Below are 72,089 nucleotides of genomic sequence, written 5' to 3'. Positions count from 1 at the left end.
CTAACACATGTCATGGGCATTCTTAGCGTTATGTTACACCACAAAACACATGCTGCTACTCCTCCTGATTATAGGGATACCACACATGTGAGACTTTTTTTTTTTTTTTTGCTGCTCGCTGTATAAAGAGTTCCAAAATCTAAGGAGCACCTTCAAGCTTTCAAGGAGCATAAATTAGGCATCTCATCTGACTATTATTATTATTATAATTATTATTTTATTATTAATACATGATTGGGGGTGACAAAACAGTGGAAACATCTACAAAATGACCACATTTTGGAAAGCAGACACCCGACAAGGTATTTTTTAAAAGGCATAGCAAGTCTTTTGAAGATTTTATTTTTTTCCCGCAAGCATTTGAAAATGTTTAAAGAATATACATTTTTTTTTTTTTTTACAAAAGTTTTATATTAATATTTTTAACATTCATCATGGCCATACTTAGGATTGCACCCTAAGGCTAGTACACATGGGCCGGATATTGACTGGTATCAACAGGTTCAAAAGAAACTTAGCCACATAGAAGGGCCCAAAATCAAAAAGCATCTTAAGGCTTGCAAAGGGCATACATTATGCATCTACAAACCCAATTCCAAAAAAGTTGGGACACTGTACAAATTGTGAGTAAAAAAGGAATGGACAAATTTATAAATCTCATAAACTTATATTTTATTCACAATATAATATAGATAACATATCAAATGTTGAAAGTGAGAGATTTTGAAATGTCATGCCAAATATTGGCTCATTTTGGATTTCATGAGAGCTACACATTCCAAAAAAGTTGGGAGAGGTAGCAATAAGAGGCCAGAAAAGTTAAATGTACATATAAGAAACAGCTAGAGGACCAATTTGAAACTTATTAGGTCAATTGGCAACATGATTGGGTATAAAAAGAGCCTCTCAGAGTTGCAGTGTCTCTCAGAAGTCAAGATGGGCAGATGATCACCAATTCCCCCAATGCTGCGGCGAAAAATAGTGGAGCAATATCAGAAAGGAGTTTCTCAGAGAAAAATTGCAAAGAGTTTGAAGTTATCATCATGTACAGTGCATAATATCATCCAAAGATTCAGAAAATCTGGAGCAATCTCTGTGCGTAAGGGTCAAGGCCGGAAAACCATACTGGAAGCCCGTGATCTTCGGGCCCTTAGACGGTGCTGCATCACATAAAAGAATGCTACTGTAATGGAAATCACAACATGGGCTCAGGAATACTTCCAGAAAACATTGTCGGTGAACACAATCCACCGTGCCATTCGCCATTGCCAACTAAAACTCTATAGGCCAAAAAATAAGCCATATCTAAATATGATCCAGAAGCGCAGGTGTTTTTCGCTGGGCCAAGGCTCATTTTAAATGGACTGTGGCAAAGTGGGAAAGTGTTCTGTGGTCAGACTAATCAAAATTTGAAGTTCTTTTTGCAAAACTGGGATGCCATGTCATCCGGACTAAAGAGGACAAGGACAACCCAAGTTGTTATCAGCGCTCAGTTCAGAAGCCTGCATCTCTGATGGTATGGGGTTCCATGAGTGCCTGTGGCATGGGCAGCTTACACATCTGGAAAGGCACCATCAATGCTGAAAGGTATATCCAAGTTCTAGAACAATACATGCTCCCATCCAGACGTCGTCTCTTTCAGGGAAGACCTTGCATTTTCACACATTACATTGCCAGACCACATACTGCATCAATTACAACATCATGGCTGCGTAGAAGAAGGATCCGGGTACTGAAATGGCCAGCCTGCAGTCCAGATCTTTCACCCATAGAAAACATTTGGCACATCATAAACAGGAAGATGCAACAAAGAAGACCTAAGACAGCAACTAGAAGCCTGCATTAGACAAGAATGGGACAACATTCCTATTCCTAAACTTGAGCAACTTGTCTCCTCAGTCCCCAGACATTTGCAGACTGTTATAAAAAGAAGAGAGGATGCCATACAGTGGCCATACAGTGGTAAACATGGCCTTGTCCCAACTTTTTTGAGATGTGTTAAAATCAACTTATTGATGTTACATTTTCTCAGTTTAAACATTTGATATGTCATCTATGTTATATTCTGAATAAAATATTCTGAATAAAATATTGCAATTTGAAAGTTCCACATCATTGCATTCTGTTTTCATTCACAATTTGTACAGTGTCCCAACTTTTTTGGATTTGGTTTTGTAATTTTCTGACTACTTATCACCTTCTGGAGGCCCTGTAGTGTCAGGATAGTAGAAATACGCACAAATTTACCACATTTGTAAACACCCAAAAGTATTTTTAAGAAGCATAGTAAGGTTTGTTTCTTTTATAATTTATATTTATTTATTTTTTCTTTATCTTCATTACTTGATTTATTTTTCTCCACCTTTTTTATTTTGCATTGTCTTGCACTATACACAATTACTGCCTAAAATCAATTTTTCATTTTTTAACTCATTGTCATATTTTAATATACGGATTTTTAAGGATAGAATATCGTTATAGTCTCAACACACACATTGCTCCTTTAATGGTTGAAAACGGCAAGCAGTTTAATCAGTATTGCTAATTTGACACACAGCGGGAACAGCAACCTCATTTCAGATGAAGGGAAGTTGTTTATTTTCTTTCACTGGGGCTCCTATGCAGGGTGTGTCACTTCCTGTTCTTCCTCAATAAATTGTTAGTGATAGACATCGCTCGCTAGCCTTTATCTCAGTCAATGCCTTCTGAGAGGAAACGCGTTGGATTAAAGCTGGAAAAGTGACGTCAACAAACTGCAGGAAGCCATGCAAGATTTTATCCCATATTGCTCTAATTTATTGTCCTTGATGTAAGTGCAATTTTTATTTAATAAACCAGCTTTATATGCATGAATGCACTATGAGTGTCTTCCATTATCTTTTATAATCACATGATGTGATTAACGAGATTAGGGAGCACTAAAAGTCTGGATACATTCCCTGGAACTGGCTGACCACTTGTCTTCAGAGACGCTTCCACTCACACGCATATGATCACTTGGTGGGATCATTTGATTCGGTAAGCGGACAATTTTCACACATAGAACACATCGGTGACACATTTTCCATTGTGGATTATTTCAGCTGCACTACAAACAGTTTGTTGTTTTTGCATGTGGGAAAGTTGGAGCATCATCTCTTCAATAAACACATTGAATTGTGGAGCACTGGACTATTTATGAACTTTTTGCACCATTTATTATTTGTCATTTTTGTGAACAGATTGTGGCTACTTATTCACAAATCACTTCAATTCTAGGCAACAAGAAATTCACTTTTCTAATGACACTTTGCCATTTGACCATTCGCTTTTGTTTAATTTTGCTTATTGCACATTGTTTATTGCATCTGCTACCTAATGATTTTTAGGATAATATCTCAGTCAAAAACAGCGCATCTTATTTATTTTAAAACATTTTTTTTTTCCTCACTATTAAAGGAGTGTTTGATTGCAGCAGTTTTTTGATTTCACATATTTGCAGCTGAGTGCATCTTTTTGTATTGTTTAATAGTATGTTTTTTGACTATTAAATTTCTTAACACAATTGTTTTTGAAAATGAAAAAAACTGCCGTCAGGAGCATGTACCAGTGCAAAATCTATATATATATATATATTTTTAAGCACTGACATTTAGAAAGGAAAAAAGTTTTAAAATTGTTGCAAATTACTTTGATAGCTACCATTGCCAATCTTCTTTGTTAAAAAAAAAAACATAGTTCCACCCTTAAGAGTCTTCTTTGTATTTTGGGGGAGCAATTTAAGTGCTATTTTTGTAAACAAAAAGAAGAAGTCTGCAATTAATGTAATTTACCATTTTCTGTTTAGATGTAATTTTTGCTATAGCATATGCTACAGCAAAAATTAAAGAAATTTGCATAGAGACAATATTTTGGAAATAAACAGGGACCCTTCTAGAAGGCAGACAGTGACAACAATCTGTTTCTATATAACAGCTTTACTGTTTTCATCCTGATGCTAGCAACAAACCCACAAAATGATCACATTTTGCAAAGTAGACCCTCCAATTTACTTTATTTATTTAGAAGCCTTTTGAAGATTTCATTTTTTAAAAAACTAAGAAAATTTTTTTATTTTTTTTTAAACACATAGGTCTATCAAAAAGATATTTCACACATACAACATGGGCATAATTACTAATTAATTACATCCTAAAACACTCTTTGCTATTCCTCCCGAGTATGGGGATATCATATATGTGAGAAACACTTTGAAAACCTTACATCCCGGTATTTTTTATAAGGCATGGTGAGTCTTTTTAAGATTTCATTTTTCTTCCACAATTTTTTGGAAAATACGGAAAGAAAATGAAAAAATATCTGTTACACATATTTGTAAATTATTAAGATATTTCCAACACACTTCATGGGCATACTTAGAATTGTACCCCAAGACACATTCTACTGCTGCTCCCTAGTATAGGGATACCACACATGTGAAACCTAGCTCACGACAGTGTTGACTACCTAACATTTATAAAAATGAAAGAGGCATGGATCTCGGAGGAATTCAGCACATGTGACCACTGACCAGTAGACCAGGTTTCATTCAAATTCCTCATGACAGCCCACAAATATCCGCCACCACCCATAACAATTCATGGTCCCTGTCTTAGGTAAATACAGCGGCATGAAAGGCCTTTTGTCCGTTGAATGCCTAATTTTTGAGGCCTGTAATGGCCGACACTTATTTATCCTGTGAATGTCTAATGTACCTCCAGCCACCGAATACCAAGTTCTTTGCTGTCAGGTGAACGCCTCTTGGCTAATTTTTGGGGCCTGTACTGGCCGACACTTACTTCTGTATCCTGTGAATGCCTAATGTACCTCCAGCCACAGAAAACCAAGTTCTTTGCTGTCAGGTGAATGCCTGTGGGCTAATTTTAGGGGCCTGTATGGGCCGAAATTTACTTCTGTATCCTGTAAATGCCTAATGTACCTCCAGACACAGAATAACAAGTTCTTTGCTGTCAGTTGAATGCCTGTGGGCTAATTTTTGGGGCCTGTACTGGCCGACACTTACTTCTGTATCCTGTGTATGCCTAATGTACCTCCAGCCACAGAATACCAAGTTCTTTGCTGTCAGGTGAACGCCTGTGGGCTAATTTTTGGGGCCTGTACTGAGCGACACTTACTTCTGTATCCTGTAAATGCCTAATGTATCTCCAGACATAGAATACCAAGTTCTTTGCTGTCAGGTGAATGCCTGTGGGCTACTTTTTGGGGCCTGTACTGGCCGAAACATACTTCTGTATCCTGTAAATGCCTAATGTACCTCCAGGCACAGAATACCAAGTTCTTTGCTGTCAGGTTAATGCCTGTGGGCTAATTATTTGGGCCTGTACTGGCCGACACTTACTTCTGTATCCTGTAAATGCTTAATGTACCTCCAGACACAGAATACCAAGTTCTTTGCTGTCAGGTGAACACCTGTTGGCTAATTATTGGGGCCTTTACTGGCCGACACTTACTTCTGTATCCTGTAAATGCCTAATGTTCCTCCAGCCACAGAATACAAAGTTCTTTGCTGTCAGGTGAATGCCTGTTGGCTAATTTTTGGTGCCTGTACTGGCCGACACTTCTTTATCCTGTGAATGCCTAATTTGTTTAGACTGGAATTGAAAAGCAATGGGTCTGTAAATTTCCGCTAAATTGTGGAACGGATGCGGACCCATTTTTCAGATGTGTGAATGGACCCTATATGTATTTGACATGTATTTACCGGCAGTTCTGGCTGATTTAGAAAAAAAAATAATACTTTTTTGGCTAGAAAAAAAAAAAATAATTTATGACAACTTTTCCAATAGCAATACTTCTGGTATGTCAGTGTCCATGTTGTGGGACTATTTGTGCACAGCTAGTAAGTATTTTGTGGCTGCAAATATGACCTGGAGGTTTTTAATGTTCAACTGCCATTAAAGTGAATGGGGTCCGCCACAAACTTGCGGTTCACGAACATTTGAGAAAGTTCACGGATGGCGTTCGTCCATCGCTATTTATGATCTCTTTTATCTTTGCCAATACTTCTCTGCAGTATTTCTTTATTTTATAACATTCCCATATGTGGGACATGTTTCCTGTTGTTTCACATCCTCTCCAACAATTTTTAGATTTACCTATGTAAAATTCATGTACTGTATTTGGTGTATATGTACCATCTAGTGAGGAATTTGTAGTTAATTTCTATAGTGTTTATATCCACCAATGAACTATGTACCATTTATGAAATCTTCTTGATCATCCACCCATGTGCCCAATTCCTTCTCCCATTTCTCGATGTATGGCGGTGTCCCCGACCCTTCCAGTGTGGTCAAGATCTTAAAGATCCGGGAGATGCTGTGTCTAGTATTTACAGAGCTACACATCTGTTCTAAGGTAAGAGATTCTCTTCTGATCTTATCGGCTGCAGTAGCTTTATGACAAAATGCCTCAACTGGAGATACAGCCATCAATCAACATTTATTTATTTTTTTTCTCTAGTGTTACCCAACTTTTTTCACTTTTTTCTTTTGTCCACTCAATTACTTGTGAAAGTAAAATTCTCTTGTAGTAATTCTTAACACCTGGTACCGCTAGGCACCCTTGCGTTTTATTTTTACATAGTACTGAAAACTATATTCTTTGTTTTTTATTGTTTCAAATACATTTTGATATAATTGTTTTTAAGGTCTTGAAATATTCTTGGGGCAGGGGAATAGGTAACATTTGGAATCTTACTATATAAAGTACAAGTGTCTCTGCATCCTGTCCCTGTGTCCGTTGGATTGCGCTACTGCGCATGTGCCCCACGGACAGCCGTTGGGACTTGGAGCACAGAGACTTCAGGCGGCCGGGCGAAAATGTTACACCCCCTCCCCCCATACTCTGGGCCCCTCTTCCTGTCTGCCCTTTTTGGTGCTCCCATGCAAGAAAGCACACTGTGAGAGCTCCAGGTGCTGTCATACCCTGCTGCCCGGTGTCCCTCCCTCCTCCTCCTTCTCTGCCGGCGCCATGGCTGTCACTCCCGAATCCACAGATCGGTGATCCCGGCCACCTGACCCAGGCTGAGAACTTAGCACCGAGAGATCGATTGACAGCTCTGGGGAAAGAGACGGAGAAGGGGGAGTAGCCTACGAGCAAGATAGCAGCCGCTGGAAGAATGCAAGAGGAAGAGTAGGGCGGGAACAGAGGAGGAAAGGGGCAGGGATGGAGGATGAGTGGAACAAGGAGATATTATTAGAGAGGAGGGGCGGAGGAGGAAATGGGCGTTGCTGTAGGTTTCTGAAGAACTGGATTACAGGATAACAAACAACATCATACCCCATATAAATCATATCTTACTATATAAAGTACAAGTGTCTCTGCGTCCAGTCCCTGTGTCCGTGGGATTGCGCTACTGCACATGTGCCCCATGGACAGCCATTGGGACTTGGAACGCAGAGACTTCGGGTGGCCGGGCAAAAATGTTGAAGCGGCGGGTGTGCGCGGGCACGCGGCGGGTGCGCGCTCGCACGCGAGAGCCGCTCGGTCAGCTCTGCGTGTGTCCCCGATGTTGCTAGGGCAACAGGGATGCTATGCGCAGAGCTGGCTACGTCATGCGGCTCTCGCGTTGTTAGAAAAAAAAAGAGATAAGCGAGAGCTGCTCAGTCAGCTCTGCGGATAATGTTTGACGTCATATGTTCTAGCGCCCGTTAATTTAACGGGCTTAATGTCTAGTTTATATAATATTTTAGGTAAAAAAAAAACATTTTTACCATATTCACCCGCCCTATGAATGAGAGGTTATTCTTCTTTGTATTTCCTTTTTTATTTTGTTGAGGAATGGAAAGTAATTTACTTTATATAATTTCCCTAACTGTGATGTCAGTTTTATTTATTTTAATTCTGACGTCCTACATATAAATGGGAAATCCCGTTTTAATTTTTGTTCGTCTTGTTTGCTTATATTAATATTTAATAGCTCAGATTTTGCCAAATTAATTTTAAAATTTGATAATTCTCCATATTCTTTCAACACTTTCATTAAATTTGGCAGGGCTATCCTTGGATTGGATATATAGAATAGGACATCATCCACATAGCTGCAATCTTATGTTTCTCCTCACCAATCCTAATGCCTTTTACATCAAAGTAGTTTCAAATTCTTGTTAACAGTGGCTCCAGGGTCAGAACGAATAAAAGGGGCCAAAGGGGACATCCCTGTCTAGTTCCATTATGCATTTTGAAAGGTGCAGATGAAGCTCCATTTATCTTTACTGTCGCCGTTGAGTGGTTATACAGGGTTTGAATCCACTTGGTCATCCTGGGACAAATACCTTGTTAAATGCTTTTTCAGCATCTATAGACAGGATTAGCATTTGGGGTCCATTTGTGCTGTTCTTATTTAGTAGAAGCAGGGTTCTTACTCCATTATTCCTCTCTTTTTATTATCATTTTTTATTATCACCCTTTTTTTTTAATTTTGGCGTGGAGTTCCCCTGAAAATCTATACCAGACCCAAAGAGCCTGGTATAGATTTTGTGGGGACCCCACGCTGTTTTTTTTTTTTAATTCTGTCATAGGGTTCCCCTTAACCACTTAAATACAGGGCACTTTCACACCCTTCCTGCCTAGACCAATTTTCAGCTTTCAGTGCTCATTGGCATCTATGGGAAATATTTATCAGCTTGAAATGGCACTGCTTACTATCTTTAACATTGGCGCCTATGGAGACATTTGGAAATATTACCAAGCGGCACAAATAGCTCAGTTTTCTCTACTCTAAGGGAGACAAGCCAGACTGGTTCCACATGGAGCATCAGGCCACCCCCCTCCACACTATTGATTACCTAGACCGGCAACCCTCCAACTTCGGCCCTCCAATTTTAGCCCCTTCCCGTTCTCACTCCTTCACTCTCTGTGACTCCGTTCATAAAACTCATAAAATTACCTTGCCTTGGTCTCCTCTCACGCATATCTTTATTAATCATGACTTTCCTCCTGGAGAGGATATTAAAGTCTTCAAGGTTGAACAGACAATGGCCTACAGAATAGGCCATTTTTTTGATTTAGAAGGTCCCCTAACATACTCTCATTGTTTGAATAAGCTGAAGATGCCACCTGCAGAGAGATTTTGCTTATTCCAAATCTCACACTTCCTCAGATCCTTAAGGATGGGGTCCCCGGAACAATTACGTTACCCCCTATGAAAAATGGTGCACAAAACGATATGACATCAAGGGGGGATCTCCCTCATTTACTCCGCCCTGACAGATTTGCGGGATAAAACTACCTATATGTTAAAATGGGAGCAGGACCTGAATGTAGATTGGGACCTCTCTACCTGGCACAAATGTGCTGAGCGATCCTTCCGAGGGATCCACAATATCGGGCTCATGGAAGCCAATGTTAAAGTCTTAATGAGATGGTACATGATACCCACCTGCCTAGCTGCAATTTTTCCCAACACCTCCCAGGTCTGCTTCAGGGGCTGTAACCTGATTGGCACTCTCCTACATTCTTTCTGGGAGTGTCCCAAAATTCGTAGCTTCGGGCAACGTATTGTTCGTACTATTCGACAAATCACTGGTATCTCACTTCAACAATCGCCTGCATATGCCCTCTTAGGCCACCACATCCCCCAGGTCCCCAAGCATACCCAATCCCTTATCTCCTCTATCTTCCTCGGAGCAAAAATCACAATTGCTAAACAGTAGAAACATCCCTCAGTCTCTTTCCAAACGGCTAAGCGCAAAATCTCCTGGATCATGACACAGAGAAAAGAGAAAAAGTTCAGCATATTGGAAGATTCCAAAGCAAAATTCGAGCTGATCTGGGAACCTTGGGTAACCTTCCAAAATGTGACCCTATAAAACATAACAGCAATATAACTCAGCAGGATTTATACTAGAAGCAGCTCCTTGGTTTGGTAGATCCTGGCCATGGGATCGTCTTTCTTTCTTTTTCCCCTATTATCTTTACTATCTCTCTCCTTCCTTTCTCTCCTCCAGCACTTCTGTTCTCCCTTCTCTTTTCTTTATTCTCCTCTGTTCTTCCCCACACTTTAAAAGCCTATCAGAGCAAATATGATACTCATCCCCGTACACACACAAAAACAACTCTATAACCTACACTAAGTACTATGATTGTAGACGGCAGATGTTATTGTTCACCCTCCATACACTGGTTTTTGATGATAGGTCCTATCTCGATAGGAAGGTCATATTCTTGGCTATCTCCCCTGATACACAGTATGCTCCCTTTTGGGGTGTCTCCTGGGACCTGGCTTCTACTTTTGAGGTTTCCACCCTCGTAGACTTGACCTTGTTATATGTTCTTTGCAACACCATGTACAGTGCCTTAGCTGCTCCACACAGTATCTCTCTGTTTCAGTTGTTTTGTGACCTTGTTCTTCATCTAGACCGAGATCTGAGATCATTGTAACCAGTAAGATTATTTTCCTTGTTTTTATGGTTCTTTTGTACACTTTCTTTTAAAAACTAATAAAAACCATTGCAATATAAACATTGGTGCCTATGGGAAATATTTTTCAGCTTGACATGGCACTACTCCCCGTCTTTAATATTGGCATCTATTGAGAAATCTTGGTCAGCTTGGCATGGCACTGATCCCGGTCTTTAACATTGGCTTCTATTGGTTAGCTTGCCAAGGCACTGTTCCCAAACTATAAATGAAAGGGACACAAAACTTGGGGAGCACTGAGAGGGGACCCAGGATTACAACATATCCATACATTTTAAAAGTGGAGTATGTCTGTACACTACAATGACTGCACTGAACTGACTGAACTCATTATCCACTAACTACCTGCCTAATCTCCATTGTCACACACTATACATGGCTGTCGTGTAAGCAGCAGCCTTATATAGTGTGGGGCGTGGGCCCTGAGCCCTAATTGGCTAAAGGCACCCTGCCTTTTGCCAATCATGGCTCTGACAGGACATTGTGCTGTGAGCATACAGGTCAAGTGCACGCTTTGGCCAATCATCAGCAATAAATGCACTGCAACAGCGCAGGGCATTTTGAGGTGCTCATCGGCAGGCGAACTTCCTGCTGAGTGCCCCATTTGCTTGTGTGTTCAGCGAACACACGGACAGCTGATGTTGGAGTCGAACACAGAGCCCATCCCTAACGCACAACAGAACAAGGCAGGAGTGATAACACTTTTGAGAATGAAGTGTCAGCTCATTACAGGAAGTTAAAGGGTCCATGGGGTTTCTGGAAAGGCCAACAATTTTTTCTGTAATTTTAGCATTTTTAAACATACAAAATACAATTAAATGTGCATCTGAACTCATTGTTTTGTTACCCGTAAGTAACATATTTAACCTCTTTACCACTAGCCACTGTGCTGCTACTGCGGCACAGTGGCTCGTTATCGTCTAGCGACGTAGACTTACGTCGCTAGACTCCTCCCCCTGTAGGCGGCACTCGCGCGCCGGCGGCGGCGCGCTCCCGCTGTTTTCATTCACAGCGGGAGTCGGGCCAGGGGAGGAGCGGCGGCGATTGCCGCTGCTCTGCCCTGATCGTCGGGGAATCCAGTTTGGAGATCCGCCCGCCTGTGTAAACAGAGCGGGCGGATCTCCTAAGTGACAGGGAGTGACAGATCGGAGTGTTTAGCATAGCTGAACATCCGATCTGTCCCTGGCTCACTCAGTCACCTCCCCCCCCCCCACACGTTAGTAAGCACCAGGCATACATTAACCCCTCCCTCTCCAATAAAATTAACCCCTTCCCTGCCAGTGTCATTTTTACAGTAACAGTGCATATTTATAGCACTGATTACTGCAGTAATGTCACTGGTACCCCCAAAAGTGTCAAAAATGTCAGTCAAGGGTCCGATCTGTCCGCCGCAATGTCGCAGTCCCGCAAAAAAATCGCAGATCGCCGCCATTACTCGTTAAAAAAAAAACACCAAAAATGACAGACATCTTTCCCTTAGTTAGTAAACGCAATAACTTTTGCGCAAACCAATCGAAATACGCTTATTGCGATTTTTTTACCAAACATAGGTAGCAGAAAACAAATTGGCCAAAAATTTAAAAAAAAAATTGGTTTTTACATCTTTTTTGGGGGGAATTTCATATAAAAAAATGTTAAAAATATTGATATTTTTTCAAAATAAACGCTCTTTTTTTGTTTATAGCGCAAAAAGTAAAAATCGCACAGGTGATCAAACACCACCAAAAGAAAGCTCTATTTGTGGGAAAAAAAGGACCAAAATTTCGTTTGGGTACGGCATCGCATGACCACGCAATTGTCAGTTAAAGTCGCACAGCGCCGAATCGCAAAAAGTGGCACAGACGTAAGACAGCAAAATGCTCTAGTGGTAAAGTGGTTAATATATCTCTGATATGATTTGGGTTAATAAGGGTTCTTTGACCATGAGTAAAAGCTTTAACACAACAACAGAAATGTATTGGTAAATAGTAAGGAGGCCTTAACGAATACCCAGCAATCTATCTATAGTACAGGAGAGGGGGGGGGGGGGAGAATGGCGTTGCCTAGGAGGATAGAAAAAGCACATAAAGATCATACTAATACATAGACCACGGTGGCTCTGTGCAGGGGTAGGTATTAGTTAATAAATATAAATGTCCATAAATGGTGAAAAACAGGTGGCTATATCTTCATTCAATATCCCCAAATATATTTATATTTTTTTATATTTATTAGCTAATACCTACCTCTGCACAGAGTCACCTTGGTCTTTGTATTAGTATGCTCTTTATGGGCCACCCCCATTTCTCTATTTAATTTCTAGATTTACCCAATTTTTCCTATACTGCCAGCACACCTAACACTGTCTATTTGCAGTCACTCACAGGACTAACACTGTGATTTATAATTTTTATACCCATTCTTTTATGATTACCTTTTGCCACTCTTATCACGGTATTTGATTCAACCAAGCACTTTATATGCATAGTACTGTTTAGGACCTATATATTGATTTATTTTTAATATTTGTACACCACTATCACCACGGGACTTCAATAATCCTGCACTTTACGACACTAGTCACCTTATATATTATGTGTTGATATTTTGTGCATTATTATATTTACTGTCACCATCAGTCATCATTATCCTGATGTTCATTGCCAGAGTATCATAATTGTTTTTGCTGAACACATTCTTTTAACTTTTACACCTTCAGTTACTACACCTAGTTTTACATTTACATATTTTTCCTTCTGTTCTTTCCCACTCCAGTCTAGGATATCAGTGGTTTTTCTATCCTCCTAGGCAGCGCCATTCCCCTCCCCTTTGTTTTACATGTATATAGCCTTTGGTTATATTTGAGGGAGGCTGCAGCCTATTATCCCCCCTTTTCCTTAGCGCGGAGTACACTCCTTTCAATCTATCTATAGTACAGAAAAGGGAAAATAATCATAGGTTAAATGAACGAATACAGAGCATAATATTCAAAACATTAAGATACGAACAGCAAGACAGACAACACATAGGACAAGCATGTATACATATAAGTGCTAGGAGATGTCCTGATATTTACCAGTGGTATAATATGATATGGGGTCCCCTTTCAGGTCAATGTCTCCTTCTGGTTTCTCTGTTTAAAACTTAAACTAATATACACCTATATCTCATAGACTTGCATAGGGCCATTCCGATTGGTGGAGCTATCTTACCCCTCTCCTCCCTTCAGGCGTATCTCATCTAGGATTGGACAATTTCCCCCTCTCCTAGCTTTAGCATATCTCAGCCCCTCTTTAGCACTTCTTCTCTGGGGGGGGAAATGATTTATGCCAGGTAACCTCCTCTTGAATGGGGCATTATGTATGCAAGGTCATACCCTGGGCAAATTGTCCATTTCCTAACAGATGGCCACCTTCATTTCATAACTAAAGAGAGCGTCTTTGAAGTGGAGGCAGATATAACAAAGGAAGTGAAACGGCCTGGTCTAAATTATTACCTCGGTCCATAAAGTCTGCGAAAAGGAACTTAATGAAGGTGTTGTCCTTTCTCGCATACAAGTTTACGACGGGTAAATAGCAGAACATCTTTAGGGACACACACATGTTTAGCCCAACCTAACATTCCGGCACTTCAAAAAGGAATTGATAAATCAATTATTTCTTATACTAAAGCCTACCGACTGTGTTCACACAAATGGGTACATTTAACTATTAGTAAAAACCAAAACCCAATATCTCATACCACTATAAGTATATACACTGAACAAAATTATAAATGCAACACTTTTGTTTTTGCCCACATTTTTCATGAGCTGAATTTAAAGATGAGAGTCTTTTTCTATGTACACAAAAGGCCTACTTCTCTCAAATATCATTCACACATCTGGCTAAATCTGTGTTAGTGAGCACTTTGCAGAGATAATTCATCCACCTCACAGGTGTGGCATATCAAGATGCTGATTAGATAGCATGATTATTGCACAGGTGTGCCTTAGACTGGCCACAATCAAAGGCCACTCTAAAATGTGCAGTTTTACTGTATTGGGTGGGGGGGTCCAGGGGGATCCAAAAACAAGTCAGTATCTTGTGTGACCACCATTTGTCTCACGCAGTGCAACACATCTCCTTCGCATAGAGTTGATCAAGTTGTTGATTGTGGACTGTGGAATGTTGGTCCACTCCTCTTTAATGGCTGTGTGAAGTTGCTGGATATTGGCAGGACCTTGAAAACACTGTCGTATACGCCGATCCAAAGTATCCCAAACATGCTCAATGGGTGACTTGTCCGGTGAGTATGCTGGCCATGCACGAACTGGGATGTTTTCAGCTTCCAGGAATTGCGTACAGATCCTTGCAACATGGGGCCATGCATTATTATGCTGCAACATGAGGTGATGGTCGTGGATGAATGGCACAACAATGGGCCTCAGGATCTCGAAACAGTATCTCTGTGCATTCAAAATGCCATCAATAAAATGCACCTGTGTTCACTGTTCATAACATACACTTGCTGATACCATAACCCCACCACCACAATGGGCCACTCAATCCACAACGATGACATCAGCAAACCGCTTACCCACACGATGCCATAAATGCTGTCTGCCATCTGCCCCGTACAGTGAAAACTGAGATTCATCTGTGAGGAGAACACCTCTCCAAAGTGCCAGACACCATCAAATGTGAGCATTTACCCACTCAAGTTGGTTATGACAATGAACTTCAGTCAGGTAGAGACCCCAATGAGGACGACAAGCATGCAGATGAGCAGATAAGATCCATTATTAAAAACTGGAAAAATAGTAAAGAATTTTCTCACAGCGACCAGACAAATTGCTTGCTTTTCCAGAAAGTTCAAAATCAAACCTAACTGGTTGCAGCGGGCAAGTTCTGGACTTTTATGAAAAAATATTATTTTATATTTCTTTGTGAAATGGATGATATGTGTTATTTTGTTTATTTTGCCAAAACATACACTTCACTTGTAATAAAACTGTGGAAAACAATTAATATAGAATAATGGCAATAAGTAGCAGCTCTTATTGACCATGACCCATATATTGTTTTTTTTTTTTTAATGACATTGGTGCATGTCCTCTATGACTCTGCCAAGCCTAAATTTGGAAGAATTCACTAACTGGATTAGCCCTCCATGGGCTTTGATTGTATTTGCTGCTGAGTTTAGGTTCTTTAAATTTTTAAAAGGATTCTCTCAACTCTCAGAGAATAAAACCCAAGCAGATTCACTCATCCCTATAGAAAAAGAGGAAAGAAAGCCACAAGATAGATGTATTTAAGAGTAGTGTACTTATTAAATGAATAGGGAAGCATGTTATGGAAACAGGAAACATGATCAGTTGAATGGTTGCTCCCATATGTAAAGCCATGAAAAGCAGGAATCAGGTGACCTATCTTTAGGATTATGAAGAATATATGTTTCCAGCAAGATCTTTAGGTTATTGAAAGTAAAGCTCACTGCTTGTCTCAGTATTCCGGGTTATTATGCACATGATTGTGGTTGAATTCTGGTATGTAATGGGGCAAGTGAATATTTGGCCAAAAAGGAAGCTGAGGTAAACAAAGGTGTCTATATCAGATTGATTCATATGTTAGGCACTCATCCAGGGAAAAAATGAAAGTACCTGCACATAACCCCGACCACCCTAGGGATGTATACATACCCAGGCTTGCATTTTTACCATCTCCCTGCACTGCCAGAGTCCTAATTTGCCAGGAGAAGTTTCCAGGTATGGGGGAGCACAACAGACAATCACCAGGGCCCTAACTCTATCACGCGGAGGAATGAAATAATGTTATCCTTCTATCTAAGCTCCCACAGTTAACACCAGAATAACCATTCCATTTTGTATAGATGAGGTCCGCTGCTAAGCTGCTTCCCAGTTACAAAAAAAAAAAATGATGTCGGTAAAAAGGCTTATAGTTCTTAGTTAGTGTAAAATTTAAGATTTTTTGCTACATTTAAAAAGCCAATCTGATGACTGGATTTGCTAGCACATTTAATGAATCACTACACATTATCACTGCACAGTCATAGTTCTGCAGATAAAGATTTTATTTGAAAACATTTGCATATATGCTGACATTCATATGAACTAATGGCCACTGCCCTCATCCATAAGTGGCCTTTGCAGCAAGGAGCACATAGAAGGGCAACGCATGCAAAAAAAAAAAACAATGAAATTCCAAGCATATCTTAATGACTAGCCTGGAACCAACTAAATTATCCTGTCTAACAGTATGTGTTTAAAACAGGGGTTTCGTTTGCACACATTAGCAATTACATGCATAAGCTACAGAGTCCCCTCGATGACATTCATATGAGCATTTCTGCTCTGCACTCCTCAGTATCCACTCAATAGGGTTTGTAATCTGCTGATAATTCTTTTTGTCACTATTAAAGAGATAGAAGCCTGGGACCAGAAAAAGGTCCATCTACACTGTACCTTCATTGTGTATTAGCTCATTTTGTACCCAAGAGGACCAAGCCTCTCTTCTTTCGGGCCAGTGCTATCATACAAACATTGCTAGAAAAATATATAAATACAGCAAAAATTAGAGCAACTACGGACTAGAGTCCAGAAATACGTTTTTTTTTTTCTTCATTAAAATTCAAGGTGGTAAGCTCACTAACCAGCTAAAGCCTTCATTAAATGAAGGAGAAATTTTACTTATAAATTCACCAAACTCCTTTGTGTTTGCCAAGTTTGGTCCACCTACTAGCTTGTTGACAATTTTTGGCCAATTTAGGGCATTTTTTTAAGCATTTTGCCATGGCTCCTGTCAGGGAATTACTGTGAGACGTCTGGCTAATAGAAATGCGCAAGCTCGTGTAAATCTCCACAGAATGGCAATCAGGCATACGCATGCACGTAGGAATGCGCGCACGGGAACGTGCACAGTGCATGTTGGACCCAGACAGACAGAATGTTCCTGCCTGTGTTCAAGTGCTGATTGGTCTTCAGCTGTTCCCTGTATCCTGTGTACTTCCAGTATGTCCCCTTTCTCCTGTGCCCCCGTTTCTGTCTCTGATCCTGGCTTCCCATTCGAGTGTCTGCCTGGCTCTCTGCTGTTGCAGTTCTACACCCCGCAGAGCATTTCTGTCTGCTAAGAGCTCTGACCAGCCACACATCCCATCCCTGCAGCACAAGTAGAGTGCTTCTTTAACCTTGGCTGGACTACTGTGCACAGCTACTGTTCCTGACCTGATGGTTCTGCTGTTCCCTCAGAAGCACATTTCCTGCAGCAAGTCTTTCAAGCTACATCTGTAGGCACTTGTGTTCCTCCTGTACCTCAACATCCGCTGTTTCACTTCCAGTGGGGCCTGGAGATACAAGAGAGGCTTACCTCATCATTTCAGTCTCCTCTCAGGTATGTGACAGCCCCCCTGAAGAACCCCTATGGCACTTTGGTTAAAAAAGCTGCTTAACTCTATGCTCTGTTTAAGCACTGCTCATGCCATAGCAGGTCCTAGCAATATTGCTTAGCAATGAGGTAGCACAGTCCAGATTTCCCGAAAAGAAGCAGTAGACCTGTTCAAACACCTTTATATCAAACTGACATTGAAAAAATATAATAAAATTGATTTCAATTAAATTAACTTAAGCTGCTGGCATTTAAATAGGCTTAATTGATATACAGCATTTAGGTCCTATTCACATTGTTGCATGCATTAGCATATGCTCAATAATGCATAGTGTGCTGTATGCTGATGTGCATTGTGTTTAGGTAATCTAATAATTTGAAAGGGCTGCCTAATGCTCCAAAATGTACCAAAAAGGTGCATATACAATTTTCTGCAGTGTAATTAATGAATGTTAGTTTGTTGCTGCATGTTGTTCTTCACTTTAACATGAGTATGTTGAAAAAGGTTTTTGGTTGCTATTTAGAATAAAATGCACCACATCACACCAATGTGCATATCACACGTTACCATGAAACACGTTTGGTGACCCATTAATGTGTTTTATGGAGTTGTTTTTTAAAGAGTAACTGCCCTTTTGTTGAGAAAACAATCCCCTCTGGATGAGCAATGTACATTGCAGAGGTTTTACCAAACTTTGTTGCAGATTCCTACCTTTTGTTATTCTGAAGAAATAGCTGTTTGTTTGTCCTTGTGCAAACTGAATATAATGGGAGGGACTTTTTAACTATAAATCAGCTTCTGCACTTGAAGGATTCTATTAAGGAAGGTAGTAGGGTCTGCATCTCTTTAGATGTAATTTCCCTTTGGGAGTATGCCACAAAAATGACATTTTTGTTGCAGAAAATGCCTAAAATCTGACTTGTATCTTAGTGCAGACTCCTGGGAAAATTAGTAAGCCAATCACAGAACAGTTCCAGTTTGCCATTTTGCATCGCATTTCATATAAAAATATATTGCTACAGATTGAAAAGGAAAGGTCATTTTTAATATCTTTCAATTACAATATGACTTGTGTAGCAATTGTATATGCTATAATATTTTTTTTATATTTGCTCCCACTCCTTCATCCCCCCTATGGACCAAGGCAATATTTACATTTCTGCTGTGGGCTAGTGTACTTGGAAATACATGTGTCATTAATTAAGATAACAAATGATGCATATATTGTTATTTGCAGTACAAACATAATTTCTTTGGGCATCCATTTTTTTTTTTTAGCAAAATTTTATTTATTTTTTAGGTAATCCATGTACAAAAACATAACAAGTAAAAAAAAAGACACCTTTTCTACATTGATCACTTTGTCCCATTTAAAACACATAGGACTGTATTCATAAAAAAATGTGTATAGCAATTCACCCAGTGAAAATGTATGTACATTTGTTCTGTGCAAATGGGGCAAAAACTAATGTTTTATGCTATTTCCTGTTCTGGTTGAATGTTTTCCATTGATTTAAAGTGGAAATTAGTGTAGTTGTCCACTAGGAGGTGCCAAGTATCAAAGAAAACTCCTGCCAAATGCTGTATTTTTCATTTTAAATCAATGAAAAACTTTCAATGAAAAAACAGCACAAGAAATCGCCTAATACCATTCTTTTTTTTACCAATTGCGCAGAACATATGTATATGCACTTTCGAATTGTTATGCAAATTTTTATAAATAATTGTTTCTGACACAAAGCATTGCAAAATTATTTACAAGTTTTTGCATTTTTTTTTAACATTACACATAGCGCCGGTTCACACTGCAGCGACGCTACTTCGCACCGCGACCTCCGAGGTAGCGGTGCGAGCAGCGCGCCGCTACCTCGGAGCGGCCGCCACGGACTTTATAACATTGAAGTCTATGGCGGTCGCCTCCGGGTCGCCCCAAAGAAGCTCCGGACCCTTTTTCTAGGTCGGAGCGACTTGTGTCGCTCCTATTAGAACGGGTCCGCGGCTTCCCTATGGGAGGCGACCTGCGGCGACCTGTGAGGCGACCAGGTCGCCTCACAGGTCGTCCTAGTGTGAACCGGCACTAAAAGAAAAAAAAAATAAACACAATAAAATAAAAGTTTAAAGGATAGAAGTCAATAAACAAATAAAAAATCTGAAAATTATGAGTTGTGATTGGGATAAGTTAAAGGTTAATAAAGGGTTTAAAATGAACTATACTTTTTTAACTTTTGAGTGTTACTAAACACTGTTCAGAAGGGCAGTGCTTTTTTACAACAGTGGCTGTACTGGTGCATCTTACAAAATTAGAATATCATCAAAAAGTTAATTTATTTCAGTAATTCATTTCAAAAAGTGAGCATATATTTTCTATAGATGCGTTATACACAGAGTCATATATTTCAAGCATTTCTTTTTTTTTTTTGATTTTGATGCTTTTGTCTTACAGATAGTGAAAACCCAAAATTCATTATCTCAGAAAATTAGAATGTTAACTAAGACCAATAAAAAAATAATTTTTAATACAGAAATGTTGGTTTACTGAAAAGTAAGTCCATGTACACTACAGTATAGTATGCACTCAACACTTGGTCGGGGCTCCTTTTGCATGAATTACTGCATCAATGCAGCGTGGCATGGAGGGGATCAGCCTGTTGCACTTTTGAGGTGTTATGGAAGCCCAGGTTGCTTTGATAGCTGTAAGCCATAATCATCAAAAATAAAAAAATTACATTTTTGAAATATATCGCTCTGTGTGTAACACATCTATATAAAATATGAATTTCACTTTTTGAATTGAATTACTGAAATAAGTTCACTTTTTGATAATATTCTAATTTTTTTAGATGCACCTGTAAGGCTGTGTTCACATCCGGACCTTGCTAGATTCACAATTTTTCATTTTAAGTTGATTGGACTGCCCAGAACCTGCTAGAACCTGGCACATTGTTTTACCGCATGCTTTAGTGTGTTTGTCTCATGTTTTGCCACGCACAAAAATGTTTGCTGGCTGCCCTTGGGGTGTCATTAAAAACTAATGGCCCCACAAGCACAATGTGCATTTTTCATATGTTCTGAATATGAAACAAACACTGAAACAACACAGCTGTTGAATAACACAACTCCTAGATGTCATTATGACAGCTGTGAATTCAAAAAAGAAGAAAAAAGAGAAAGTATGTAGGACTTTAACAGATGCCACCAATAATACCAAAAAGGAAAAAAGAGTCTCTACATTTATTACTGACAGCTGGGAATTGCCAACAAAAATAATGTTGGAAGGGCATCAGAGAGGGAGAAGGACAAGGTGTGCACCTTGTGTACTCCACTTTTTTGGGGCATGCATAGCACATCCAATATCCTACTGGTATTTATATATACTGGTATTTAATCTATACAGAAAATATAAAGCACTGAAAATGGACAGCGCACAGTAATGGCAATGGGGTGTCAAAAGAGAATCAACAGGCAGCGATCCATAATAAATGTCAATTTATTGAACAAACAAAATTAGGGATTGCAAGTACTTTACCACATGGGTCCGGATGGCGGTGGGGGCATTATAGGATGATAAATGGCAATAGTCAAAACGGGGTAATCCAACACTGTACCTCTCAGAGAAGTGTGAGTAGCCAGGGAACTGAACCCCCCATGGAGTAGGAAGAGGATCCTGGCTGGTCACCACCAGAGCCTGTGCAGGCCGTAGCGTGGTGCCTGGAAGTGACGTCACTCGATGGGATGGAGCCAAATGCAGGAATCGGCGTGGAACGCAAGCAAGTCCGTTGCCATGACTATGCATTTTGCATGCATGCACTTTGTCATGGCGCTCCATAGTCAAGGCCTGCACACGCAGGCGGTGACCGGCCAGGATTCTCTTCCTTCTCCATGGTGGGTTCCGTTCCCTGGCCACTCACACATCTCTGAGATGTACAGCGTTGGATTACCCCACTTTTACTATTGCCATTTGTCATCCTATAATGCCCTCAATGCCATTCGGACTCATGTGGTAAAGTGCTTGCAATCCCTGATTTTATTTGTTCAATAAATTGACATTTATTATAGATCGCTGCCTATTGATTTTCTTTTGACACCCTGTTGCCATTCCTATGCACTGTCCATTTTCATTGCTTTATTCCTTTGCATTTACATCCTATGCTTGGGACTGGCAGCACAGGGATTGTTTCGTTTGGATATTCCAGTGTCTTTTTGGTAATTTCCTCCATATGGGGTCTTAATTACTAGCGCCTGGACTTTTAGTATACAGTTATACAGAAAATATGCGCACTTCAATCAAAAAATATTTTTTTTAAACTTCTTTTGTGCAGGCAGCTGGATCCTTGAGAAATCTTTACTACATTGATTCCTGTCCTCTTTCTGTCTCTGAACTTACAGTGCTGTGGGATTTATTAGCTTTGGGTCTTCAGGCATAATAGCTGTACAGATGGACAGCGATGACAAGCCCCCCTCCTTCCCCCTCCCCCCCCTTCCCCCCCCCCCTCCTTAATTAAGAAAAGTTTTTCACTGGTTACACTGTCTGTAACATGATCTGTTATTGGAGGAGAGTGTTATCAGTCAAAGAATTCTCTCCTCCATTCAGAGATTGTGTTATAACCAGGGTTTCTTTTTTAAGCTAAGCTTCAGCATTAAGTTATTTTTGTGTCCTCTGTATGTAGAAACACATATATTGATTAAGTTTGGCAAACAGAAGCTTCACAAATCGTTTCATTGCTGACTTCACCTCCTTGTTTTTAAGGCTGTAAATGAGTGGATTTATCAAAGGTACTGCTGCTGTGTTAAATAGTGAAAAGAGTTTGTGGGAAGCTAAGTATTCTTCTGAAGCTGGTGATAAATATAGACAGTAAAGAGTAACATAGAGAGCTATAACCACTGTGAGATGGGAGGAACATGTGTAGAAGGCCTTCTGTCTGCCAGTTTTGGAACGGATCTTAAGTATGGCAAAAATAATAAAAATATAAGGAATAATGGTCATGAGTAAAGGGATTACACCTGAAATAAACACTCCTTCTGTGATGATCCACAACTTCAGTAAAGAAATGTCACTGCAGGTGAGCCTCATAAGTGGTAGGATATCACAAAAGAAGTGCTTTACAACATTGGAGGTATAACAGGAGAAACTGGATATTATACGAGTATGGGGTATAACTTCAATAAAGCCTGACATCCAGCATAAGGCAGCTAGAAGGGCACATACTTTGCGGCTCATGATCCTGTGATAATGTAAAGGATTGCAAATGGCTACATATCGATCAAAACTCATGATGGCAAGGACCAAAAGTTCAGTACACTCCAAGGCCATGAAGAAGTAGACATGAGCTATACATTCTACAAAAGGCACTACTTTTACTCCAGTTACAAATGCTACAAGGATCCTATGAAGAGTGACAGTAGTAGAAGCTATGTCCAGCACAGACAAGTTGCCTAGGAAGAAGTACATGGGAGTCTGGAGACGACTGTCCGCACACACCAGCAGAAGAATGGATGTGTTACCACCAAGAGTGGTTAGATAGAGAAACAGGACTAGAATAAAAACTGGAACTTGAAATTCAGGAACTTCTGTAATCCCTGTAATAATAAAATAAGGTGCTGACCAATTAAAAGTTTCCATATCCAGCAACTTTTGAGTGCCTCTAAAAAAACAAAAATATTTATAGCTAAAAAAGTCAACAGTTTCCTTTTTTTTATAATGTTTTGTTTGTTTCTCTTCCGTTCATTAGAGGACGCAGCAGATGTTGTGACAGATGGATCTTTTTGTGTCCAGACTTAATCATAAGGTTCCCAAGTTTGTGGCCAAGTCAAAGGACCCCAGAACAGATGTGTGGGATGCTCTAGTTGTCCTGTGGCACCAGTTCTCCAGGATGTATGTCTGTCTCTCCCAAAGTTTCTTCCCCGGGTTGTTACCAAGGATAGAGCAGCTTTGGACTGGCTTTGGACTGACTGCACAATGCTTGCTATGTGGATCTTGTGTAGTTGGTCCCTGATATACTGTGGCACCTTCCAATCCACCAGGCTCTTTTCTCTCTTGGTCTGATATTTTACTCTGCTGCACAGACGCTGTCTTTAACAGCATGGCTGTTCCAGACGCTGAAGAGTAAAGGTCTCTCTACGGCAATCATCTCCACAATGCTGTGTCCTTCAATAAACTCAGAGAAAAGGTTTTACTATGAGTACAAAAACCTAAATTTTTGGCTCCTTTTCTATAACACAGCCATTTTATGAATAGGTAAATCAAAACATCATATTTGACTTCCGGTTACGGCGCCGCATGAGGATTAGTTGAGCAGACACGGACTTCCGCTGCATACCTCTCAAATGCCTGCTTCCCAAGCCAGCTACCTTTTGGGGGGGGTCGCCCTCCATTTCCCCTACCTTTTGGGAGCCTCATGGGTCAGTTTGTGAAGCGATCCCACAGCCAATCCACCCTGTCCAGGCTGCAACCTTCAGGAGGCACAGCGGCCGCAACAGACAAGATGGCGCCGCTCCAAGCACTGAGGAGGGATCTCAATCCTCCCCACCACTTGACACAGTGGCCCCTGACCCTGCTTCTTCTTCCACTGACAATGCTCAAGCTGTTGTAGCCCTTCTAACACCCACCCTGACATCTACAGTGGATACTGCAGTACAGAGGGGTCTGGAGCAGCTGCACCTGAAATTACAGGCACAGGCTCAGAGGATCACACATGCAGAGGAGAGAAACTCTTCTTTAGAGGATGAAAGGACAGCCAGTTCTGTTACCTTTGCACTTCTCTCTAACTCCCATAGAGATACAGTATCTGGGAAAAGCTAGGTGATCTGGAAAATAGTTCACGGTGGAATAATCTGCGCATTATTGAGCTCCCAGGAATTGCTCTCCTCTACACAGCTCACTGACCTCTGTGACAAAACCATCCCTGAACAGCTGGGCCTACGCATCCCCTGCATTGCAGAATGTGCACACCATATTGGTCAGCAAAAGGATCACCACGCTAAACCCAGACCTGCGATCTTAATTGTGCAGAGAATAATGCAATCTTACAGAAGTTCTGTTGCTCTTGTACCCTGTCCATTGAGGGTTATGACCGTTACTTTTCAGTGGAGGTGATGACGCAACACAAAGCCTTCTCTACAATCTTCTCAACGCTTTACCACAAACCACAAGTTTACCCTCGCATACCCGGAGGTTCTACATGTCCACTTTCCAAATAGGGAACATCCCAACTTTACCTCCCCTGAAGATGCAGAGCACTACATCAACAGCGCTTCCAAAATGGATACAGATCAGCAAAGCCCTGTGGACAGTCCTTATACCACCAAAAATCCCTTTTCGACCTCTCAACGCCAACGTAGTCCCTACAAGCCTCCATACAAGTGAGGTCGCTTTACTAATCTGTCTAGATGTTCAAAAATCTGCTGACATGTTCCTGGTTTTCATCTACCTCTAAACTTCTATGAGAAGTGCTAACTGTACTCTATTCCTTATTTTTATGCTCTTATGTATGATAAAATCTTTAATTGTTACACTATTCAATGCTTGTTATACCCCTGATTTAACATATATTTGTTCTCACTATGGTTTCCTAAGAGCCAGTTATTGCTAGCCAGTCCATTGCTTCCTCAGCGGGTTGAACCCCGTGCTACTTTCATGCTTTCCTACAACTATCCCCGGGTCCTTATTCCCCCCCCCCCCCCAAAGTTCTGTCTTCAGTCCTTTGAGAGGAGCAATTAACTGGACTTTGCTTAGGATATGGTCCACATGTGGAAAAAAGCGAAGTTCACAAACATTCTCTGGTGTGTTATTCACCCTATGTTTGGTTTATTGGTTAATTTTTTTCTGCTAGAGTGGTTTACCTGTATTGTCTCTGTACCCTCATTTATTTTTTATTGTATTGGTGATACTCAGCTGGAATAAACAATGCCTGTCAGAAGGCCAGTTTATGCTAGAACACTCCTCTACTCTTTGCCGCAACAGACATGGCTTCTTAAAGTGAAGGGGATCCCATAAAGATTTTTTCCTGGAACGTCAAAGGGCTGTGTTCTCCAAGTAAGCATTTTCAAATCCTTAGACAAGCAGATGTGGCGCTCCTCCAAGAGACCCATCTGTCCGCAGATGACCTATCAAGCCTTCAAAAAGTATGGGTGGGTACTGTATATGGCTCACTGGCAATAGGCAGTAAAGCTGGTGTGGCTATCCTACTACATAAAAATTTGACAAAACACCATCCAAAGTGTTAGAACTGACTCTATTGGTGGAAAAATGACATTACATTTGTCATTAGCCTCCAGTAACATTGCTATCACCAACATTTATGCCCCTAACTCTCCTGATATTCCCTTTTTTCAAGACATGGTATCCTGGATACTGCAGGCTCCCGAGACCCTCCACTTAGTTGGTGGGGACTTTATTTCTGTTATGCACTCACTAGAATATCACACTAGTAATAGACCCCGTTCGCCACGAGACCGCGTTTCCCCAACCACAGGACCCACATTGTTAGCACAGTCCATCTCATCTATGCGGCTTGTAGATTTGTGGTGACTAATGACTGAGAATTCACGTTCTTTTCTCCGCCGCATAACTTTCATTCATTTAATCATTCTCGTATTGATTATTTTTTCGCCTCCCCTGCGCTTGTCTCAGCGCTCACTAATATGGCAATAAGTGACACGGTGATCTCTGATCACAGCCCATCTACTTAATGCCAAACCCTCTTCCCCTTTGGCACATTTGGCATTTTCCTTCATATTTAACCAATAATGAAGATTTCCATCGAATTCTCTACCTTGCTTCCACTAACGGAGCACACATTACTGATCCAAATCTTTTTTGGGAGGCGGGTAAATCTTTTTTAAGAGGTAAAATTATTTCATATAATGGACCTCCCAATTCAAGAGGCACTCTTGACAGCAGTTTCAATGAGCTAGTCTAACACTGCATTTAGCACATGAGACCCTAACACAAAATCGCACTTTGGCTACCATAAAAGCCTGACAACAAGCCAAATCTTCCTTTGACTTTTGGGCAGAGCAACAAGAAGCAGCTAAGGCATCCTACTCTACCCTATGTTTTCACAAATTCGGTAATAAAGCGGGCAAATCATTGGACAAACTATGTACAGGTACTAAGTGACCCACATACAGTATATATATTTTATTGTTTATAATATATATATATCCTGTATAGTATGTGTGGTGTGTATGTGTTTGACCATAATGTAAACAAAAATTGCAACGTAAAATGTAAACATGTATAAGTGTATACAGTAAATGTCCATATGAAATGCAGAAAATCATTCACTGATAAATATTTGTCTAAACTACTAACAATTTTACATTTCATTTGAGAAAGGTATATTTTTATGTATATTAGTTACCAGACAAAGATAAATAAATTAATACATTGTATCACTATACATTTATTATAATGTACCTAACCACAATACAATGCATTCAAATCTACCCAAAAAATAAGAAATCCTGTTCACTTGCAAAATCCATCATATGATAAAACTGAATGGTCACCTGTTAGAAAGCAAACAGCTGTGATGTACAATGTCTGACAAAGAAATAGCTGATATTTATACCTTTAGAAAACTCAGGAAAGATGGTCCACATGGATGCTCTATTATTGCCATTGGGAGTATGCACTGTTGTTTGTAACCATTTAAGAAAACTTTAACCTGAAGTAACCTTTTAAAGTACAGAACTGAGAAGGTAGTAATTTAATTTATTTATTTTTGCCCTGTTAAAGGAAAACTATAGAGTATTTTATATATATATATATATATATATATATATATATATATATATATATATATATATATATATATATATAATTATAAATAAATATATATTATATTCAATTCTATATTCGAAGTTAAGGATCCTTATTTCCAAAAACTTAACAATATTTTTTATGTCAATGTGGTTTTGATCTCTTGGCCCAAAATAATGATCCCCTTGATTTACTAAAGGGAAGGAATTTCATTCAGCCCAATGAACTGGTGATCACTTCAAATATCCAATCAAGTATAAGAGAGAAAAAATTTAGGAAATATGAATAAATTGAAAGGGGCCAAACAAACAATTAGTTCTGCTAAAGCACTAAAAGAGGAGAAAATGTATAAATCTGTTAAAAAAATGACAATAAAACTTTTTTTTTTTAGGTGTACAAGTAACAGAAGGTAAAGAAACTGTGAAATAACAAAAAGAAAAACTGGGCACAAAAATTACAGTATGTTGAGAGGTACCAGGATATTGAAAATTGTTTAAACAGTTACTTCAGTTCAGTCTTTTTTAGAAGTACAGTGGCTGTTACGTATAAAAGCAAGTTGGAGGATCACATTTTGGCTAGTGATTGCTTAATCTCTTCAGTATCTACATATACAAAGACCAAGATGTGGGACTTTAAATGAGGTCAACTAGACATATGAATTTTATTAAATAAATCACATATACAGACAATAAGGACACATACCGAGAAATGACATACGATAAGTTATACAATTCATCTTAAATGAGAATAAATACAATAATACAAGGATCAAACATAGATCTCTGAGGGATATAGCAAATTCAATATGACACCATATTCTCTGTAGCTTCACAGTCTCTAAATATATCAAACTTGGATACAATATTTGAGTTAATGTAGGCTCGATGCGTTTCATGGTCCTCCGTCCATTCATCAGGAGCTTAAATGTAGGTTGTATATCTAAAAATTAAAAATCTAAGTATTATTTTGGGGAAAATGTACTAAGGAAGTAAGTGGAATAAAGACTACCTTAAGTAATGTCATATATCCAAAAGCGATCCAGTCCTGGGAAGGGAGAACAGGGCTGTGGCATGGACAACACCCAGCATAAAGGGGGGGGGGCAACAGAGAGATATAGACCACATATGAAGTGAAAATGAAGAAATTAAGGGCAGCTCTCCAGGTAATAATATTGGAGGCACACTGGGACCAAAAGTATCTGAAAGTATATATATATTATTATTGGATCATTAGAATTAGAAGAAAATCAATCTGAAAGTTCATATAAATAAAGAGATATAGAAGATACAGACAAGTCAGCGCAGGAAAGGTGCCAAGAATGTAGCCACCAAGATAGTATCCTGATAGTAGGTGCTAAAAAGTTATGCGTGAAAATAAGTGCATTCATATAAAAAAGGAAATGAGAAAATGAGAAAAGGTGTACTGGAAAGTGGAAGAAGGAGGGAGGGGGGGGGAGAGGAACCACCTGACACATAAGAGGTGCCAAATTGGGGTACTAAGGTGAAAAGGAGGAAAGTGAAATGAAATGAAACAGTGATGGGGATTAGTTCACAGATGACTGACCACAGCATCGCATGCTTATATCAAAAACAAGAATGACAAGTGCTCAATGACAGTGCATAGGTGAATAGGGACAGTGAAACTGGGTAGAATAATGTTAGCAAAATTACCAATTCAAAAGTGTGAAGGGATTATCCAAAAGAGACTGGTGAAAATAGAGACTGAACCGATCAAAGCTGCATGCCCCGATGTGCAAAGGTGAGTCCACGCCAACGCCATATGGGTCAGAATGGACCGCCCCTGACACAGATGGAAACAAAAGGTTGCCTTAGTAATATGACGCCGCAAAGCGCCACACATCTGGCATATCAAGCGTGGCGCCGATGGATGGCGTGATGCCCTGCCCCCAGCCCGGATGCACCAGCAGGGACAGGCAAGAGGAAGAGGCGGCTGGCCACCCATCGCAACCCCGGAACAGGAGACCCGGACCAACCCATACAATCCCACTCCACACTGGATGATAGGGAAGATTAATTACTTGCAGAATAATAATAATATTAGGATACACAATAAATAATAATATCTTGGTGGTTACACTCTTGGCACCTTTCCTGGGCTAACATGTCTGTATCTTCTAGATCTCTTAATTTATATGAACTTTCAGATCGATTTTCTTATTATTCTAATGATCCAATAATAATATATATATATATATATATATATATATATATATATATATATATATATATCAGATCGGCCAGGTTCTTCCTTCCCAGGACTGGATCGCTTTTGGATATATGACATTACTTAAGGTGATGTTCATTCCACTTACTTCCTTAGTATATTTTTCCAAAAAATAATACTTTGTTATAACTTAGATTTTACATTTTTAGATATACAACCTACATTTAAGCTCCTGATGAATGGACTGAGGTCTATGAAACGTGTCAAGCCTATATTAACTCAGATATTTTTTCCAAGTTTGATATATTTAGAGACTGTGAAGCTACAGAGAATATGGTGTCATATTGAATTTGCTATATCCCACAGAGATCTATGTTTGATCCTTGTATTATTGTATTTATTCTCATTTAATATGAATTGTATAACTTATTGTATGTCATTTCTCGGTATGTGTCCTTATTGTCTGTATATGGGATATATTTAATAAAATTCGTATGTCTGGTGGACCTCATTTAAAGTCCCACATCTTGGTCTTTGTATATGTATATATTTAGGGATGGTGGCAACTAGATATGCAATGTGGCAGATCACACTTTGCTTGTTCTATTCAGTATCTATTCGCCAAGAGTTTGTGAACCCACCAATTTGGCTAACCAAAACTTCGAGGCGAATCCTATTGAAATCTATTGTGGGTGAATTTTGTTGTTAAAGAGACATTTAATTCTTAAAAAGATAAAAAAGAGCATTTAGATGTAAATTAATGTTTACTAGTACCAATCTATAAAACACACAGTATGTATGTAAAGAACGTAAAGAATTGTAGGCTTGCTTTTCTTCACACACATTTTTTTCTACTCCTCATTCTTCTGATGGTAGCCATTTTCACTAAGGGCAGATGAACCTATCTCCCTTTACTTTCTGGAACTCTGCCTCCTGGAACTTGTGACAATGCACATCATCTAAGAGAAAAGGTACTGGTGATGTAGCCTTCTCTATTGTAAGGAAGAAGGGTAAATACTATTTGTCAATTATTTACCCATCTCTTGATTCAACAGAAAAATACTGACACCAGGGTTATTGCTTCTTTGAATGCCGAGAAGGAATTTGATTCAGTGGAGTGGCCAAACCCCTGGGCAACCATAACAAAATTTAGTTTTGGACAACATTTAACACAATGGATTAAGCTTCCATATTCAGCCTCACAGCCAGGGTCTTTGCCAACAATATCTTCTCTGCTCTCTTCTCCGTACACAGAGGCTTTGGCTATGGAATTCCTGGCAACCATCATTCATACTATCCTATACTTTTGAATGAATATCTGTGGCCTGCTAGTGGGGTCAAAGGAGGACAAGTTAACGTTATATGCTGATGACACATTGTTCTATTTTAATAATGCTACTTGACTGCCATCCTGCAGACCTTTATTGAGGCAATACACTGGTATAAAAAAAACTGGTCTATGTGTACTCTCTTCACCATAGACAAGTGGGCATCTTAGGTGGCCAGTACTTCCCCCTTACAATGGGTCCAACACTTTCAATACCTAGGCATTCATGTCTTACTTGACCTGGGGTCCTTCCTAAACTTCAGTATCACTACCCTTACTTCTTAATTTAAAACTAAATTTGAAGTTTAGTCTGCTCTTCTCTTTTTTGCAGGAGGGGCTAATTTAATTCAAATGTTTTTTTTTCCCAAATTCACCTGTGTTAGTTTAGTCTGCTCTTCCCTTTTTAGTTTAGTCTGCTCTTCTCTTTTTTTGCAGGAGGGTCTAATTTATTTCAAATGCTTTTTTTCCCCCAAATTCATCTGTGTTAAGGCAGTGCCCAGTTTGGATTCCCCTATGAGTATTTCAGATGATAAACCCTATCCTTTCATTTTTTTTAAGGGTAGGTAGGCCACCTAGAGTAGCTCTTGCAAAGCTACAACTCCACACTGATGAGGCAAGTTTAGCTTTGCCCAACCTGTTTTTTTACTATTGGGCCTCTTCTCTAGTTTACCCCCCCCCTAACTGAAACTATGTGCTAGATTTAAAGGTGTCCCAAGCCAAATACCTGCAGCTGCTCCAATCTATACACAGGGCACTTCAGTCCTTTCTGTCATGTACCAAACTTATGAAGAGGACTGTGAGAGCTTGAAAGACAATTTTTAAAGTGGAACTTTGGGATATAATTAACTAATAATAAAGGATGTGAATGTGAGCAGCTTAAGCTACGCAGGAATGCTGATTCTGTGCCCACCACTGTGAGGTTCGGCTGGGAAAGGAGCTTGTCTATGCTCCAAACAAAAGTAGAAGGCAACCAAAGTGTAAGCCTGGACCCTCACCAGGCCATGCCCCTAATGCATTTTGTTCCTCCCCCCAAGCTTAATCATGGGATGGAGTCTCCAGGTGGAAGGACATAGCTGAATGCATCATTGGCCGCCACTTAGTGAAAAAATAGGTGCCAAGTGTGCAAGGGGCTGGTCATGGAAAAGATGTGTGTGAAAGAAGTACATACATTGATTGTAAAGAATCTGGTTGTAAAGGATCTAAAGTGGCCAGACCCCAAGAAGAATGTGTAAAATGTACAAAATATACAGTATAACATTGGACTTAAGATACAAATCCCCCCCCCTTCCCCCACCCCATTAAAAACAGAATCTTTAAGGATGAATCGTTTAAAACCAAACTAAAGAAAGGAAAGGATTGCCTCATAGGGCTATCCGCACATAGTTAATGAATAAATAATTAAACGGAAACTCTGGCAGTGCACTCTAGCCCTATAGTGTAGAATAATATAGTGGGTATATGATAATGTGAAATAAGAAATTAAAAAAAGGAATTAAAAAAAAAATTAAGTAAAAGATAAAAAATAAAAATAACAAAAAAAAAAAACAAAAAAAAAAAAAACTCAGAGGTGTACTAACAACCAAATTTGAGATTAAAAAAGAAGGGTAAATGATGATAAGAAAAAGAATGACAATATACTAATACTGATGAAAAACTCATAAGGAGAAAAATCCACTACAAATAAGTATCTCATGAAAAGGGGGTTAATGAAACTATACATGATAATGAGTGAGATCCCATTCAAAGTTTAAACGTCTGGGAATGTGGGTGTCAAGGCTGAATATCCAGTGTACCTCCCTCCTGCAAAGGAGGAAGAAGCAATTGCCCCCTCAAGGAAGGGAATTAACCCTTTCCACAATCTGTACCACCTCCCGCCCGTCGTATAGTAAATGACAGCAAACGGGGCCCCCCCTCTGTGAGCACATCATATGATGTTGCCCCAGTGTCACTGCTTTCGTGCTCCCGCGAAAGGTGTGGAGGGTGCACAGCATGGCGATCGTGGGCGTGCAGTGCACCTGGGACACGGCGAGACCCTGATTTGGGTAAAGAGCTGATGACACAGCTCTTTACCTATGTGATCCGCTGTGTCCAATCACAGCCAATCACATGTACACACAGAAGTGCCGTTTATTAGCTCTCCTCGCCTCACCCTGACAGAGTGTGAGGCGAGGAGAGCCAATCAGTGGCATCTTCTTACAGGGGAGACCTGTACATCATAATTAGGGCACTCATCATCAGTGCCCTGATTTTCAGTGCAGCCCCAGCAGTACCCAGCAGTGATGCCAGTCAGTGACCATTTGTTTTGCCAATCTGTGCCCATCAGTGACATGAATCTGTGCCCATCAGTGATGCAAAGTTGTGCCCATCAGTGCTGCCTATACTTGTTGACTAATATTGCCCATAAGTGCAGCCTATCAGTGCCCATCAGTGCCTCCTATCTGTGACCATCAGTGCCGCATATCCGCATTTCAGTGCCCATCAGTGCAATATTTTAGTGCCTCCTTATTAGTGCTACCTCATCAGTGCCCTTCAGTGCCGTCTCATCAGTGCTACCTATCAGTGCCCATCAGTGCTGCCTCATCCACGCAAATCAGTGAAGGAGAAAAATTACTTATTTACAAAATTTTCTGACAGAAACTAAAAAAAAAGTTTTTTTTCAAAACCTTCTGTCTTTTTTTTTTTTTTTTTTAACAAAAAATAAAAAACCCAGCAGTGATTAAATACCACCAAAAGAAAGCTCTATTTACGTGAATTAAAAAAAAAAAATGTCTTTTGGGTACAGCGTTGCTTGTCCGTGCAATTGTCTTTTAAAGTGTGATAGTGCTGAAAGCTGAAAATTGGCCTGGGCAGGAAGGGGGTAAAAGTGCTTGGTATTGAAGCGGGTAAAGGACTATTTGTTCTGGTGATGAATTTGATTGAAGTGTCTAGCTATGTTGATGTTTTTGTTAGTTCTTATTTCAGAGAAATGATCCCTCATTCTGTCACTTAACCTTCTAGTTTTCCTTCCCACATATTGAATATTACACTTAGTACACATAATCAGGTATATGACAAACCTAGTGTGACAATTAACTAGTTGTAGAGAAAAGCCATTAGAACACAAAGTGACCGTGTGGGGATCACCCAAATGGCAATAGCACGAGCATCTAGCCACTCCACATCTGTGTATGCCAGTGGTATTAAAGCATGTGCGTGTAGGTGGATTAGAGCAGTGTTTCTCAACTCTGGTCCTCAGGGCACACTAACAGGCCAGATTTTTAGTATTACCTTGGGGAGATGCAGACTAGAATACTGCATACTGTCATGTTTAGGGGGTTGATTTGTCAATAGGTCACATCTATTTAAGCTCCTAGCATGGAGACTAGCTTGTTTAACACTTAGTCTATTGTAGCCCTCATCATAGAATCTCTGTTCCCACAAAATAGCTCCTCTATCAAAAACCATTAAGCTGGAACAGTTTTTTCTGACCTGGATGAATTGCCCCCATGGGATTGCCCTAATGGTGTGAGTGTAATGGCAACTGGACTCATGTAAAAGTGTGTTCTTAGAAGTGGATATTCGATATGCATATACTTTCACAGTTTTGTTCTCAGCTGAGCCATACAGTGTAAGATCTAAATAATTCATCCTAACATGATGTTCCTCTGACATTCACCTTAAGTTTAATGTATTATTGTTTAAATAGCTTAAGAACTTGATCCTATGTAAACTGCAATAAACAACAAAGAACAGATCATCAATATAGCAAAAATATGTAATGTCAGGGTGCCAGGAACCAGACCACACGGGGATGCAGGTAAAATAAAGCAGTTTATTGGAGAAACAACAATAATCACACAGCAAGAGTGAGGGAGAGAGAACAAGAACAAGCCGGGGTCAAGTCCAGAAGTAGGTAGTCATCCAAGCTGGGGTCAGGTCCAGGAGTGGGTAGTCTTTCGATGCCGCGTTGTCTGCCAATGCTGGGTGGTCTGCCGATGCTGGGTCAAGAGCTAGGAGAGTCATCAGCCAAGCCAGGTCATACACGAAGGAACACAGAGAACAGTAGACTGCTAGCAGAGATGCACCTTGGAGCACAAACGCAAGGGCAAGGATTGCAACCCAACAGTTTATAGATATAGTCAGGTGTGCAGCATCATCAATGTATGACGTCCAGGCAGCAGGAAGTGATGATGCATTCAGAGTCTATAAAAGGCAGCAGTCTGCACATGCCCAAGATTGCTTCCAACAGGAGGGCAAGGTAAGACCTTGACAGTACCCTCCCCTTAATGGCCCCTCCTCTGCGGAGCAAAAAACGGTTTCTGAGGAAAGCGAGCATGAAAATATAGTGATCATATTTGTATTCCAACTTTGAGTAGTTCTTTTATTCAAATACGAGCAGGGTGTAAGGCTCTTGATCATGCCTGACTGCACTGTGTATCAGCCTAGTCAATGACACATGGATCCATGTTGTAACATCTTAATGATAACGTCGATGTGTGACTAGACGGCTATGTGGGGGGGTCATAGGGGTAATGCCCAGAACCCGTGATTGGGATGTGCACTGGAAAGGCTCACTGTTTTGCTGACCCAGCATTGCTGGAAGCTGATCATTTTTGACGGCTCACCTCTCCAAGCCCACCCAGCCGGAAGACACTGTCCATTCAAGCTCAACAGAGGACGTTATCAGCCTGAGTCCTCAGCACTTCTGTTCCAGAATAGAGTCTGCACATGCTTGATGGATGATACTGCTGCCGATCACTGCACTTTGTTATGGCACGCCTTACTGGGGGGTCATGGAGAGACCTCAGGGATCTGTGGTGTGGACCCACGGGTAACGCAATTTGCCTACTTCAAAATCTAGCAGGCTTCTTCATAACCACAGCGGGTCTGTACTGATGTGCGGCCTTTGGGACACTTTGGTTGCCTACTAACTAATATTAAAACTGCTCCCTCCCTACTTATAACACCTATATTAACTACCCCTTGGAAGAATGATGTGTATACTTACCTATTTTCAAGCTGCTCCAGTCCAGTCACACGATTGACTTCTCTCTGTCAGCTAGCAGTGACTTCAGGGAGGAGGAAGGAGTGCAGGAATGGATAGCCCAATGTAAGCCTATGGGTGAAGTCACTGTTCAGGCATTCCAGACGTCTTGCTCTTGCTTTCTTCCCTCCAGTGTTGCCAGCACTAGCTGACACAGGGAAGATCACATGACCAGGCCAGAGTGGCCTGAGAATAGGTAAGTATTTGCATCTTTTTTCCACAGGGTAGTGAGTGCAAGTGTTATAAAGGGAGTGGTAGCAATTTTTATATTAGTTTGTTATATCCCGGAGTTCCACTCTAAGTGATCCCTGCTCTTGAGATTTGGTCTTCTAATACCCCTCTTTGGGACAACCCCATGCTTCCTTGACTCCAACCAATGCCCATCATTTGGAAAAGAGCAGGTACTCCTACTATTATTTCTATCTTTCTGACTGGAGAACCTTCGTACCTTTGATTTACTGAAGAGGGAATATGGCCTATCTAATTGATATTTTATCTAACTAAAACACGCTATTAGGGCCCAATTTCCCCAAGCACCTACCCTTCAATAAAGCCCCCTAGAATTGTTTTTAAGAGCTTTTGCCCTTAACAAGCCCTTTTCAGTCTATGCCTACCTCATAACTCATTAACCACTTGCCGACTGCTCACATGGAGCGTACTGCGGCAAAGTGGCTCATTATCGTCCAGCGACGTAGACTTACGTAGCTGGACTCCTCCCCTTGTGGGCGGTGCGGGCGCCGCCAGAGGCTCGCTCCTGCTGTATTCAGACACAGCGGGAGTCAGGCCAGGGGAGGAGAGGCGGTGATCACCGCCGCTCTTCCCTGATCGCCGGGGATCGAGTGAGGAGATCCGCTCGCATGCGTAAAAAAAGCGGGCGGATATCCTATGTGACAGGCAGGGACAGATTACAGGATTCAGCATAGCTGAACCTGCGATCTGTGCCTGTGTCACACAGTCCCCTCCCCCCACACACGTCAGTAAGCACCTGGCATACATTAACCCCTTGATCACCAATAAAGTTAACCCCTTCCCTGCCAGTGTCATTATTACAGTAACAGTGCATATTTATAGCACTGATTACTGTAGTAATGTCACTGGTACCCCCAAAAGTGTCAAAAATGTCAGTTAGGGGTCCAATCTGTCTGCCCCAATGTCGCAGTCCCGCAAAAAAAAAATCGCAGATCGCCGCCATTACTAGTTAAAAAAAAAACAATAAAAATGACATAAATTTCCCATAGTTAGTAGCTGCGATAACCTTTGCGCAAACCAATCAAAATACGCTTATTGCGATTTTTTTTACCAAAAATATGTAGTAGAAAACAAATTGGCCTAAAATGTTAAAAACATTAGATTTTTACATTTTGGGGGGGGGGGGGTTTCATATAAATAAATGTGAAAAATATGGTTATTTTTTCAAAATTGACGCTCTTTTTTTGTTTATAGCGCAGAAAGTAAAAATCGCACAGGTTATCAAATACCACCAAAATAAAGCTCTATTTGTGGGGAAAAAAGGACATAAATTTAATTTGGGTACAGCATCGCATGACTGCGCAATTGTCCGTTAAAGTAACGCAGTGCCGAATCGCAAAATATGGCCTGGTCAGGAATGGGGTAAAATCTTCCGGTCTTAAAGCGGTTAAAAATACGCTCATTGAGAATTGTTTTGTCAAAGACATGTAGCTAAATACATTTTGGCCTAAATATATGACAAAAATTGAATATATTGGATATTTTTTAACTGTCAAAATGGAAAAATATTGTTATTTTTTCAAAATTGTCGCTTTTTTTAATTAATATCGGAAAAAATGAAAAGCGCAGAGGTGATCAAGTACCACCAAAAGAAACCTCTGTTTGTGGGAAAAAAGGACGTAAATTTAATTTGGGTACGGCGTTGCATGACCGTGCAATTGTCAGTTAAAGTCGCACAGTGCCAAGTTGCAAAAAGTGGCCTGGACGTAAAGCAGGAAAATCCTCCGGTCCTAAAGTGGTTATGGTACTAGGACCCATCTGCTGTTCCAGAAGGAGAAAAATTATATTCCTACTCTTTATGAGCAGCAGAACATTAATGATGAGAGAGAATTGGCTAAATGTACTAGAAAAAAAGAGTGCAGTTTTGTATTGTACTATAAGAATTAGGAGACCACAGATATCACAGCTGTATAAAATTATCCAGCAGCAGTTTTAATCAGGGATAATTCGCCTAACTGGTGTATACCTACCTTATAATATACCTATGAGGATAGGGTGGTGTGTTAATTGTGAGATGAGATGGTTTAGGTACACACTATCCTTTTGTTTGTTTTTGTGAAGGTGTGTTATGCTTGGCCCCTTCACTAGTGACCAGCTCCCCACATCCTGGGATTGGCCCCACTGCCCAGAGTACCTAGGAACCCAGCATGGAGTCACTGGAGAGAGAGAGATGTAGCAGAGCCCAGAAAGAGAGAACAAGCATGAAATTGTGGAAAAAGTGTTTTTCCTGTATCCAGTAGCAGCATACCGAACATTGTCACTGGGAGTGAGGTGACAGGTCTGCTGAGTTGTTGGAGACCAGTGCATGCTACATGGCACTGGCTCAGAAATGCTGCACACCTTGGGAGTGATATTCTCTAAAAGAAGTGTGTCCAACGTGCTTAGTTTTAACAGTGTAAGAAGTATGGCCACATATTACAAGGAGTTTCTGTGAAAGTTGCTGCTCACTTCTAACGTCTGGAGTCCTGCATTAATGCTGAATTCTGATGATGGCAGCTTCTGCCTGTGATTCAGGCATTAGCGAGTGCAGTTTTACAGTGTCCTCACTAGGGCTCTTTGGGCCCCATCCACAAGCTGGTTGGTAAACCCCTACCCTCAAATGTCTCACAATATATGGTGGATTGATGGACTAGTAGTTTACATATAGAAGATACGATTTTTGTTGTTTTCTTTTAGGCTCACAGAAAGTGACAAAGACATTACATCTCTGCTAAGATCAAAAGATATTTTCTGTACTCACTGAAAATGTTCTTAGTCTAAAAAGTGAAAGCTAATATAGCCAGTACATCGAAAGACTGGTAAGCTGAAATATATTAAATATTTCAAATTTTGATAAATCAAAAATGTTGCTAAAATCAAAATGTAAAATTAAAGGGCTACCTGCAAAAAGGCTAGTCAATACTTATCTTTCATGCCACCTGCACTACCAAGACTACTGCAATGAAGAGAAGTTGTCACCAGAAGACTCCTCAGAAACTGACATTTCCATGAATGTTGGATGACTGATTCCACTATGCAATCCAAAGGGCCCTCGTTCTACTATTTTGTCCTGTGCTGTGGTTACCCTTACATTGATTGTGACTGAAAAAATAATCTTGGGAGAAAACTGATATTACTGTGCTATTAAATAGCAGTAATAATTATCTAGCAGTATAAAATAATAAGTATATCTCAGTGTCAAAGCATGTTGGTTTTGCCTTCTAGTGAGATGATTTGGGCTGTAAGCAGCATATTTTTGCAAGCGTGTTTTGCAGTGAAAGCTTTACATCATGATTCCTTAGTGTATAAATGATTGGATTAAACAGAGGAGTAACAACAAGATATAAAACAGACACAAGTTTGTCTGATGCATTGCTAGATGCCGGCGTGACCCGCATGTATGTAAAGCTCAGACTTCCATAAAAGATACAGACTACAGCAAGATGGGATGTGCATGTGGAAAATGCTTTCTGACGTCCACTAGAGGAAGACATCTTCAGGATAGTCCATGTGATGCAGAAGTAAGAGACAGAAATAACCAGCAATGAGCTAAGAAGGACAAATGCTGCTATAATGAAGTCAACAAGTTCTTCTTTTTTAATATCACTACAAGCCAACTTTACCAGTGGAGAGACATCACAAAAATAATGATCTACTTTAATATAATCACAAAAATCCTGCTGATTAAGAAAATAGATGGGAAAAACTGGTGTGCAGAGCCCAGCTGACCAAGAACATATAAGCAGGCACCAAATATTCTTTTCTTGCATTATAATGGTGTATTGTAGAGGTTTACAGATCGCTATGTAACGGTCATAGGCCATGGTGGCCAGAAGATAGCACTCAGAGGCACACAGAAAGGCGAAGATGAACAACTGAGCCAAACATCCATTAAAGGATATTTCCTGATTTCCTGTGATGATGTTGAACAACATATTGGGAAGAGTGACACTGATATACCCAAGCTCTAAAAAGGAAAGATTTCCTATGAATATATACATGGGCTTCCAAAGTTTGCAGTCTCGTATAACTAATAATACAATGGTCATGTTTTCTAAGACCATAAAAATATAAACCAAAAGGAATGCACAGAAGATGGGAATCTGGCAGTGCTGGCAGCCAGAAAAACCAGCAAGAAGGAACCTGACTTGTTTGACATCACAAACATTTAAAATAAATAACAAATGGATAATATGAATGGAATTATGTTTTTTTTTTTTTATTATATTAAGAATTATAATAAGCAATTATAGTCCTAAAATATTCAAACAGGCATCTATATAAAATAGGATGACATACACACTTTTGAAACCCTATAAAGTAAAAAAAAAAAAAAGAAGAAAAAAGAAAAAAAACAAAAAAGAATTTACAACTCCTTTAACCACTTTAAGATCAGGCCTATTTTTGACACTTGCTGTTTACAAGCTAAATAATTTTTTTTTGCTAGAAAACTACTTAGAACCCCCAAACATCATATATACTGTATATATTTTTTAGCAGATACCCTAGAGAATAAAATGGAGATTGTTGCAATATTTTTTATCACACCGTATTTGCGCAGCGGTCTTCCAAACACATTTTTTTTTTTTTAAATTCACTTTTTTTTAATAAAAAAATAAGAAAACAGTAAAGTTAGCCCAATTTTTTTCTGTGAAAGATAATGTTACGCTGAGTTAATAGAAACCCAACATGTCATGCTTCAAAATTGCACACGCTCGCGGAATGGCGACAAACTTTGGTACTTAAAATCCCCAAACGCAACATTTTAAAAATTTCTGCAGGTTACTAGCTTATAGTTACAGAGGAGGTCTAGGGCTCAAATTATTGCTCTTGCTCTAACAATCGCGGTGATACCTCACATGTGTGGTTTGAACACCTTTTACATATGTGGGCTGGACTTCCGTATGCGTTCGCTTCTGCGCGTGAGCTAACGGGGACAGGGCGCTTTATTTTATTTTTTTTTCTATTTATTTTATTTATTATTTTTATTTTTACACAGTTTAAAAAAAAAAATGATCATTTTTATTCCTATTACAAGGAATGCAAACATCCCTTGTAATAGAAATAGGCATGACAGGTCCTCTTTATTGTGAGATCTGGGGTCAAAAAGACCTCAGACCTCCCAACTACACAAAAAAAGAAAAATCGGCCCTTTAAACCGGTTGCTAGGCAACGACGTTTAACATCGCTCCGGTCCTCCAAGGCCAGAGAGTCGAATGAGGGTCATCTTGCCCCACTCGACTTCCTGTCTCAGAGGATCCGGGACCAGATTGCTTTCCCCGCTGCCGGCGGGTCCGGCACCTCTTTTGCCGCACCGCAAGGGTGATCCCATGGCAAATCCACCGCTGGGCCTACCCTTACCTGAAAGCCGATTGCCCGCCGTTTTCAAAAATATTGAGGTTATGGCAGCTATTTAGCATCAAAGGACTGACGTAAAACTGCGGCAGGTGGTCGGTAAGTGGTTAAGTGCTAGATTATTTACTCCTAAAAAGGACACTATTCCCCAACAGAGAGCCGAAGCCGGTGCCAAATAAGGAGACAAAAGTGTGCATGGGAAAAGGAGCCCAAAGTTGTTTTCAGGCATAACCAATGCCCAACATCAGTACCAGGATAAGGAATAAGCTTGTAGTCAAAAGCTCAGCTCAGATAAGGACAAGAAGGGTTCATGTGAAGTCAGCACAAGCAAAGTCGCACCCCCAAGCATACATACTTTAGATTGGACAACTATTGAGAATACAAATAAACAAATAAATTCCCATGCTATCCCTTTAAGCGAATAAAATAATGTACTCTAGGAGCAGCTCTCACCACTGTGAACCACTGAACCACCCAGCACAGACAGATATATATATCTATGTATACAGTATCTCACAAAAGTGAGTACACCCCTCACATTTTTGTAAATATTTTATTCTATCTTTTCATGTGACAACACTGAAGAAATTACACTTTGCTACAATGTAAAGTAGTGAGTGTACAGCTTGTATAACAGTGTAAATTTGCTGTCCCCTCAAAATAACTCAACACACAGCCATTAATGTCTAAACGGCTGGCAACAAAAGTGAGTACACCCCTAAGTGAAGATGTCCAAATTGGGCCCAATTAGCCATTTTCCCTCCCCGGTGTCATGTGACTTGTTCGTGTTACAAGGTCTCAGGTGTGAATGGGGTGCAGGTTTGGTAAATTTGGTGTTATCACTCTCACTCTCTCATACTGGTCACTGGAAGTTCAACATGGCACCTCATGGCAAAGAAACTCTCTGAGGATCGGAAAAAGAAAATTGTTTCTCTACATAAAAATGGCCTAGGCTATAAGAAAATTGCCAAGACCCTGAAACTGAGCTGAAGCACGGTGGCCAAGACCATACAGCGGTTTAACAGGACAGGTTCCACTCAGAACAGGCCTCGCCATGGTCAACCAAAGAAGTTGAGTGCACATGGTCAGCGTCATATCCAGAGGTTGTCTTTGGGAAATAGAGGTATGAGTGCTGCCAGCATTGCTGCAGAGGTTGAATGGGTGGGGGGGTCAGCCTGTCAGTGCTCAGACCATACGCCACACACTGCATCAAATTGGTCTGCATGGCTGTCGTCCCAGAAGGAAGCCTCTTCTAAAGATGATGCACAAAAAAGCCTGCAAACTGTTTGCTGAAGACAAGCAGATTAAGGACATGGATTACTGGAACCATACTCTGTGCTCTGATGAGACTTATTTGGTTCAGATGGTGTCAAATGTGTGTGGCGGCAACTAGGTGAGGAGTACAAAGACAAGTGTGTCTTGCCTACAGTCAAGCATGGTGGTGGAAGTGTCATGGTCTGGGGCTGCATGAGTGCTGCCGGCACTGGGGAACTACAGTTCATTAAAGGAACCATGAATGCCAACATGTACTGTGACATACTGAAGCAGAGCATGATCCCCTCCCTTTGGAAGACTGGGCTGCAGGACAGTTTTACAACATGATAAGGACCCCAAACACACCTCCAAGATGACCACTGGCTTGCTAAAGAAGCTGAGGGTAAAGGTGATGGACTGATCAAGCAAAACTCCAGACCTAAACCCTATTGAGCATCTGTGGGGCACCCTCATACAGAAGGTGGAGGAGCGCTAGGTCTCTAACATCCACCAGCCCCTTGATGTTGTCATGGAGGAGTGGAAGAGGACTCCAGTGGCAACCTGTGAAGCTCTGGTGCACTCCATGCCCAAGAGGGTTAAGGCAGTGCTGGAAAATAATGGTGGCCACACAAAATATTGACACTTTGGGCTCAATTTGGACATTGTGACTTAGGGGTGTACTTACTTTTTTGCCAGCGGTTTAGACATTAATGGCTGTGTGTTGAGTTATTTTGAGGGGACACTGTTATACAAGCTGTACACTCGCTACTTTACATTGTAGCAAAGTGTAATTTCTTCAGTGTTGTCACATGAAAAGATAGAATTAAATATTTACAAAAATGTGAGGGGTGTACTCACTTTTGTGAGATACTGTATACATATTATATATATATACATATATATATATATATATATATATAATTATATATATATATATATATACTGACTATATTATCAAAACTGTTGGGACACCTGCCTTTACACGTACATGAGCTTTAATGGCACACCAGTCTCTGTCCGTAGGGTTAAATATCGAGTTGGCCCACCCTTTGCAGCTATAGCAGTTTCAATACACCTGGGAATGTGGTCCACAAGATTTAGGAGAGCGTTTATGGAAATGTTTGATCATTCTTCCGGAAGAGCATTTGTGAAGTCAGGCACTGATGTCAGACGAGAAGACCTGGCTCTCAGTCTCCACTCTCCTCTCAAATTCATCCTAAAGGTGTTCTATTGAGTTGAGATCAGGACTCTGTACAGGCCAGTCAAGTTCCTCCACCCCAAACTTGCTCATCCATGTCTTTATGAACCTTGTTTTGTGCATTGGTGCGCAGTCATGTTGGAACAGGAAGGGGCCATCTCCAAACTGTTCCCACAAAGTTGGGAGCATGAAATTGTCCAAAATGTCTTGGTATGCTGAGACCTTAAGAGTTCCCTTTACTGGAACTAAGGGGACAAGCCCAACCCCTGAAAACTTCCCCACACCATAATCCCTCTCCACCAAATTATTTGGATCAGTGCACAAAGCAAGGTCAATTTATTTATTGTTCTGTGGCACTTTATGTGGGTGAAAATAAATTATGAAAATGTATTTTCACTATCATATACAGTATTTATATAAAACTATGGAGAATAGGTCACTTTTATAAAGGTGTGACAGTGCAGTCAGCTGTGAAGGGGTATGTCGCCCAGGATTGTCAACCAGGCAGGTTGAGAGGCTCCAGGAGTTTTTTGTTTTATTTGCAGGAATCTGGCTTTTAAGTTTCCTCATTGTTTTGTAAAGTCCATTTGGGGACCTGGAGCCTGGAGATTTTGCAGCGATCTGGGTGGGATGAAATCTCCAATCCTGGGACCAGGATCTAGGACTAGCCAGGACACTGATGGTTCTGGTGTGGCTGAGTCTTTTAATAGAGACAGAACCAGGGTCCTGGGCTCCACCCTCTCGAGGAGTCCTGGCAAGCAAGGGAGAAGTGTGCATGTCTGCATGGTGCAGTCTGACAGAGCAGAAGGAGGGCCCAAGTCTGTGGGCCGGAGCAGCAAGGAAGGTGTGAAAGAGGGTGTCAGTAGGGGTACAGAGTGTGAACCAAACCGGGACACTGTTACAGGGTCAAGAGGACCGAGGTCAAAGCCAGAGCTGCAGTGCTGACCTGAGAGCCAGGTGGATTGTTATTTTTCACTTATTATTTCTTTACTGCTATGTAAAGTTGAAACCCCTGCGTGGGAATCGTGGATGGACTGTTTATCCTTATTCTTTAATAAAAGTGGGCCAACAAGCCCTTGAACGGCACAACTGGCGTGGACTCAGCTCACTGGTAAGCTCTACATTTAAGCTAAATATCCCCAAAATATCACAAAGGATTGTGACTAATCAAAAGTAAGTAAGTTGTGTTGCACAAGTGCAATTCATTGTGCATGTACTGAGAGGTGGGAAGGGCCAGCCCACCTGAGTGCATAAACATGCATTGACACTCCACTCACCTGTTTAAAAAAAAGTTGTAAAACACCCTCTTTATGCTCCAGTGATGTCCCCTGCTTCTTCCTTTGTGCAGCACCACAGGTCTTTTCTGGGTTAAATCATGCCATGCATCATTAACCTACTTACTGTGAGCCTTGGCAGGCAATGACACTCCCCCTGGGAGTGTGGCATCATGAAGTCTAGGCTCACAGTATTCCTCAACTAAGTAGTACTCACATGGTTGCTGGAAAGCGGTTGTAATATAACTTTAATAATTTAAAGGTTTCTCCCATAGCATGCTCCTCGTTTTGGTATACCATTTGCTTCTGTTAAAGAAAACAATCTGAGATTTTCCAACAATGTAAAGTGGCCTTCTAACTAGAGAGATGGGATTTGTAGAGCTGCTGACTTTTAATTTTTTCTGAAGGAGCCTGGAGCTCCTCTTTACCCTAAAGCCCATAATGACTGGCCAGTCTTCGCTACATGAGCCTTTACCTTCTTGACTCTAAACAAATGTTACAGCAAATGAGAGCATCATATAACTTGTTCACGGCACTAATCTAACTTATCTATACTAATTGGGTAAACAGTGGACAGCAACAACATAAAATACTGTATAACCACCAATCAATACAGTTCAGCTAAGGGGAGTAAAATAAGTCCCCCTTGTTCCAAAAATGCCTTACAGATCAAGGAAGTCTGATAACTCAAATGTAATCAATGGGTTTACTTCACCAATTGAGTATCAGAAATTCCCAGATCGTCTCAAGCTGGTTTCGGATCCTCAGCGTCTCCTCTCATCAAATTGATTAGTAGTACCAACTATATATATATAGTAATAACTATTGCAGTAGTGAACTGACACAAAAAGATATACTCAGCATCTACTGACATAAAAAGATACTGTATTCTCAGCATCTTTTCAAACCACTGTTCTGTTTATTCTGAACACTTTTTATACACATACCTACCTAGGTATCACATTAATAGTACAATTGTGCTTCTATTGATACAAGGGTTAACATAGGCAGACTCATTTCTTATCAGAACTTGAAAGAATGCAAATACATAAGCAAAGCTTTTTTAGTGTTGTGTGCACAATTAGTGCATTGTGCAATACATAAATAAGCAAAGCATACAAACATTTTTTTTTAATAGATAAAGATTAACATTAATAGCCAACTAAAATATTTAAAGTGACTATACAAAAAATGTTGCCTTTTAAGCTGGCTGTAAAAAAAAAAAAAAAAAAACTTCTTCTGATCCCTTATCCTGCTACTTGCAGAGCTACAGCCTCTGAAAGAACCCTCACATCCAACAATATCAAAAGTGTCAGATCTCTACATCTCCTGATGCATAATGTGGTTCCATCTGTCTGTGTTCTCTGGTTAAGTAGGGGCAAGTGGATTAATTCCATAGCTTTCAGCAGGGGTCATAAATAAGCACACCTGGAAATACAGTATGTTGATGGTGCTGCTGAAGGCCATTGCTCTGCAAGACAGCAAAAATCTGGAGAATGTGTAGCAGGATAGCTGGGTATGAAAGTTCTTTTAGAGGCAGATTGTTGGACATTTTTGGGAAGCAATACCTTCACTCAAGGCTTTCCCTCCAGCACCCTCCCACCTTCTCAGAACAGCTGGCATAGGAAAAAAATGTAACCATCCAAATACTCAACTAAATCCATGATCATATGACACTCCAGTCCCAAGTCTTCTGTCTATATACAGGCTGTAAGGAACGTCTATATGTGTCCATGTCATTTCCTGCATGATGTAGACACTAAATATTCACTGTTCTGTGCTGGGATCATCTCAGGATCCAGAGAAGAGTACTTAGGTGATGACGTCAGAGTAAGAGAACAATTGGGGACACCTACAGCACTGGATTACCAGTCACCTGCACCCAAAAATGATGCCAGTGAGGGAACTTGTGGTGGACTTTAGTAAGTAAAATAACCTCTCAAATGTAAAAAAAAAATTCTGAATAGGGGGTGGTTGGGGAAATAGAAACTTAGATTTAATTTGGAGATGAGATTTAGATTTGAACTCCAGGCAAACAACAAAACACACCACTGTAATACACATATGGGATTTTTTTTTTTACCTGCCAGATAACTTGTTATGCCTACTTTCTGTTGAGATTTACACAGTCCTGCCAGACAGCGCAGCCAGGCTATCTGACTTTTTTCTACTTCACACTTACCTAAATATTAAAATAGCAATGGGGATCTAGCTACAACATACTGTATGCTTTTTTTTTTTTTTAAAAAACATCTCAGGAATATAATTAGCAAAATATTGCATTATATATATATATATATATATATATACATATAATGATCTTATGACCTATAAATACCCTACTCCTCTTCCAGCTGACACTCTAGGATAGGTTTTGCTTCCTGTTTTGTCTGCTGTAATGTTCTATTCTAGTTGCTGACCTTGGCTTTCCCCGACCACTCTTCGGATCACCCTGTACGATTGTACCGACTCTGGTTTTTGAACTCGGCTCGCTCCTGACCACTCTCCAGATCACCCTTTTTGGATGGCACGGTTTCTTGTGTTCAACTTGGCTCACTACCAAACTCTCTTCTTGACTTCGCTCCCTTGGGGTCTGGCTTTTGACCTACCACTCCTAACCGTGAGTCTTTTACATGTTTGTTGTTCCCTGAGTTTGCTTGTTGCACTTTCATTTGAGGTCCCGATATTTTGGCTGAAGGACCCTATCCGCTCCTCCACCTTATACCGGAATAACAAAACTACTGGTCAGGAAACGGTTGCGTCTCTGGCAGGCCTAACAATATATAAATATATATATATATATATATATATATATATATATATATATATATATATACATACATACTCGGGTACTGATGAATTCATCATGTTATAAAATCATCAATAAAAAACACGTAAATGCGGAGCCTCCCTAAACTTCCCCTGGAGTACCACTCCCTTATAACCTCATTTAAGGCCTGGTGTGAAATTACTATATGTTCTCCCACCACATTCTCTTCATGCACACATTCACTGCCCATGAAATTCCTGCAACTATCTATCCCTGACCTGAATATTTAAGATTGGAGTGCTCATGGTATTTAATTTCTACATGATCTCTATGCAAACAGAGCCTTAAAACCCTTTGGCTCTCTTTGCAAAGACTAATTCCTAAGAAGCACAGAGGATTTTACCTATACTCAAATCTTTTACTTTCTTAATTTCATTCTTCTAAAATACCAGTGGTCCTGCATATCCCCTAACCCATGCACCAATTTTTCACTAGTCATGAATACTCCAAGAAAGATCTCACTATTCTTTTCCCTTCTGAATGAAGATTGTCCATACTCTAAGACAGCCACTTTACGCAAATGGGAACTAGAGCAGGGTAATACTTTTTCTACCCTCATGTGGCAAAAAGCATTTATTACAACTTATGCGGCTTCACATTGTTCCAATCATTGGGGAAATTACCAGAAAACACTTCACCGCTGATACTTGACCCCATACAAATTACCAAAAATATATCTTGATCACTCTCTGAATTGCTGGAGACAATGTGGTGAAAGTGAAACTAGGTTGATCTTGGATATCACAGGAGTACATACCACACCAAATCCTGCCCTTGCACTATTGCACATTGAAGTTGAAGGGTTCCTACCCAGCTCTAGAACAGATGGTACATCTATTACTTCCTGCAAAGATTAATGTCAATAGATTATGGGATTCCTTTACCTCACCCTGTGACAAGCATGGTTATAGATTTAATCCTCCAATGTGAAATGGAGCAAATGATTACTTATAAAATCCTGCATGTTTTTTGCTGTGTGGTCTGGCCAATATGGCTTAATCATCCCAAATGTACTGGTAGTTCTGGCTGACCTAATGTATTTGGGATACTTGTGAAGACTGGGTTCTTTTGTTTAGTTACAATTTTGCCTAGTTATTCCCCTCTCTGCTCCTCCCTCTCCCATCCCCTGTCCTCACCCTCACCCCTTTCCTTCTCCCCTTCTCTCCTATTCCGTCCCACCTACCTCTCACTTCCGCTTTTGAGTGACCCTTCCATTTGCTGCCTTAATTTAGATGCCTTATTGGTACTCTATTGTACAAGGATATTGTGAATGATATTTATTGAACAATAAAATACACATAAATTAATATTGCCAGAAGTCGCACATATTACAGCGTGTATTTAACCTACAAAAAGTATAAGACAAAAATGCATATAGCCTTTCTCTTATCTAGTTAGCGCTGCACTTTTTATATGCTTTTGCATTAAAGTGGTTGTAAACCCTTACATATATTCAATGAAGTGACTGGCCTCGGGTGATAAGAAGAAATTAAGTAAATCCTCCTACATAAGTTGTACCTGTCTCTCTGCAGTCTTCTCTTTTCTACAGCCGTTCAAAGTGCTGAATTTATAAAGAGTGTCTAAGATTTCAAAAAAGGGGCATTTTTCTCTTGATGCCAGGAAAAGTTTTCAGAATTGATTCATGCTGATAGCAGAGGAACAGGGTAGCAGACAGAAATGACACTTGGTGCTCTTAATTACAGGTTAAAACACTATTATAATATCACAAATGTGTAAAAGTCTAAGGGAGCAATATGCATGTAAAGCACTATATGTCAATGTGTGTCCATGTATGTGTATATATAAGGATTAGTTCAATGAAAAAGCACAGTTTAGTTTTTAAAAATACGTAAAGCATCCATAAAATGAGACTTTAAAAAAAGTCCTGGTAATTTGCAAAAGTCTGCGACGTTCATTTGTCACCTGATAGCAAACAAGTAAGACTATGTATAACGTGAAGGAATAACTGAGGTTTAAAGGTTTATATTAATGTAAAACTCCAGGGAGGCGGTCCACATAGACTCTCCAGTATTGTCACTGGAACACACAGTATTTCACATGGAAAAATTAACCTGTGTGAGATTAGGGTGCATTTGCAATAAGCTGCACCAGTCCAAAACTGTATTTTCGGGTATGGCAGCCCACTTTTATTTATTAAATGGAAAGTTCACATGTACGTCAGTTGCCCACGCAGGGGTTTCTTCACACAATGTACACAAATGAAAACACTGAGTCACCTGGCTCACTTGTTGGCAGCACTGCTACTCCTCTTACCAGTCCCTTTGACTGTGTTGTCCAGCTCTCCTGGAACTCTTGGCTCCCTAGCCTTTAGTAGCAGACCCACCTCTGGCCTATGGATAGGGATTCTCCTGACACCCTGATAGGAGCTGACCTGGAACTGAGACCTGCTGTCTCCTGGCTTACGACCAACACTTCACTCTCCTGTTCTGAAAGGTGGGCCTCACGCAAAGAGGCTCTCAGGGCTTAAATGCTAGTCATCCAGGATGGCGCACGCCTTGTTGCCCTCCCAAAACTGGGGATGTCCGGATAGGCTGGGAACAAGAAAAGACAGGGGGCACAGCGGCCTAGGTGCATCCTCTGTTTTTTCTTGTTCCCAGCGTCTCCTGGCTTCTGGCTGGACCCTCTGCCCCCTTGATGATACCTTCTGTCTCTTGGCTTCTGGCTGGGCCCTATCACCCCCTCGATGAAACCTCTGTCTTATGGCTCTGGCTGGGGCACCCTGACCCCAGGTGAGACCTTCCGTCTCCCACACTTGGAGCATTCTCCATACTGGAAGCCATCTCCAAACTGGGAGCTCTGAGCCATCCTCAGACCTGAGTATATTTCTGACCTGAGGTTGCAGGCATCTAGCAAAACCCAGACACAGGATTGAATGTTCCGATTCAGAACTACAAATAGCTTTCTCCACTCAGAAATTGTAGTTCTGAACCTTGCATTAACCCTAAATGCAAATCCTGTGTCACATTTTCCTACATTCTTACAGTGACCGGTCCTCCCTCTTTCACACCTGTTATAATAACAGTTTCAAAAGCTTTACATGTAAGTTACTATTTAGAGCACATCATCACAGAGATGACAGTTTTAAGTATGATACTTAAAAGTGCAAAGAATATAAGTTTTTCAGCAAATGGTATGACACACCCCCTGGGAGTGTGGCATCATGCAGTCTCAAGGAGCCACAAGTAGAATGGAATCCCTCACCCTGCACAGCCAGGCACACTGAATTTCCACATTCACTCTAGAGTCAGAGAACAGTCAATGACTTTTGTTTTTGTTTTTTTTAATTGAGGGAATAAACTTGGATAGGGATGGGAGTTTTTGGAATTCCCACTTCAGGGACAACTCTTCCTATATACAGTCTCTATATACAGATCCTCTTCTTCCTCCAGCACACTCTTGCTTGCAGAACTCAGCTATGTCACCCTGTTGTGGTTTTGTAGCAAGGGCCAATTACAGGTAGGGACTCGCCGCCCTATACTTGGAAAACAGGGTGACACAGCTCACACTTTCCCAGCACTTCCTCTCTGTGGCCACTGATCCCAGCACCACCACTTCAGGCACTACAATCCCACTTGGCTGCAACTGCCTCTTTCACTATCTAACTTCCCCCCGCAGTTCTCCAGACTGACACTTTCTCTACAGTCCTCCAGACTGACAATCACCAGCCCACCCGGATGACTCTCAGGAGATCTCCCGAACATGCTGACCTGCTCCTGCTGTCCTCTTATTTGCTCCTGTGTCTCCTGGAAAGGATTCCTCGGTGTGTTGTAGAGGGTGGTAGTGGTTTGTATTAGACAGCTTTCCTTCACCTGTCCATTTTTTTAAAAGAATAAAAGCATATAAAAAACTTCTTACACAAGATAAATGCTTGCATTACACAAGCCAAATTCACATATGGTTTAGCATCCGACCCACTATGTTCATCTGTGTTCCATAGGCCAGACGTGAGGAAGCAGAAGTGACACTAACAAGCCCACGTTCTAAGCTATTCACTTAATAAAACAGTATCAGGCAATGGAGAAATGCCTCGTTTTTATCTTCCCTCACATGCACGCATCACGAAGTACTGAGGGAAATGCATCCATCCAAAAATGGAAAAAGCAGGGACAGGAGGAGAGCTGTCTAATACAAAGCGCTTAATAATATTTGGTGAGTGTGGTGACAAAGGAGGGGAGACAGTGAAGCTTTGATGGGGGCAGTGGAAAGCGGGGGGGGGGGGTGGGAGTGTGTGCAGAGATAAGGGGGATGTGCATGTGCACAGCTCAGAGCTGAGGAGGGGTGCAGAAGTGAGATATGGACAGGGGATGTTAAGGCAGGAAGTTGTGGAAGAGGGCTTTAGAGATTACCTGTTAATGGAGTGGGAGGGTTAGCTATGGCAGGGGGGTGAAGATGTGAGCTGCAGGTAGGGGTTAGCTATGGCTGGGGGGCAGAGATGAGGTGTGGTAGAGGAAAAGTGTGCAGAGGTGAGCTGTGGACAGAGGTTGTAGGTGTAGGTTGTAGACAGGGGGATACAGAGCTGAGCTGCAGACAGGGGTGCAGAGGTGAGTTGTGGATAGGGGGTAAAGATGAGCTGTAAATGGGAGGTTTAGAGGTGAGGGTCAGATGGGAATACAGAGATGAGCTGTAGATAGTAAAAAGCAGAGATGAGCCTTGGACAGAGGTTCAAAGGTTAGCTTTGGACAAGGTTTTGGAGGTAAGTTTTGATAGGGGTGCAGAGGTGAGTTGTGGACAGCGAGGTACGGCAATGAGCTGTGGATGGGAGGTGATTAGTTGGGCTTTGGATAGTGGGGTGTAGAGGTGAGCTTTAGACAGGGGTGCAAATGTAAACTAGAGAGGGGCGCAGAGGTGAATTGTGGACAATAGGGTGCAAATGTGAGCCATAGATGGAAGGAGCAGAGATGAGAGGTACAGAGGTGAGCTTAGTAAGGCTGAGCACAGAAGTAATTCCCTAGTGGGCCAGCACCTTTGATTTGAATGTGGTACCTTGTCTGGTCAGGGGCTGAGAAACAGAGGGCCCGCGGTGTCAAGTACCCCTAGAGAGTGGCACCCTCACGGTGTCGTGGTGGTACTATGGTTTGGGACCGAAATGTGAATCTGCACAAGGCTATGATGCCTCTTGCTTTTTCTGCTCCACACCTCATGGGCTAGGCTTTTTGGCCAGGACCAAGACAATTTTTTGTTACCAGGTCACAGGACCCAGCTAAAGCACTTGCACTGGAACTTTTTTAATGTGCATATTCTTAATTTTTCTCTCTCACTCAGGATGGGGGGTGTTAGTCCCAGGGCCTACCCTGAGGTCTAGGGGGAGGCTGTGTGGCCATTATTTTTCTTCCTTACCTTGGGGGGGTCTTTCTTCAGGAGAGCCTCTCACCTAGTATATAGTGACTGGCTGATCAGGAAGAGAGGGGTCCCCTGGGCCTTTTGGCTAGGTAGACCTGAATGCACATTACCCCTGTCAGGAGCCTTACACCCCCAGAGGGGACCAATGACACACCCTAGGTACACTTTTTTACTTTCAATATTTCTTTATTATAGTGAAAAAGGTTGTACAAGGCAAAGTGTACTTTAATCAAAAGAGTACAATGTTGCACAATAAACCGAAGAATGGAATCAATACTATTGTACAGTTTAACAACAAAAACTTTGGTAGAAGGTGCAGTAGCATCTGCAGAGTGAAATAAAGATAGAGGGTGAAGAGCAGTAGAGCGAGGAAGGTAGAAGGGAAGGTATAGAGAATTGGGAGGTGGGTAGGTAAAGGGGAGGGTTGGTAGAGAGGTAGGCAAGTACGTATGTAGGTACGTATGAAGGTATGACACCCATGGGTATTGTACAGTACGCCAAGGGTGGGTCCTGAATGGATTCTATGTGTCACCGATATTCGGGTTGTGGTCCCTATAGGTTATAGGCTGGTGTACTTAGAGGTCGTACCCGTACAGGGTGAGGGATTCCGGGACAAATATACAGAAGAGAGGACTGACTCGCAGACCTCTTGGCATTAGTAGTGGCGTAGTTGGGACCTGGAATTTGGGAGGCCCTGAAGTGACATTCGGGTGGGAAAAGGGCCTCCACTCCTGACTACAGGGACTCTAGTCCCCAAAGGATTAAGAGCCTCCAAGAAGCAGCACTTAAAACAGGGAGCAGTACTAGGTGTAATGGTGTGTGAGTTGGAGTTGGAGAGAGACACCTGTTTGAAGTACTGTACGTTTGCTGTAAGCTGCCAGAAAGCCAGACTGGGACTGTACTAACCCTGGGGTAAAGTCCCATCTATGAACTATGTGTTTCCTTATGTTTCATTTATGCTGTTCTGCTAAAGACAAGCAGACTTTTGTTTTTCAGTTTGTTTTGCTGCTGAAAGTGTTTCTTTGTGTTTGCCTAAAGAAAAATAAACACCTTTTTGTTTAAAGGGTAACTCCACTTTCGTGGGGAAAAAAATAGCAATTAAAGAAAAAATGATATAGCATATAAAATTGCGACACAAGTCCTACTGTAATTGAATCTTATAAAAAAATACCTTTCCTTTAAAATCTGCAGCCACAGTCATTTTCTGAAAATGCAATGCAATATGGCTACCTAGAGGTGTTCTGGTCACAGAATGTGTACAGAACGTCCCCCAGAAAAATAATTTCTTGCTTTTGTGATTGGCTCACTGATTTTCCCAGAACTCTGCACTAAGATCCAAGTCAGATTTCAGGCAATCCCTTCAAAACAATGTCATTTTTGGTGAGATGCTCCCTATAGGAAATCCCTTCTAAAGGGATGCAGGCCTAGCAGCTTTCCTCATTAGAGCCCTACAGCTGCTATAGCTAATTGATAATTATGAAACCACTCCCATTAGACTCACTCGGCTCAGAGTCAGAGGAACAAGCAGGGATTTCTTCAGAATAACAAAAGGTAGGAATCTGCAACAAAGTTTGTTTAAATCCTTGCAATGTACATAGATCCCCCAGAGGGGAATGTTTTTTTTCTCAACAAACGTGGAGTTACGCTATAAGTTAAATGGCTTTGTACATGGTCCCATGGAGCTATAACCCAAAACTTTACAGTATGTAAATACATAGGTATTATAAAGCAGTAATGTCTATAGATAGTTAACATGCAAGAATAAAGGCCATTAAGATGTAGGGGTAGCCGGTACTCTCTTAACATTGTGGCTGTGTGGGAGGCGGAGTGGACTCCTTGGCAAAAGGTGGAAGAAAACTGTAAGACTAGTTATGCCATCAAGTTAGAGGAAGATTGCATGAGGGTTGAGAGAGCCAAGGGGACCAATTCTGGAGGAACTCGTCAAGATGAAGATGGGCTTTAGCGACCATGAGTTCAAACAGTGTGGCCAACTTTGATGAGAATGGTGTTTGTAAGAACAGGATGAGTTGCTTGTTTCCTGCTCCTTGCCAAGGTAAGTCTAGCTGCTATGAAAATATGAGTTAGTATAATATAGAATTTAGAGGGCCAGAAGTCAATGGCAACTCCCAGTAATGCCAATTAGGGATGGCCTTCCTTTTCGCAGTTCGCCGATTTTGCGAACATATGGCGTTGTTCATGGCGGCCATATTAGTTTACATTGTAGAGAACTTTGACCCATGACACAGCCAGCAGGTGGAACAGGACAGCCAATTGAGACATTTAAGCACATGGACATACCCCCTACCTTACAAATAGACCTGACCTGGTGGTCACTTCACATTCTGCTTTTTGTCAGTGTAGGGAGAGGTTTGCTGTGTGCACCAGGGACAGATTGTCAGTGACACAAATCGCTCTGTTAGGGTCCACAATAGTCCTTTTAAGGACTGGTATTTGGTATAGGTGTACTATTCTTTGGTGTGCAGTGCACTATATAGGGGTGTAATACACTTATAATATACTTTCTAATATAGAAAGCATATTATAGTGGATTTGTATTGTGCACTGTGCAGCATTCTGACTGGTGTGGTGAGCGTTTCAGCAGCAATACTACACACAGTGACAAAAGCACTTTTAAAGTATTATAACTGGTGTGATAGACCAGTGGCCCCCTTAAACAACAGATTGAAGTGGGGTGTTATCTGAGTATACTTTTATAAGTATATTTGTGTCCTGCAAAAATATTGCCTCTTTTGCTGCATTAACTCTGCTACACACAGTGCCAAACTTGCTGGCCAATTTTTTGTACAACTGGTGGGATAAACCAGTGGCCCCCTAATACCACAGATTGAAGCGGCGTGTTATATATCTTGTTCCACATACACTGCGCTTCTCTAGAGACTTTTGTCACAGGGTAATTTAAAAAATGTCAGGCAGAGGAAGAGGCAGGCCCTTACGCAGGGGTGGTAGGGGTAGGGCAGAAGCAGTAACCTGGAGCCAAAGTGTGAAGTTTCAGAAGGTGCGTTTGATTACGTAAAAGGACGCACCAGACTTGGTTGAGTGGCTCCCTCAGCCTTCCTCTTCTGCACCCTCCTCATCCTCTCTATCTGCACCCTCTTCACTCTCTGCTGTGTGCACCCCCAAAGACACCACCACCATATACCCTCCGCTTGTGTCACTGGAATTATTTTCCAATCCATCACAAGACATTTGCAATGCGCAGCCATTCTTGGCATCGGATCAGGAAGAGGAGGTAGCAACAGCCGCCACTCAGCAGTCTGACGACAGTACCCAGATGAGCCCAAGGAGGTTGGTTCCCGCTGTTGCTGCCTATTCCGAGATCTCTAATGTTAGTGGTGGGGAAGGTGACGTTGATGATGACGTGTCTATGGACATCACGTGGGTGGCCACAAGAGAGGAAGAGGAGGGGAGTTCAGAGGGAGAGACGGACCAGCAGATAGGGAGGAGGAGCAGGCCAAACCTACATTGCACAGGAGGGACAAAGCAGACTGCTAATGTATCAGGAGCGAGCCATCAACCATGTACGGTCACATCTGGCACTCCCAGGATGCTGACACATGGTTCCGCAGTGTGGGCTTTTTTTAATGTGTCCGCTGCTGACAATAGTGTTGTCATCTGCAGCCTTTGCAGTCAACACATAAGTCGCGGTAAGCCCAACACTCACCTAGGGACAACCGCCTTAAGAAGGCACCTGGACTCCCATCACCGAGCCCAGTGGGAGCAACGCCGTCAGAACCCGCAAAGCCACACTCCGGGCTCTCACCGTCCATCCTATTCTCCTTCTCCTCTCTCCTCACATTTGTCCTCCACTCCACCTTCCATCATGCCATCCTCACGTTGTTCTGGAAAAAGGCAGCCCTCCGTGGCTCAAATGTTGGAGCGTAAGAAAATGATGATGCCGGATAACCCTCTTGCCCAACGGTTAACTGCTGGCTTGTCGGAACTGATAGCCCGCCAACTAGTGCCATATCAACTGGTGGACTCGGAGGCCTTTCGGAAATTTGTGGCCATTGGAATACCACAATGGAAGGTCCCAGGCAGGAAATATTTCTCACAGAAGTGCATTCCAGAGCTGTATGGCCATGTTCACTGGCAAGTGAATGTATCTCTGGCACACAGTGTCGGTGCCAAGATACATCTGACCAGACACATGGTCTAGCAAACACGGGCAGGGAAGGTATATAACTTTTACTGCCCACTGGGTGAACCTTCTGACGGCCGTCAAGCATGTAACCCGTGGCACCCGTGTAGATTTGGTTTTACCGCCACGGATTGCATGCAGGCCTGCCTCTTCTTCTCCTCCTACTCCATTTTCCCTCTCCTCCTCGGCTGACTCCTCCTTTTCCGCTGCTACCGTCTCTTCCGCTGCGCCGCCCAAGATCCCCAGAACCTATTCCACATGCCAGGTGAGACGTTGCCATGCTGTGCTGCGTCTGTTGTGCCTGGAAGCCAAGAGCCACACTGGTCCTGCACTCCTTTCAGCTTTGCGTTCACAGGCAGATCAATGGCTTACACCGCTCGATTTGACAGTTGGTAAAGTGGTGTGCGACAACGGTGCCAATCTGCTGAGCGCACTGAAACAGGGCAAAATTACACACCTGCCATGCATGGCACACGTCCTGAACTTGGTCGTGCAGCGATTCATTGCCAAATACCAAATACCTAGGGGTTCAGGACGTCTTGCGGCAGACCAGGAAAATCTCGGGCCATTTCAGAAGATCTTATACAGCCATGGCTTGCCTTGCTGACATTCAGCGGCGACACAACCTGCCCATCAGGCGTTCCTATTTGTGACTGCCCGACGCAATGGAACTCAACCTTGTATATGCTTGATAGGCTGCTCCAGGGCAAGGACCAGTACTGTGTGGCAACGTACTTAGACCTCCGGTACAAACAAAAAATGGCGGAAATGTTACCACCATCACAGAGGGTGGTCAGAATGCATCACTTCCAGGCCTTGCTTTCTGCTTTTGCGTGCGCTGGCAGAGGAATTTCCACTCACAGAGAAACAGTTGCAGGTAGCAATCCAACAGTGCCTGCAAGAAGAGGGCGGTTTGAAGATGTGTTGGTCACTTCAGATATGAATTCATTCATTCATTCTTTCAGCCTACCCATCGACAGCTGTACTCCGGATCCAGCATTAGGGAATGCCTAGACCGACAGGTGTCTGACTACATCGGGTTAACGGCCGATGTGGACGCTCTGAGGAGTGATGAACCCCTGGACTACTGGGTGGGCAGGCTTGAACTCTGGCCAGAGCTTGCACAATTTGCAGTGGTACTGTTGGCTTGCCCCCGTCCAGTGTCCTGTCCGAAAGGACGTTCAGCGCAGCAGGGAGGATCGTGACCGATAAGCGCACTCGCCTAGCTCATGACAGTGTTGACTACCTCACATTTTATAAAAATGAATGAGGCATGGATCTCTGAGGAATTCAACACATGTGACCAGTAGAATATGTTTGATTACAATTCCTCATGACAGGCCACAAATATCCGCCAGACCGCCATCCACCCACAACAATTCATGGTCCTTGTCTTCGGTAAATACAGCGGCATAAAAGGCATTTCATGTCCATTGAATGCCTAATTTTTGGGGCCTTTCATGGCCAACAATTATTTTTTCTGTCAATGCCTAATGTACCTTCAGCCACAGTATACAATGTTCTTAGCTGTCAGGTAAACCCATGTGGGCTAATTTTTGGTGCCTGTACTGGCCAACACTTACTTCTGTATCCTGTGAATGCCTTATGTACCTTCAGCCACAGAATACAATGTTCTTAGCTGTCAGGTAAACCCATGTGGGCTAATTTTTTTGGGGCCTGGAATGGCTAACACTTACTTATTTATCCTGTGAATGCCTAATGTACCTTCAGCCACAGAATACAATGTTCTTAGCTGTCAGGTAAACCCATGCGGGCTAATTTTTTGGGACCTGGAATGGCCGACACTTACTTCTTTATTCTGTGAATGCCCAATGTACCTTCAGCTACAGAATACAATGTTCTTAGCTGTCAGGTAAATGAATGTGGGCTAATTTTTGGGGCCTGTACTGGCCGACACTTCCTGTGAATGCCTAATTTTTCAGACTGTAATTGAAAATCAATGGGTCTGTAAAATTGTGGAAGGGATGCGGACCCATTTTACAAAAGTGTGAATGGACCCTATATGTATTTACTGGCTGCTGTCAGTTCAGGCTGATTTAGGACAAAAAAAAAAAATTGCTGTAACAAAAAAAAAAGAAAATTTTTTTTTTAGTGCAACTTTTCCAATAGCAGTACTTCTGTTATGACAGTGTCCATGTGGTGGGACTATTTGTGCACAGCTAGTAAGTATTTTGTGGCTGCAAATATGACCTAAAGGTTTTTAAAGTTTGCCTCCCATTAAAGTCAATGGGGCCCGCCTTGAACTTGTGGTTCGCAAACATTTGAGAAAGTTTGTGGCTAACGTTCGCGAACCGCCCTGGCCGATGTTCATCCATCACTAATGCCAATTTATGATCCGGTGCAAGCATTGAGGGAGGGTGATGGTGATGGAGGGAGGAGGCTAAAGAGAAAACCAAAAGTCCAGTAGTTAGTGATGTGTGGGCAGAACCACCAGAAATGTTAGAGTGAGCCTATTTTGCCACAATTTCTCCAGACATGTGGGGGATAGGTTGGGTAGATAGTAGCCAGTTTGTCAGGCATGTAGTACCAGCTATTCAAGAGTTTTTGCAGGGATTCTCATTGGGTGGGAAAGGCATCTGGAGTGCTTTAGAGCTAAGCATATAACTGAGCGCCACTTCCCAGGTGGTCATCGAAGCAGTCTTTGAGTTGGACGTGAGAAAGTAAATAGTCCATAAAAAGATTGCTGTTTGAGATGATGACTAGGTGGAGTGTCTAGAAGTGACAAGATGTCTTCAGGTAAGTTGGAGTCTGAAAAAGGCAAAATACAGTAGAGAGCGTGGCGTATTTGGAGACATTTGAAAAATGTTGATTTAAGCAAGTACTTGGTGCTCAGTTCTTGGAAAGCAAATAAATTAGAAGAGGAATATACTTTAGATGCGCTAGAGAGCAAGTTCCAGCCTTTTCCCAGCCATACAGAGAAGTACCTGGAATTATTGGTTCTAATGAGCGTAGAGAGCGATGGTAAAGAGCTCACTTGGATAGTCAATGAGACAGGTCCATTACTGAAATCCAGACTCTGAATGTGGCTTTGATGGTGTCCGGAAAGTATTAAGAGAAAGTCCTTTGGATCCAATTGGCACTAAGTGTTTGCACACTTAGTTTGCACAATTTTTGCCTAGTTTTACACATATATTTGCACCTCATAGTGCAGATATTGAATTACACATAATATTGTGCACTATATGTGTTTATATCCTATTATCAGCGCTGCATTATTTTATATCCGTCATGTTCAGGGATTAGGTGCGTTTCCTGCAGACATATCAAGTGTGCGTTAGATGTTAAGATTGTGTTGAATACTTAGGAATGTTTATGTGGAGAAAGCAAACCCCTCACATTCAATGACAAAAAATTACTTATATTAGCTATCATGCAGTCGACTAAACATATTCAATAAATCAGGAAGTAGAGCAGATATCAAATTCTATGTGTTAGAAAGCATACCATTGAGACTGTGCATGTACCAGTAAACAACCTGACAACTGACCCAATGTTTTTGGTCGATTGCCAAACTATATATAACGGAAGTAACTGTCAGTAACTGACTTATCAAAAAGTAAAGAGTTTTTAACGAGGCTTTACCCACACAATGCTCCTGCATATGTTGGGGAAATACATGGTTTCAGCTGTCTCAGGGCTCTCATATTGAAAAATAATTGACATTGCTAGTAGTAGGTAGAAAAACTGTTCCAGACTAAATATTATGTAGATACAGTACCAACAGTGGATTTTGTGGATTACTACCAGAGTTCTCAATCTTCAACCTCAAGGGTCAGTTCAGAAGTATTGCCTCCCAAGGGAGAATTTCAGGTATGTCTAGAAGAGGGCAGCAAAACACACAAAGTTTGAAGATATTAAGTCTGTAACTCAGAGAACATGAAAATAAAGAAAGCAATGTAAAAACAGAATTAAATGTTATTCAGATTCCATGCTGTATAGTAGAACAATGCACCAAACAATGGCAATAAAAAGCTACTAACTTTGCTGATGCAGCAAAGGCACACACTTGAAGTAAACAACGGGAAAAAAAAAAAAAAGAAAATGGAAAAAAAAGGGGGGGGGGGGAGAAAGTGTAGGACTTTTATATGATAGGATCTCTATCAGGCACTTGATATAATGTAGGATGAAAAGAAGGAAGGTAAGTAGGGCTCCAACAGTAGTTTCATCCCATAGAATCACTCTCAGCCGAGCAGGGAAGGACATTAAATAAAAGATCCTATTCTCTCTCATCTGCCTCTTAATTTCTGTGAATGTGGCTCTTTGTTTCTGTAGTTCAACCGAGAAATAAGGAAAGATCGAAATCTGAACATTTTCAAAGTGAATCTTGCCTTTCTGTCGGGCCTTGGGAAGAATAAGATCACGATCTTTACAATTTAGAGAAAAAAATATTACCGTAAAGAGCGGGCCACACCCCTGTGTATATTACAAAAAAGTTAGGAGAGAAAAAGATGGGGTTTTAAAGGCCCTGATGAGATGATCAAAATATGATGCAACACAACAAGTTAGTTAAAACACATATTTATTTATACATTTCTGTTCACATAAAAAGGCATGTACCAACATGCTCTAAGGACATACATACACATAACATGTAACATAACATAAAATTAAGAATACAAATTGGATAACCAAGTGGTGGGTCTCAACAAGAAGGATGTAATTGGTCCCTGTGCAGCCAATGCGTTTCGCTTGGTTTTGTTTCTTCAGGGCCTAAGAGACCAAAGTACCAGCTAGTGTTCTATAGGATATGTAAGAAAAATAATACAATATATATACAGTATGTGATTTTCATATAAATAACATATCGTGTGTTGCTGTATAGTATATAACATAGTAGTAGATAGGTGTAATAGGATACTGACCCACTAAGTGCAGGACCATAGAGCGGACGAAGATTCCATCTAAATATGATCATATTTAGACGCACAGGCACCCCAATGCTTTATGTATATATAAATACCTTATAAAAATACGCATATATTATTATACCATCATTGCTAACTGATATATTCCCCGTATTTGCTACACTACTTGAGCCTACCGATGGAGTCTCCGTCTGCTCTATGGTCCTGCACTTAGTGGGTCAGTATCCTATTACACCTATCTACTACTATGATGATCTGTGTTATATACTATACAGCAACACACGATATGTTATTGATATGAAAATCACATACTGTATATTCATTGTATTATTTTCTTACATATCCTATAGAACACTAGCTGGTACTTTGGTCTCTTAAGCCCTGAAGAAGCAAAACCAAGCGAAACACGTTGGCTGCACAGGGACCAATTCCATCCTTCTTGTTGAGACCCACCACTTGGTTATCCAATTTGTGTTCTTAATTTTATGTTATGTTACATGTTATGTGTATGTATGTCCTTAGAGCATGTTGGTACATGCCTTTTTATGTGAACAGAAATTTATACATAAATATGTGTTTTAACTAACTTGTTGTGTTGCATCATATTTTGATCATCTCATCAGGGCCTTTAAAACCCCATCTTTTTCTCTCCTAACTTTTTTGTACTTTACAATTTAGCATTCTGGCAAGTAAGGGTCTAGGGGCTGCTCCACATATAGGGGGTTTTGCTGGGACTCTATGGGCTCTTTCAACAGCAAAAGCAGCAGAGAAGTTAGCATCAGGAAAGGTGTTTTTAATCCAAGCTTCTACAAAATCCCCAGGGTTTTGCCCCTCTCCCTTTTCAGGGAGTTCCACTATTCTGATATTGTTTTGTCTAAGGCGGTTTCCAAGATCATCTGCCTTTTGGAACCAGAAAGAAATGTGTTTTCTCTGCAGCAGACACCCTGCTAGGAAAAAGTTAGAAATCATCTTCTATGGAGGAAATTCTCCATTCAGTCTGTGCAATCCTTTCCCTGACATGCTGCATGTCATGTCCATTGAGGCCTCTGTCAACCTTGATTTCCTCCATTTTACCTGTGAGGGATGTGCTGCAGGATGTGATTGCCTCATGGAGCTGGACATTTACTTGCTCAAGGGTAAGCTTACCCAATTTCTCAAATGCAGAAGTGTCGATTTTCGGATTGTTCCGGGCAACCGCCTCACTTCTCCTCGTGAGAGGAGGGCCACGGATGCCATCTTGCTTCTCAATGTTAGCAAATTCTTTTAGGCAATCTGCTGGAGTAGATGAGCGATCTTTGCTCATTGTGCCTTTGTGAAGTCTGTGCACCTCAGGAGCTCACTTTGGGGAGAGAGAGCAGCTAGTTAAATACAGGATTACTGCAGATTCTTTGGATGGCTGGCAGAGCTCTCCTCACACACGTCCGGCCATGTTGACGGTAGCCACGCCCAACCTTTGAATACCTTCTGTTTTAAGAAGGCTTTATTGTGCTCAGCACTGATTAGAGTGAGGGTTTTCTAATTGTTTTAATCAATTCTCATCATAACCTGTATAGGTATACTGTTTTCATTGTGGCTGCAAATAAAGTAATTCACAGATATGGAATAAGCCAGCCTTTTTCAACCAGGGTGCTTTAAGGTTTCTTCAGGGGTACCTTGGCAAAATGCCTAAAAAAAATTGCTCAAAAACTGTATACAAGCCAGCGTGTGGCTGCTTTTTAGTTACACAAAGTCACTGGTTTTCATTGTGCACCATTACAACCTTCTAGCTGCTGGCTTCCTAACGACCAATGGCATTATCAGTTGATAAGGAGGATGTCAGTCACCTGCGTAGCATCCTTGTTTGACCCACCACTGCTCCTCTCCATCACTGTTGGGATCACATTAGAATGATGGAGAAAAACCGAGGGAGAAGAGAAACATTGGAATACTAGTCAGTACCAGTTTGCAAAAGTGTGTTTGATTTGGAAGAATAAATCACCTCAAACGTTGGTTGTCCTACTTGGACTTATGGATGCTGTTGCATTATGTAAACCTATTAGATAAGCTTTTACATTTTAGAATGGGGTGTCTTAAGACTGTCCATAATTTTTTTTAGGGTGCCTTGACTGAAAAAAGGTTGAGAAACACTGGAATAAGCTAGTACTGCTATACTATGCCATTCTAAAATAAAATACATGAGTATAAAATATTACCAAAATCCATCAAACAGCAGTTTTATAATATGTAGTTTATTTAGACTCTATTTAAATCATCATTTACCAGAATGTACAGAGGAACAATTAAATAGACAGTAATAAATCACCACTCACTGACCTCAGCAGAACAGTTTAAAGGACTACAAAAGGAAAAAGTTTAGTGAAATGGTTTGTTCAATGAACAGCCCTGTTTTGCAAGCACATTTTGTAGTGAAAGCTTTACATCACGGTTTCTTAGTGTATAAATGACTGGATTAAACAGGGGTGTGATAACAAGATATAAAACAGACACAAGCTTGTCTGATGCACTGATAGAATCTGGTGTGACCCGCATATATGTAAAGCACAGACTTCCATAAAAGACACAGACTACAATCAGATGGGATGTACATGTGGAGAATGCTTTCTGACGTCCATTAGAAGAAGGCATCTTTAGGATAGTCCGTGTGATGCAGATGTAGGAGATGGAGATAACCAGCAATGAGCTAAGAAGAACAAATGCAGCTATAAAGAAGTCAACAAGTTCTTCAGCTTTGATATTCCCACAAGCTAACTTTAACAGTGGAGAAGCATCACAAAAGTAATGATCTATTTTATTAGATCCACAAAAATTCATCTGATAAAAAAGATAGATCGGATAAACTGGTGTGCAGAGCCCAGCAAACCAAGAACTTATAAGGAGACACCAAATGTACCATTCCTGCATTATGACATGGTATTGTAATGGCATACAGATTGCTATGTAACGGTCATAGGCCATGGTGGCTAGGAGATAGCACTCAGCAGCACACAAAAAGACAAAGAAGAACAGCTGAGCCAAGCATCCATTAAAGGATATTTCTTGATTTCCTGTGATGATGTTGAATAACATATTGGGAAGTGTAACATTGACATATCCAGTCTCCAAGAAGGAAAGATTCCCTATAGATATATACATCGGCTTCCAAAGTTTGCTATCTTGTATGACCAGTAACACAATGCTCATGTTTTCTAAGATTGTGAAAATATAAATTAAAAGGAATACAGAAAATATGGGTATCTGGCAGTCTTGGCAGCCGGAAAAGCCAGCCAAAAGGAACTTGCCTATTGATTTGTTTGGCATCACACACTTTTTTTTTCAATCACAAAAGGATATAATAGAATTTGGGTTTTTTGTGTTATTATGAATTCTACTTAGTATTTTTAATTTTCAAATATCTTTCAACAGCTAATAATTTATAATAGGTAAATATATCATTTTGAAACCTTGTAAAAAAACCAAAACAGATATAACATATATTTTTTTATCATATTCCATTACAATTTTAAGTATGGATTATTTGTTATCTCAATATATATAGAATGCTCCTCATTAAAGCAGAGCTTCAGCATTTTTTTATGTGGCCAAGCAGTACTCACACTCCCAACACACCAGCACTGTCTGATTTATTTCTTCATCCAGTGCCACCAGGCTCCTCTGTCCAGCCTAATCAGGCAACTTCCTGTGAGCCATTCCTAGGAGTGCGTCATCCTACAGCTTAGGCTCCCAGTATTCCTGGACTGAGCATCATTTTCCTGATTGGTGGGGCGATTTATGGAGTTCCTCTTGTTTATTGCACAGCTTGCTAAAATATGTTGCTTTCCTTCCCTTACTTTCCCTTATTATGCAATTTACAACAAAATTATAATGACCAGAGTTTAGGCAAACCTCAACTGTGTCATTAAGTGTTTTGGGCAATCTCACTGTGCAATAAGGAGGCAGAAATTAGAACACTTAAGAACAACCATGCAAGCACTGTTTCCTAAATTTAGTACCCTCTTTTTTGGGTTTCCTAGAAGTTCTCAAAATTGCATGCAGTCACAAAGACATGCCTCTCTTTTTAGGGCCAGTTTACATCACAAAAACGCACTCCAGATCCGTTCCAGATGCATTTCTGCATACACGTTTTTGCTGCCTTTTTGATATGTTTCTGGATGCATTCCAGATGCCTTTTTTTTCCCCCTGTACTGTTCATTCTTTTTACTGCATTCCAGTACAGTTCTGTGCAGGAAAAAAATCAGCATGTTGTACTTTTTTAAATAGTGCACTGGTGTAAACTATGTTGTAACCCATATAACCTATGTTTTATGTGTCCTTGATGCAGAAAAAAAAGCACTGTACTGCATTTGGTGTGAACGGGCCCTCAGACTTCTGTGGCAAGTTTACAGTATTGGAAGATCGTATAGGTATGCATTAAAGTGAATCTAAAGTTTCATATGTAGTTTGAAATCATCAAAATTAAAGCAAACATGCCATTGATGACACACGTTTCTACATCCAGAGCCAGTCTATACTCAGGAACATTTGGTGTTCAAGCCATTTTTTTTCCTTTTTTAATCCAAACAGTTTTCCATTTTTAATATCTGCTGACCATGTTGTTTTTTGAGTCTACAGTTCTTTCTTTACATCGTCTGCATCTTTCCAGCATTTTACTTAAATCATTGACACTACAATTTCATTTCAGATCTTTAAGCTGAAATTATTGCCTATGTGGGTTATCCTATTCACTTTTCTATTTTTAAAATAAATTGGTCAAATCCCAAATTATTATTAATATTTTTTTTAATTTCAGGTTGCAACACTATTGTAACTTCATAAAATATGTATTCAAATTACTGTATAGAGTCTGTTTGTCAAGGATTCAATGTGCATATATAGAACCAATGCAATGATTTACATTCATCTGTCTATATATTTTTTACAGCATTTGGCATTTTCAAAGAGGATTCAGTAATGAGGCTGCTGATTGGTGAATCTTTGTTGATTTTACATGTGACCAACTAAATCCTATTTCCTATTGCAAATTCTCAATTACATTGTGTGCTAATTGGTGAGTCCTTCTGAAAGTGCTAGGCTTATACAGTAGCTATAAAATAGACAGACAAATGCTCAGTAAACATTGACTGTGTGAATGCACAGAAAAATCTTTAAAAGTAGACCCCTGTGTGTTTGTGTGTGCAGGGTGTCTATATCTATAAGGATTATTTCAATAATGTGCAGTACAGTATATACAAATACGTAAGCAAGCAATCATAAAATATGAGTTCAAAATAAGCCAGATAAAAACAGTTTCATGTGTTACGATTGTTACCTGTTAGAAGACAGGTACGGTTTAATGAAGGAATATCTGATCTATATATATAGTCTTGTAAAACTCCAAGGAGGCCTCTCCAGTATTGTCACTAGAGAATACATTTTTATCACATTAACATTTGTTGGTAATAGTTTTAAAAGCTTTAAATTACAATTTTTAAGGTTCATTATTACAGAAATATGATTTTTTTAAATATATTGTTTAAACAGATATATAACAAAAAAAACTTCAGGAGAAGGTTTCTTAGATTCCATTAATTTTTAAAAAAAAAGTATTTTAAAGAAGTACAAAAGCCAACTAGAAAACAAGTGGCTGAAATGGTCCGATAACAGTCTCCGGATACATTCATGCTTACAATAGTACAGTAATCAAAGTCAAGACATTATCCACTGATCCTAAGGTCATCCATTGTGCAATACGTTTAGCTTCAAGAAATAACTATATAACCGAAGAGACACCCTTTAGGTAGCCTCTTCGACAAAAGTTTGACTATGGAGAAGTATATGGCTACATCAATAGATATTACCCATGGCCTAAACCTGACGTCCCCCATCCAGGAGAAAAGGAGGGCAAACCCAACTCTCCTGCCGGGGGAGTCGATTTTAGTGTGTGTCACGCCAGCTTTCTAGAACATATTTTCTCCTACGACATACCATGCAACACTTGTCTGCTTATGTAAAATGTAGTACATTCAATGGAGAAAATAAACAAAAGAAAAGCAAACAGATGAAGAAAATGGAAAAAAAGAAGTAGAAAAACAAAGTAAAGAAAAGAAGAGAAGAAGTGCACCCTTTACTGTCAGAACATCAATCCTTGTCAATCCTCTCAAACAAAACATTAATTTATCGTGATCCATGTCAACTTGGCCTTCAAAAGATCAAACTGGATTATGGGAGATTTCCAGGATCTCGCAAATTGAGATTCTGGCTGCTGTAAAAATAAAATAAATTAAATTGTACATGCGCAACCAGAACCACTTGACTTTTGGAAAAGTCCACCATGTATGTAATATCGCTATCTCCTGAGCACAGCCTCTGAAGCAGAATGAGGAGGCTACCAGACACACAATGCCAGTCACACCAGCACTATAAACCACTTAAGAAAACCTTCTAGTTTGTCTTAACCGCTTCCATACAGAGCAGTTAGACCCCCTTCCTGCCCAGACCAATTTTCAGCTTTCAGCACTCTCACACTTTGAATGACAATTGCTCAGTCATGCTACACTGTAACCAAACAAAATTTTTATCATTTTTTCACACAAATAGAGCTTTCTTTTAGTGGTATTTGATCACAACTGGGGTTTTTTTTTCGTGATATAAGCAAAAAAAGAGCAAAAATTTTGCAAAAAAAAACACTTTTTTTAGTTTATATTATAAAATTTTGCAAAAAATTAATTTTTCTTCATACATTTGGGCCAAAATTTATACTGCTACATATCTCTGGTAAAATTAACCCAAATTAGTGTATATTATTTAGTCTGTGTGAAAGTTATTGGGTCTAGAAGCTATGGTACCAATTACTGAAAATTGATCACACCAGATGTACTGATGGCCTATCTCCTTTCTTGAGGCCCTGAACTGTCAGGACAGTACAAATACCCCCCAAATGACCCCTTTTTTGTAAAGTAGACAGTCCAAGGTATTTAGTAAGAGGCATGGTGAGTTTTTTGAAGTTATAATTTTTTACCACAATTCTTGGGAAAATGAAGAAAAAAATTTTTTTTCTTTTTTTTCCCAAAACGTTGTCAATTTATAAGCTATTTCTAACACATAGCATGTACACAGCAAAAATGACACCCCAAAATTCATTCTGCTACTCCTTCTGAGTATGGTGATACCACATGTGTGAGACTTTTACACAGCCTGGCCACAACAAGAGACTCCACATCCAAGTAGCACCATAAGGCGTTTTAGGAGCATAAATACACATAAAACTTTCTTACTACCTATCACAATTTTCAAGGCCCTAAAGCACCAATACAATGGAAAAGTCCACAAAATGACCCCATTTTGGAAAGCAAACACTCCAACGTATATTCTATGAGGCATTATGGGTCCTTTGAACATGTCATTTTTTTCCACAAGTTTTTGGAAAATGTGGGAAAAAAATAAAAACTTTTTTTTTTTACACAAAGTTGTCAATTTATAGGATATTCCTAACACATAGCATGTACATAGCAAAAATGACACCCCAAAATACATTCTGCCACTCCTCCTGAGTATGGCAATACCACATGTGTGAGACTTTTTCACAGCCTAGCCATATAGAGGGGCCCAACATCCAAGGAGCATCATCATGCATCCTAGCCACTTGCCTAGGCCTATTTTTGACATTTGGTGTTTACAAGCTAAAATCAGTTGTTTTTGCTAGAAAACTACTTAGAACCCCAAAACATTATATATTTTTTTTAGCAGAGACCCTAGAGAATAAAATGGAGATTATTGCAATATTTTTTATCACACCGTATTTGCGCAGCGGTCTTCCAAACGTAATTTTTTGGGAAAAAATTCACTTTTTTGAATTAAAAAATAAGAAACCAGTAAAGTTAGCCCAATTGTTTTCCATAATGTGAAAGATAATGTTACGCCGAGTAAATAGATACCCAACATGTCATGCTTCAAAATTGCGCACGCTCACAGAATGGTGACAAACTTTGGTACTTAAAAATCCCCATAGGCGACAATTTAAAAATTTCTACAGGTTGCTATCTTAGAGTTACAGAGGAGGTCTAGGGCTCAAATTATTGCTCTTGCTCTAACGATCGCGACGATACCTCACATGTGTAGTTTAAACACTGTTTACATATGTGGGCGGGGTTTCCATATGCGTTCGCTTCTGCGCGCGAGCTCACGGGGACAGGGCGCTTTAATTTTTTTTTTTTTACTATTTATTTTATTTATTATTTTTTATTTTTACACTGTTTTTTAAAAAAAAAATTGATCATTTTTATTTCTATTACAAGAAATGTAAACATTACTTGTAATAGAAAAAGGCACGACAGGACCTCTTTTTTGTGAGATCTGGGGTCAAAAAGTCCTCAGATCTCACAAGTACACTAAAAGATAGAAAAAATAAAAAAAATAAATAAAAAAAAAATTAAATAAAATGAAAAAAAAAAAAGGGACCTTTAAACTGGTTGCTAGGCAACGACGTTTGCCGTAGCTCCGGTCCTCCAAGACCATAGAGACGAGTGAGGGCAAGCTTGCCCTCACTCGACATCCTGTCTGTGAGGATCTGGGACCGGATCGTTTTCCCCGCTGCCGGCGGGTCCGGTAAGCGGGGAAAAGGACCAGAATGCGGCGGGAGGGGGGCAGCTCTTCCGCCACCCCGGAAGGGTGATACCGCGGTGAATCCGCCGCTGGGACCACCCTTATTGGAAAGCCAACCGTCCACCATTTAAAAAAATACCAGGGTTGTGGCAGCTATAGGCTGCCATAACACCGGTATTTAGGTTTAAACGGAGGACGTATATAAACCTTTTTGGACTTAGACATGGTGGCTGTATGAAGGGTGACAGGTACTCGGGTACTTTGCTGGGCAGGTGACAGGTACTCTGGTACTGATGAGCAAGTGGCAGGTACTCGAGTACTCCGATAGGCAGGTGACAGGTACTCGGGTACTCTTATGGGCAGGTGACAGGCAGGTGATAGGTACTGATGAGTAGTACTGATACTGATAGGTGATACTGATACTGTACTGATGGGTACTGATGAGTAGTGATGGGTACTGATGAGCAGGTGGCAAGTACTCGGGTACTTCAGGTGTCAGGTACTCTGATGAGCAGGTGGAAGGTACTCGGGTACTCTGATGGGTAGGTGACAGGTACTCGGGTACTCTGATGGGTAGGTGACAGGTACTCGGGTACTCCGATGACGGGTACTCGGGTACTCCGGTGGCGGGTACTCAAAGTACCCGAGTACCTGTCACCAGAGTACCCGAGTACCTGTCATCAGAGTACCCGAGTACCCGTCATCAGAGTACCCGAGTACCCGTCATCAGAGTACCCGAGTACCTGTCATCAGAGTACCCGAGTACCTATCATCAGAGTACCCGAGTACCTGTCATCAGAGTACCCGAGTACCTGTCATCAGAGTACCCGAGTACCTGTCATCAGAGTAC

At 40.8% G+C, this 72,089-nt stretch overlaps 3 protein-coding genes across 3 annotated transcripts; all 3 read right to left on the bottom strand.

Moving 5' to 3' along the window:
- Nucleotides 1-22,462: 22,462 nt before the first annotated feature.
- On the bottom strand, nucleotides 22,463-23,440 carry LOC309560494 (olfactory receptor 5B12-like; the record flags this gene model as incomplete). The annotated part of the gene is made up of 1 exon (XM_082264126.1): nucleotides 22,463-23,440. The coding sequence occupies one exon, from the start codon at nucleotides 23,438-23,440 to the stop codon at nucleotides 22,463-22,465; it is 978 nt and encodes a 325-aa protein (XP_082120252.1).
- A 16,126-nt stretch (nucleotides 23,441-39,566) lies between these two features.
- On the bottom strand, nucleotides 39,567-51,082 carry LOC309560493 (olfactory receptor 2AP1-like; the record flags this gene model as incomplete). Its single annotated transcript, XM_082264125.1, has 4 exons — nucleotides 39,567-40,492; nucleotides 45,554-45,650; nucleotides 49,014-49,100; nucleotides 51,002-51,082. 4 exons carry the CDS (start codon nucleotides 51,080-51,082, stop codon nucleotides 39,567-39,569), a joined length of 1,191 nt encoding a protein of 396 aa, XP_082120251.1.
- A 13,932-nt stretch (nucleotides 51,083-65,014) lies between these two features.
- LOC309560492 (olfactory receptor 6C75-like) lies at nucleotides 65,015-65,842 on the bottom strand (the record flags this gene model as incomplete). Its single annotated transcript, XM_082264124.1, has 1 exon — nucleotides 65,015-65,842. The coding sequence occupies one exon, from the start codon at nucleotides 65,840-65,842 to the stop codon at nucleotides 65,015-65,017; it is 828 nt and encodes a 275-aa protein (XP_082120250.1).
- Between the last annotated feature and the right edge of the window lie 6,247 nt (nucleotides 65,843-72,089).

Source organism: Pelophylax lessonae (assembly GCF_965119305.1).
Source record: "Pelophylax lessonae genome assembly, chromosome: 7".
NCBI lineage: Eukaryota > Metazoa > Chordata > Amphibia > Anura > Ranidae > Pelophylax > Pelophylax lessonae.
This window is presented reverse-complemented; position numbering and strand designations above follow the sequence as displayed.